The 59362-nt window shown below is 34.2% G+C and overlaps 1 long non-coding RNA gene across 7 annotated transcripts; it reads left to right on the top strand.

Moving 5' to 3' along the window:
• Positions 1–387: 387 nt before the first annotated feature.
• Positions 388–58807, top strand: LOC122226004. 7 transcript variants are annotated; one of them, XR_006205445.1, is made up of 7 exons: positions 562–639; positions 717–786; positions 18984–19025; positions 37519–37699; positions 40594–40759; positions 43664–43782; positions 58642–58807. It is a non-coding gene; the product is annotated as an uncharacterized LOC122226004 (long non-coding RNA). The 7 variants fall into 7 exon arrangements; XR_006205447.1 differs by lacking the exon at positions 40594–40759 and adding an exon at positions 36841–36950; XR_006205446.1 differs by lacking the exon at positions 40594–40759 and adding an exon at positions 12473–12525.
• Positions 58808–59362: the final 555 nt, after the last annotated feature.

Below are 59362 nucleotides of genomic sequence, written 5' to 3'. Positions count from 1 at the left end.
CATCCTTTATAATAATGTACAACAATGATTGGTGATAGAAAAGTGCAATGGGGAACATTTCAATTTTTGAACTTCCTGGTTTTTGGTTTTAGTTAATTATTCTACGATTGATGTGCAAGCAGGGATGTCATTGATCTCCATCTCCCAGATGCCTCATCTGCTGTCTGATATTAGGCTAGGCATCAGGGTGCTATGTTAACTCTCTCAGGCCAAAGGAACACTACTGAGTGAATTATAATGGGGCCATTATTATATTTGGGTTTTCTTTATTCAGGTCATTTATGGCAAGCTTCAGAGATGATGCCATGACCCTGTAGTATTGGCCAATTATTCTGTCAAGGTATGCCCTAGCCGGACTACTGATATCACAGAGTTACAAAGCAGAATGAAAGATTCTACTTAAACAGCTTCATTTTAGGGAGGCATAAATTGTAGTCCAGAAGGATTAAAGACTTTGTGACATCATAAAGGTAATGACATATCTGGAGACAAAGAGAAATGTGACCTGACCTTTAACACATTGCTTTTGGAGAATCCAAGGTTCTTCCACTTATTGGCTGTGTGATATTTGGCAAATTATATAGCCTATCAGGCTTCAAGTTCATTGCTTACTCTTTATTGATAATGTCTACTTCATAGGTTTGTGTGGGGGGAAAAAGGCAGATATACAGTAATCATTAAATTTCCTTCTTTTATTTTTATTTTTATTGTTTCAGAGAAATCCACCATTAGCTCTTGAAAATTTTTCCTTAACCATGGTCTCTTGGAAATATTACCTTTATGACTGTAGGTAAGCAGATTTTGTTAAAATTATTCTTTTTAATCAAAGAGTTAAAATACTTTAAAACATTTCATTGTTGTCAGTGGTTGAGTGGTGAGAGGGGCAGAAAGGATTTGAGGAAGCTTGTGTTTCAACTCACTGCATTAGAAATAAACTGCAGCTAGAAATATCTCAGCTTGTGTATTTCTTTGAGTGAAAGATTTTTTGTAAAATTTTCCTTTTCTCCATTGTATTTCCATGAACAGGAATGAAAGCGAGTGCTGATTCACTTGTCCTCTATATAGCTCCCTTTGCCTCTTCTCTATTTAATCTTGCAAGCATAGGATCCTGGGATCCTCTTATGATTTTTTTCTCCTACCGAGTAAAAACTTAGTCCTATATATGATACTGGTGAGATAGTTCAAAAATGTCAAAATTCAATCATTTGATTGTTGACTTGAATTGCTGTTCAAGAAATACAATATAATTGTTGAAACCATGTATTTGAAATGGAACTTTAAATCTTCTGATTATTTTTAAATTAAAATACTTTATGTATCAAACCATCCTCATTACTGTTGTTGCCTAATTATAGAGAAGAAATTTTAGAGGTGATATTTGTTTATAAAACCTCAGAAAAAAATGGTTAATGTCACTCTAGACCTATGGGTTTTTGAGACAAGTATTTCGGTTGAAGCAGGATAGCATTAGGAAGAGCACTACCTTAGATGAATGTGCCAGCAGAACTCTTCCAAAAAGAAACAAAAGAGTGATAACATGTTTTAAAAATGTAAGTTAAACCTTTTCCAAAAAATTAATATTTGACATAAAAGAGGTTGTTATAATGGCTAGAATGGAATACATACTGTTATGCTTTACAAAATAATTATAGACAAACTTTATTTGGATTAGAAATTCATTAATGATAGGTGTGCTTTGAAATATTAGTAATAAAACCATGTTAGGATAGCATTAAAAACATTAATTTGTGATCCCCAATGGATTATTTACATAACAGCATCATAACTGCTTAATAACAACTCTTATATTTATAACTTTTATGGGTTATATAGTAATTGATGGATAGCCAAATATTATCATACCATCTTCAAACCATCCCTCTGAAATAAGATATTATAGTTATTCTTATTTTATAGATGAGGTAACTGAGGTTCAGAAAGATTACAGTTCCCAAAGTTACCCAGGCCAGAATTTGAACCCAGCTCTTCTAGTTCCAAGTCTTTTGATTTTATATCACACTCTAATACCATAAATAATAAACACTGTGATAATGTGAAGAGAAAAGTGAAATGAGAGTTTAAAATCTGGAGTTTGCTCCTAACTGTATCATTAAGTCACTGTTGAACTAGCATGAGAACTTTTGAGTCTACGCAGAGAAAACTGAAGCCTAAAGATTTTAATTTGCCCAGTCCAGTGTTTGGGGTTGAATAGACAGTTCTCACCTGGTGATAGTAGGAAGGAATAGCAACTACAAATTAAAGAAAATAAAATGATTATTTGAACCAAATGAGTTATATTAGGAAAAATTTTAAAGAAATATAGCTGAGCAATAAAAAAAAAAGTGAAACATTGGAGATAAAAAAAAATGACATTCTTTATAATATGCAGATGACCAAAGCAATTATCTTCCTGGTCTTTTCTTTCATCATATTTTTCTCCAGAAAATGGATTAATCACCCTTTTTGACTCACATTTCTTTAATTCTTTTTAATGTTTATTTATTTATTTTGAGAGAGAGAGAGAGAGAGAGAGAGACAGAGAGTGAGCAGGGGAGGGGCAGAGACAGAGAGGGAGACAGAGAATGGGAAGCTGGTTCCAGGCTCTGAGCTGTCAGCACAGACGTGGGGCTCGAACTCATGAACCGTGAGATCATGACCTAAGCTGAAGTCAGATGCTTAACTGACTGAGCCACCCAGGCACCCTTCTACCCATTCATCCATCGATGGACACTTGGCAGGCTCCACACTGTCAGCATGGAGCCAGATGTGGGGCTCTAACTCATGAATTGTGAGATCACGACCTGAACTGAAATCAAGAGTAGGACATGCAACTGACTGAGCCACCCAGACGCCCCACAAATACTTTGTGCTTTTTAGGCAATTTCATCAGAATTCCACTGTTACCCATTTTGAGATTTGGTACATATTAAGTTCTAGAAAGTAAAGCCTCTCCAATTTTTGAGGAAGAGTTTCATCAGCTTTTCCTGGCTAAATACAGTGTTTAATTGAGATAGCCTATGTAAGTCTGAAAGCTATTAGCTAAAAGACAAAAAGACTACACTGGAAAGGAAGAACAATCGACTGTATTGTGAAGCCCGGCTAAAATGAAGTTGACACCGGGTTTGCAATTTTCTCTCTAGTCAAATCCAATCAAAGAAAATTCTGAACCTTACCTAAAATAAAATTACTTACAATCAAAGGAAATGTAAGTGAATTTGCCCAACTTGATAATCAGTTTTCTGAATGAGAATCGAATATATGAAAGATTCATCAAATTAGAAAGCGGCACAGTAGAGATGTTAGCAGTATTTCAAAGTGAGGAGTGAATAACAGTCCTATAATCCCAACAGGAGAACAATACACAATGGCCAATGGAAGAGCTTCTTGTTCTAAACTATATTCAGACTCCTCCTTTCCACCCCAAAAGATAAATCCCATACTCTGTCTCCACATCTTTAAAAAATATGTTCTAAAGTTCTTCCTCTCCTATTCATCTCTCCAACTGAATTTTGTGTCACCAACTAAAATCCTACACATTCATTAAGAATCCTCTCAAAAGCTACATATGCCATGATTGAAGCATTTCCCCCCACCCAGTGGATTCAAAACAATTCCCTCTGTGGTTCCACAGCTGTTTCTTTATTATACAAAATTAAATCACTTTGATAGTCAACAACAAATTACAATTTGTGGTATATATGTATCGGTATAGGTATCGGTATCTATCCCCTTTTAATGTGCTTGAAAGCAAAGAACTTACTTGGTTAATCTTTCAAGTTCCCACATTATCCCACCTATTCTAAGCAATGCTATGTTTTCAATAAATGTTTGTTCTGTTGAATTCACACTAAAATGTATATTCACACTATTTATATATCTTAATATAAGATTATTATATTTAGGAAATAATAGATTTAGAAAGAGGTAGAATAAGATCAGCTGGGAAATGATTCATTAAAATGTACAGAAATAGATGTCATGAGGAGTGAAAATAATTTCCTAGTTGCTAATTTATAGAAGGTAGGCAATTAGCTGGCCTGCTGCTAAAGTCATATGTAGTGCATGTATGTAAATGCATGTATGTATTGTCCACTATAGAATAACTTAAAATATTATTGTGATTCTCAGTCCTGGAAATGACTATAGGTAATTGAACTGTGACAACTCTGTTTTCATAAATCCTGAAACCTATTGAAGTTACATCTGCTCTGGAAGATTATAAATCTTTCTTAACAAGAATTTTGAGGCAGTTTTTAACTTGTATTACACAGACATGACATTTATTACTACACACACACACACACACACACACACACACACACACACACACAAATTCCTATTGACTAAATAAACACAAGCTAAAATCTTTCTATTTAATTCCCTCATTAAACCAGATAATTTTATTTTCTTTCAAGGTTATTTTGAGAGACATAGAGAGAGAGCATGGGAAAAGGGGCAGAGAGAGAGGGAGAGAGAGATAATCACAAGCAGGCTCGGCACTGTCATTGCGGAGCCTGATGCAAGGCTTGAACTCACGAACTCTGGGAGCATGACCTGAGCTGAAACCAAGTGTCTGATGCTTAACCAACTGAGCCACCCAGGTGCCCCCAAACCAGATAATTTTAAACATCATTGTTCACTTTTTATTCTAGGTGCTATAAATATTGGTTATGTTATATATATTAAGTAGATTTCTTCTCTGATCTTATTATCTTGATATCTTCTCATCAGAATAATTTTAACCTTAAATTTTAAAGATTTTTTAAACATGAATTAAATTTTCCAGTGAAGAATCCATTATTGTTATCTGTCTTTCTTTTTTTTAAACTGAACAGGGGTGAATTTATAACAGCCTAAAAACAAAGTGAAGGCTCAGTAGAACATATACAGTATTCTGCCAAATTTAGTGATGTTAACATGTTGTTTTTTTAATGTTTATTTATTTATTTATTTTGAGAGAGAGAGAGAGAGAGAGAGAGAGAGATGGAGAGAGAGAGAGAGAGAGAGAGAGAGAGTGTGTGTGTGTGCGCACGAGTAGGGTAGGGGCAGAAAGAGAGGGAGAGAGAGAAAGGATCCCAAGTGGGCTGTATGCTGTCAGCGCAGAGCAAGACACAGGCTCGAACCCACAAACTGTGAAATCATGACCTGAGCCGAAATCAAGTCGGGCACTTAACCAACTGAGTCACCCAGGTGCCCCAACATTTTTTTTTGCATCTGAATTATTTCATCATGAATGTATTCTGACAAGCATAAATGGCTTTTCTTCATATACACACAGGGTTGTTATTTTAAAATAGAATAAAAATCAAGTCATCAAAGTTTCTGTGGAAACAAATAGCTTTATTTATCTTCTTTAGATAATCAATCTGTGAATATTTTATGTAATTTCACTAACAACAGTGAAGACTTCCCTTCATATTTTATTGCCAGAGATACTCTTTTACTACATATTTCTTCTCTTTGTAATGAAAATTATGTCTAAAAAATAGATTTGCTTTTTAAAATATTTTTATTAATATTTTAAATGCATTTTTTACATTTTATTCATTCTTCTTTCTTCACATATTTAGTATTTGATTTCTTCTGTAATTGGAATTTGTTCTTAAATATTATTTGATGTGCATTAGAATTACAAATTTCACTTCTATTATGCTGCCATATGCTCTTACACTTAAATTCGTTGACTTACTCTTTTCTCCTGTTTTTGGTCTGACCTTGAATAATTATTTCTTCTCTATTAAATTTGTTGACTCACAATTTACACTTTGTAATACTTAAGAACCTCAAAGTCAAACTACTCCAAGTACATTTGTGAAAGCCTTATAAAGGTGAATATAAGTTCAAAGTTGGGAAATAAAATTAAGACTTAGAATTTTTTTACACGGCACTCACTTTCACAAAAAAAAACTTACAAGTATTTAAAGTCTCATCTCCTCATAAAACTTTCCCAAGTTACACCCTACAAATCTTGAATCTTTGCCCTTGAATTCCTATAGTATTTCTCTCCACATATATTTTTTCTATATTATCTTCTAACTGTTTTATAACCTTGGATAAAATTATACAATCCTTGAAGATATTGTTAATATTGTTAATATTGTTAATATAACCTTGGATAAAATTACACAATCCTTGAAGATATGGTTAAGGTTGTTTTTGGTATTTTCATTATTTGAAATGCGTACCACCTTGTGATTGTATATTGAAGTATTTAGCATATTGATGAAATGAGATAATTTATGTAAAATATGTCATTAATTTGACCTCTATCGGCCATGGTTGAGGCACCAAAGCAGAAGTAATTTACAACCTCATAATATCAGTTATTTTGATTCAACCTACATGTTAACAATAATGTTTAAGATGGACAACAAAGTTTTAGTATCTATCCTCTTAGCGATGTCTTATTGGCCAAACAGCCAACTTTCTGTCATCTAGTAATTAAAATATTAGATAGGCTATCTTCATCAGTGCAAAAGCGACCTTTTCCCCCATTACTCTCTAACCAAAGCCACTTTCCTTCTGTTTGAGTAGTCACTTCAGAAGCTACAAGTCACAGAATGTATGAAGATCTCTGCTTCTTCCTCAGGATAGCATTTCTGCTGTAACAAAATCATGAGGTACAAATTTTATTGAAGCAAATAAAGGAGCTGTGTACTCACTGAATCCTACCCACAGAAGAAGAGTTGTATGCTTAATTACAACAGAGAAGAGCCTCTGTTGTTCTCTGAACCAGGATCTCAATTGTAGTATCTTTAGGTTTGTATCATTGTGATTGCTTTAAGTCACACAGTTTTAAAATAATAACAGACATTCACAAAGCTTCTAGTAGGTTTCAGACATTGTGGTATGAATACATTTAATCATCCTATAGGATAGTAACCCTCCAACCCCACTCTTGGTACTGGTATGTTTTATTACTCTGTTTTAGAGAAGATGAATTTAAATAACTTGGTTTAGGTAACCCCAATAACAAGTTTATAATGAGAATTTAAATAGAAATACATAGTTCTTCAAACTCACATTCTTCACTAACCCATGTTGCCTCCACAAATCCTCTCAAATATAAAGTGTGAACTAATGGTATTTTCTTTTTTAACTTACAGCACTTATTCTTTTCACTTATAATATTGTGACAATTGGAGAAATTAGGTAACTTCTATTTTGGAGTATTAATTTTGTAATCTAGAGACAGTTAGCCAAGGGATTCAGAAATATCTTATGAATATGTTTTGACTTATTTTTCAGGTCAACTGTTGATATTAATTTTACCAATATAGATATCTTTAAATCTTTGGAAATGAACATAAATACGTTTTAGATCATTGTTTAGTTTTCATTGTCATTTTATTTTGAGATATATCATTTATAATCTGACATTTTGATTATGTCTTTAAACAGCTACAATATATATCATATTCAGTCAACATAGACAGTATAATCAGATAAATCGAATAATTCTCTATCATCACATTTTATTAGTGCTGATAATAACTCAAAAACATTCTATGAGGTTATTCTGTCTTAGCTCAATAGAAATACCATTGCTGTTTATTCACTATGTGCTTTTAGACAGCACCTAAATATTTTTCACTCATTCATTCACTCATTATGTATGTTGCTTGTAGGACAATAATTCTCAAACATTATTGACTCACAACTCACCGGGGAAGTTTATAACTGGCCCCATCTCAGAGATTCTAATTCAATAATTGACAAATATAGTCATTATGAAGCAGATTAACACAAGGACCACACTGTTATAGGAAATGCAGCTAATTAATATCAGTCACTTAGCAAATAATATTTATTTAGTGAAAAAATGTATTTGTTTCAATAGCATATATTTCTGCCTTTTAGTATTCTTCAATTTATTTAGGGAGATAAAATTACATATAAATTTTAGGATATCTGTGAAACAATCATCAAATAGCATTTGTTCAGTAGTTTCTAACAACTGTATTTTTCAAAACATATCATTACCTTTCTTTTTTTAATAATTTATTTTTAAATTAGCTAACATACAGTGTAGTATTGGCTTTAGGAGTAGATTCCCATGATTCATTACTTACATAGACTACCCAGTGTTTGTCCCAACATGTACCCTCCTCAATACCCATCACCCATTTTTACAATCCCTCCCAACCCCCCACCCACCCACCCATCAACCCTCAGTTTGTTCTCTGTATTTAAGAGTCTCTTCTCTTATGGTTTGCCTCCCTCTCTGCTTGTAACTTATTTTTCCTTCTCTTCCCCAATGGTCTTCTGTTAAGCTTCTCAAATTCCACATATGAGTAAAAACATATGATATATCTTTTTCTGACTGACTTATTTCACTTAGCATAATACCCTACAATCAGTTCTCTCCATGTTGTTGCAAATAGCAGGATTTCATGCTTTTTCATCGCTGAGTATTATCCTTATTTCAACATTACTTTCCCTGACCATTTTCACTTAGGATATATACAAAAAGGTAATTTTTCATCTTTTCCTACACATAGCATAAAATATTGACAGCTGGTTGAAAAGTGAATAGTCCATAAATATAAACATATTATTATTATTAGGCTTAATCAAGTATCTTATAACTTGATTTAATCTATAGATTGTTTTGTCTTTTAAAAATGATTCTATCCTTAGAATTTTGAATTCTAAAGAATTAAATTGCTGTATCTAATTAGCATAAAGCCCAGAAAATATGTGGTTTATCATTTTCAGTTTATTCCTTGTTCTGATTCTGAGAATAAGTCATCAAAAATGTGGTAAAATATTAAGTTGGATTTTGTAATTATATGTATTTAGTTCTGATATATGCATAACCATCTGGGTTTATTTGGCATGCTATATGAAAAGTTAAGTAATCTTTACCAAACTAAAAGTTATTGAAATATTTATGAAGGTTGACATGTATCTTTCATCACTAACAAAATGAATGCAAATATCAAAGAAAATATCTGAAGATCTCACCAAGGGAAAAGTAAACAAATAAATAGTTAATCATGGGAGAAATAAGCAGGATTAACAACTACAGACATGTACAAGATCGTTTGTATTAATTATAGCCAAGTTTTGATGTGTCTCATTAAATTTCAGTCACAAATTTTATTCAGAAGAGTTCATTTAAGTTGGCTTTGCATTTAGCATTGTTGTAATGTTTAAAATCTGGACAATGGGCTTGAATCAGAGTGACAGTAAACAATGTCATGTTTTCCAGGTACCATAGGGATGAATGTCAGTCTGGTCTTATTTGAAACCTCATTAATGATGTGGGAGTCAGAGTAAATAGTGTACTAATGAAATTCTGAGATGAGCTCAGATTGGCAGGTAGTGAAACATGACTTAAAAAATGGTCATTGTTTGAGACAACCTTAAACAAGTAGAAATTTGGCAAGATAGTTAAAACACATTTAATTTATTAAATGGGATAACTGAGGAAATTAATGGAAACTACAATGTGAGCTCAATCTTTAAAAGGTATTTTGGAATTAAATAACAGGAAATATTAAATTAGAACATTTTATTCCAATTTCACCACAAAATAGTTCCATAGATAATACAGCATGGCATTCAAAAGTTTAAAAAGTTAATAGTTTATATTACACATACAGATATCCACATATCTATTTGAAAACCTACAGGCATTTTTCTGTACTTAATACTCTGGATGTATCTACATTATAGCCCCTCAGAGACTGAACTTTAAATCTTGTTGTCGATGTTGGCTAACTCATTCCAAGAAAGTTGTAGATGAAGTGGCAGGAGAGAAAGAAAAAGACCCATAAAAAGCAATTAAGAGGGGGAAAAAGGAATAAGAATTAGGAAAGAATAGCATTGGAATGACACCTTTGGGAAAAGAGAGAAGAATGCCTTCCTGGAATCATTTATATGAAACAGAAGAAGGGAAATAAACAGTAAAACATGAAATTTAAAAGAAATATCAGGAGAAGAGTGGTAAAATAATGGAAAGAGTAGCATTTACAAATGAAATGAGTTTGAAAATAACTTTCACTACAAAGATTATCTTTTTAGAGCAAAGAGATCTGTCTCTAAGTTATGTTACAAGCTCAACTGCCCCATTTATTACTATCCAGACTCCTTTCTACTCTGGTAATTTAAATATTTTTGTGACATAAACCTATAATAATTCCAAAACACTACACATTAATTTTTTAAGGCCTATTTAGAACCTATTGGTATATTTGTCAGTTCCTGAGCACTTTTTGCCTTAGGCAACTTCTACATTTGGTGTTCTAGAGTTTCGTTGAGTTTTAAGAAAATCATGTACGAAAAATAAACATGTATTTGTTTAGGGCATGTGGAAGAGCTCTATTTTTGGTGTCAGAGCAAATGTATTTGAAAGAGTACTGAATTACAAGTCTGGTCAGACAGATTATATTAGTTAAGTCACCAACCATATTGATCTTGGATAAATTCCTTAAACTCTTATATTTAATTGTGAAATTGTAGAGGTAGAATCAGATGATCCAACAAGTCTAGTATTCTATAGGTAGGAAATAAGTCCTTTGTCCCTCTTATCATCCAAGATATAGGAAATATAGACAACATTTTTAGGAACACTGAAAATAGGGGCAATGTATTAATCAAAAGATTCTACTGTACAAATTTAATGGAAATGAAATAATTACTTATCAGCTAACTAAACACTATATCAAGACAGTACAAATAACATACTGAAAACAATCTAGAATTCTGAAGATTAATGGGACTTAAGTGTGGATATTTAAAGACAGTTAGGAATTTCCTAAAAACTGAACTGTAAATATGAAGAGTAGATCCTAAGTAAGCAGAAAGAAAAAAGTGATCCTTTAGGGTCTACTGTTATTAAAGGTTAACTTTTGGTTCTTGTATTTAAATTTTTTATATGGAGTTTTGACAAATGCCACTTGGAGGCACTCTTATACTGTAGCACTGTACAATTTATACTATCAGGATGTCATATAATGAAACTTTCAGTTTTTATTTCCTTTTTTAATTCTAATAATCACTTGGGGATGGGTAATTAACACTGGTTGTGGTATTTAAACTTTCACATTATTCATATTTATCACCTTGTAATTTTTACTGTTGTAAATAATCTCCTCTTTATCTAATAAAACGGATTTCATTCATTTCTGTAAGGAATGGAAGATTTTAGGACAACACCAAAGAATTACTTGAGGATAAATTTTGGTTTACAAATTAATGTCTATTTTTCAAATTAGAAATTCTTACTATTTTTTAAAATTAATGTTTATTTAAATTTGCTATTATCCAAAGTAGAACAACAATGAGAATTCAGAGACACTCTTGATGAGAACCAATCTCTTTAATCATTTGAAAAAATTATGGCAAATATAGACAACAGGATTAAAATTACATTACATATACTAAAATATGTAATGGAATACAGAAGCATGTACAGGAATATACCTTAAAATTGATTTGCACAGGAAAACTAAAGTTCATAAGGAATGGAGTCATGTTATTTGAGATTTTCTTACTTTTATTCATTTTTATAAAGTTAATTTATTTTAAAATTATATAAAATTATTTCTATACATGTGAAGAATATGGATTGTTCATACTTCTCTTGGTTTCAAATATATTTGGAAGATATTGAATGTTACATTAGTAAGGATATGAATTTTACCTCATTTCTACCTTAATCTGAAGATAGAATCTACAAAATAATGCATTAGAAGTAAACATTTTTTACTGTTACTTTTGCACAGGATATTTTAATGTTTTTATTATAAGCGATGTTATTATAACATTCAAGCTACACAATTAAAATTTTTATTTTTATCAACATTTTAATTAATTGGTAATAGATAATACTGATTAAAATAGTATATTTGACTATGCATGAAATGAATAAACACTAATAGAACTCATGCATATATGAATATGTTATATTTGAAAATATTAATAATTTAATTCTTTAAACTCTTGTTAGTCCAATGACATATTGAAAAGGATCTGTCGTTTGGATAACTTCAGTGGGAATGAGGTTGTTCACTAACCTGACTTGTTGATTAAATCCCCACCCACTGTTTTGGGCACTGGCTCCCTATTTACTCTTTTGACATTCATTCCTTCTTAAGATAATTATTCATTTCCAGGGTCTTAACAGCTAAGGCATTTATGTTTGTCAGCACTACAAATCTTGCTTTGCCCTATTGTTCTACACAATGAAACATTTCTTTAATCTAGGAATTTGATTAATATTTGGACAAAAATCTCTATCCAATCTTTATCTCTGTCCAAATATCTCTATCTCTATCATCTATCTACATCTTCTTTTTATTAGTTGGGGTTTTATTGGTTGGAATTAATATATATTAATATTAATTAATACATATTAATATATCATTGATTAAAAGCTAACAATTGAGGGCAAAGCTTATTTATTTAAATTCATACATCAAAAATGTACTCTCTCTAGGAACTTAATGGAAAATTATATTTACAGCTAAGAAAACCAAAAATACCAATGACTGAATTTTCCTCTTTGCAAGTCAATGGGTAAGCATTATATAAAGAAAACATAATAGTGAGATATCTGTGTGTTCTGGTTGTTTATTTTTGTGTACCAAGCCACTGCACAATGGCTTAAGTCAATAGCAGCCGTTTATCTGTTTACAAATTTGGGGAATGGGACTCAGGCCAGTTCTTTCTCGTCGCATGGGGTAGCGGCAGACACTGGTTCAGGCTGGGGCATAGAGAAGAATGTTTTACTCAAGCACCTGGTATTGAACTCCCTCTTTCCCACTACATGGTATCTGTCTCCATATGGCAGCTCAGGGTAGCTGGAATTTAGTACATGATGGCTTAATTCTTCCAGACCAGTGTTCCAAGAGACAGCAGAACATGCATGGCCTTTTCTAAACTACCCTTGGAAGTCATGAAGCATCACTTTCCATCATGTTCTATTTGTCACAAAGGTCTATTCAGTTTCAAGGGGATACATGGATTTTACCTCCTGATTTAGGACTGTTAAAAAAAAATCACGTTTTTAACACAGCTCTTTTATCAAATTTTCCAAGCAAAGATAAACCTCAACTTTACCCAAATCACAAACATCAACCCAGAATATTTTAATTATAAATACATTCAATTTACCATTTTGTACACTTTGAGATTCCTAATCCAAACAAGTATATATCTTCCTTCAAATGAATAGTGATTTTCTTTTTTTTCCAAATTTAAAATTAAATCTTTTTATTCTATACGAATGAGAAAATATTTCCTAAATCTGTAATGTACTGTGACTCTCTGATTTTCTGTTCCTTTACATATTAGGATGAATTCCTTAGTTGTCTAGTCTAATCCTCTGCATAAAGCCTAAATACCCTGACAACATTCCAGATAGGTGAAAATCAGCTAATGTCCAAATACACACAGGAATTATTGACTGACTCAGGGAAGTCCATTCACATTTTACCCAGAAACAATAGAACATTTCTTTAATTTTTTCCAATTTTACTGAGAAATTATTGAGATACATCATTATATAAATTTAATGAGTACAGCATGATGATTAGATTTACATATAGTAAGAAATGATTACCATAGTAAGTTCAGCTCACATTCACCTTTTCTTACAGGTACAATAAAAAGAAAAGAAAGAAAGAAAAAAGGAAAAAAAAATTGTCTCCTTGTTATGTTAAATCATGATTTACTCTCTTAACTTTTCTATGTATCATATAGCAGAGTTAGCTACTCATCATGTCTTATGTTATAACCCCAGTACAGTAAAACCTTGGATTGCAAGTAACTTGTTCTGTGAGTGTTCTGCAAGACGAACAAACATTCTTTTCCTTTTTTTTTCTTCTTTAATGTATATTTATTATTTTGAGAGACAGATCATGAGCAGGGGAAGGACAGAGAGAGAGGAAGACAGAATCCAAAGCAGGCTCCAGGCTCTGACCTGTTAGCAGGGAGCATGATGCATAACTTGAACTCACAAACTGTGAGATCATAACCTGAGTCAAAGTCAGATGCTTAACTGAGCCACCCAAGTGCCCCTAGACAAGAAAACATTTGTAATAAATTTTAACTTGATAAATGAGCAATGTCTTGCAATACAAGTAGTATGTGAGGCCACGTGTCACATGATCACAACTAAGCCAGTGATTACTGAAATTCATTTTGATATAGGAGTGCTTTGGATTACAAGCATGTTTCTGGAATGAATTATGCTTCCAAACCAAGGTTTTATTATACTTATTTATCTTATAACTGAAAGTTCATACTATCTACCTTCAATTCCCTCCCCCACCAATGTCCATCTCATAACCACAAGTCTATCTCTTTTTCTGAGTTTAAGATTTCATTTATAAGTGAGATCATGTAGTGTTTGTCTTTCTCTGAATTATTTCACTTAGCATAATGACTTTCATGTCCATCCATCTTATTGCAAATAGTAGAATTTCCTTGTTTTTTTATGGCTCAATAATATTCCATTATATATATTATTTCTATATATTCTAATATATTATATATTTTAATATATATTATATTTCTGTATTTCTATATTATAAATTATATATATAAACAAGTAAGTTATTACATATAACATCTTTGTCCATTTATCTATTGATAAACATTTGTTTCCTTATCTTGACTATTTTAAACAATGCTGCTATAAATATGGGAGTGAATGAATATATTTTTTCAACTGTTTTCATTTCCTTTGGATATATTTCCAGAAGTAGAATTGCTGGATGACATGGTAGTTTTGTTTTTAATTATATGAGAATCTTCCATACTGTTTTCCATAGTGGCTCTATCAATTTACAGTCCCACCAACAATGCACAAGGGTTCCCTTTTCTCCATTTTCATGCCAACACTTGTTCTGTTGTCCTTATGATGAAGGCCATTCTAACAAGTGTGAGGTAATTATCTCCCTGTGGTTTTAATTTGCATTTCCCAAATGACTACTAATGTTCAGCCTCTTTTGATTTACCTGTTGGCCTTTCATGTATTTTCTTTGAAAAAACGTCTCAGGTCCTTTGCCCATTTTTTTATTGGATGTTGTTCATTTCTGTTGAGTAGCATAAGTTTATTATATTTTTTGGACATTAATCCCTTATTGGATATATGGCATGAAAATATTTTTCCTGTTCTGTAGGGATTTTTTTCACTTTGTTGATGCTTTCTTTTGCTGTGCAGAAGCTTTTCAGTTTGATATGGTCCCACTTGTTGATTTCTGGTTTTGTGGCTTGTGCTTTAGGTGTCATATCCAAAAATCATTACCAACGCCAATGTCAAGGAGCTTTATTTCTATGTTTACTTCTAGGAGTTTCATGGTTTCAGATCTTACATTTAAGTCTTTACTCTATTTTATTTTTTTTAGTGGTGTAAGATAGAAGGTCCAGTTTCATTCTTTTACATGTGAATATCCAATAGTCCCAGCCCCATATATTGAAGACTATCTTTTCTTTATTGAATATTTTTGGTTCCCTTGTCAATATTACTTAACTGTATATGCATGGATTTATTTCTGGGTTTGTGATTCTGTTCCATTGTTCTATTTGTCTATTTTTATGCCAGTAACATACTATTTTGATGACTATAGCTTTATAGTATACCTTGAAATCAGGAAGGGTGTTGCTTCCTGCTTTGTTCTTTTTTCTCAGGATTTCCTTCACTACTTGGGGACTTTTGTGGTCCCATATGAATTTTAGGAGTTTTATTATTATTCTTTTAACTTGGTACAAAAAGTCATCAGAGTCTTTTGACAGAGACTGCTTGAATCTTTTTTAACTACTGACATTTTAATAAATTAGTCCTTCCAATTCATTAACATTGGATAACTTTACATTTATTTGCATCTTCTTTGATTTCATTCACCAATGTCTTTTAGTTTTTAGAGATTTTTACCTCCTTAGTTAAATTTATTCCTAAGTATTTTATTGTTTTGGGTGCTATTGGAAATGTGATTGATTTCTTTATTTCCTTTTCAAAAAATTCATTGTTAATGTATTGAAACGTTACTGATTTTTGTATGTTACTATTGCATCCTTCAACTTTACTGAATTTATTAATTAGATCTAAGAGTTTTTGGTTGAGTCTTTAGGATTTTCTATATATAAAAATATCATATCATCTGCAAATAGACATAATTTTTTTCCTTTCCAGTTTTGATACCTTTTATTTTGTTTTCTTGCTCAATTGCTCTGCCTAGGACTTCTACTACTATGTTGAGTAAGAGTGATAAAAATGGGCACTCTTGCTCTGTTCCTGATCTTAAAGGAAAACCTTTTAATCTTTCATTGAGTATTTTCAATGAGTCTGGAAGTGCTCCCTCCTCTTTGATCTTTTGGAAGAGTTTGAGAAGGATCAGTGTTAATTCTTTAGAGTTTGGTAAAATTCACCAGTGAAGCCATTAAGTCCTGAGCTTCTCTTCGTTGGAGATTTTAGGTTACTGATTAAATATCATTACTAGTAGTTGGTCTAATCAGATTTTCTATTTCTTCCTGATTTAGTGTTGGTAAGTTTATGTTTGTAAGAGTTTTTCCATTCTTCTAGGTTTTCCAATTTGTTGGTGTATAGTTGATCATAGTAGCCTCTTATGGCCGTTTTAATTTCTGTTGTATCAGTTATGTCTTTTTCATTTATAATTTTGTTGATTTGGGCCCTTCTTTTTTTTTCCTTAGTTAGTCTAGCTAAGGGTTTTCAGTTTTTTTTTTTTTAATTTTTTCAAAGAGCCAACTTTTAGTTTGGCTATCCTTTTCTATTATTTTTCTCCTTTCTTATTTATTTATACTGTAATCTTTATTATTTATTTTCTGTGCTAAATTTTATTTCCTTTTTTCTTTTTCTTTAAGGTATAGTGTTGAGTTGTTAACTTGAGATCTTTCTTGCTTCTTACTGTAGGTATTTATTGTTATAAAACTCTCTTTTAGAACTGTTTTTGTTGCATCCCACAAGTTCTGGTACATTATTGTTGTCTCAATGAACTTTTATTTCCACTTTAATTTCTTCTTTGATCTATTGGTTGTTCAGAAGAGTCTTGTTTAATATTTTATGTGTTCAAAAATTTTCCAGATTTCCTCATTATTGATTTCCATTTTCATGCCATTGTGGCTAGAGAATCTACTTGGCATGATTTCAATTTCAATTTGCTAAGACTCATTTTATGGTCTAAGATATTGTTTATCCTATAAAATGTTACATGTGTACTTGAGAGGAATGTGTATTCTGCTATTGTTGAATACAGCGTTCTGTATATGCATGTAAATCCCATCTGGTCTATAGTGTTGTTCAAATCCACTGAAACTTTCTCTGTATGTAATCTATTAATTATTGAGAGTAAGGTATTAAAGTCCCCAATTATTATGGTATTAATACTATTTCTCCCTTTAGCTCTTTTATATTTTGCATTATATATTTAGGTGCTACAATATTAGGTGCATAAATATTTACAGTTGTTATATCTTCTTTATGTATTGACACTTTTATTGTTATATAATGACCTTCTTTGTCTCTTTTTATAATTTCAGTTTGAAATCTATTTTGTTTCATATAAGTATAGTTACACACACACCCTTTTATTTCATCACAATTTGCTTTAAATGTCTTTTTACATTGCTTCACTGTCAATCTGTGTGTCGTTCAGGCTAAAGTGATTCTTTTATGAGCAACATGTTTTTGGATCTTGTGTGTGTGTGTGTGTGTGTGTGTGTGTGTGTGTGTGTTTAATCCATTCAGCCGTTCTTTGTCTTTTAATTGGGGAATTTAATTTATTTACATTTAAAGTAATTATTGATAGGTTAAGGACTTAACTATTGTCATTTTGTTGTTTTCTAGTTATTTTGTAGATCCATTCTTCCTTGTTTCTTATCCTTTTGTCTTTTACGTGTGTTTTGATGTATTATAGCATCAATATGCTTTGACTTATTTATCATGTCTTTTTTTCTTTTTTCTTTTTCTTTTTCTTTCTTTTTTTTTTTTTTTTTTGTTGTTTAATTACTATAGGAATTTCACTTTTGGTTACCATGAACCTCACATAAAATATCTTAATTTTCCCAATTGGATGGGGCAGGAACTACCTTGAGCCTTGGCTATAAATTAGTCCCCTGCCTGTGTAGAGCATGGTAATGCTTCATATCTGGTATTGGCCTTGTTCTGGGGACAATCAATTCTGCCCGTCCTCCTCTCAGCTCAATTGTTTCTGGGCTGCACTGTTTCCAGGAGTTGTCACCAGCCCTTCTGATCAGTTGGGTTAGAAAATGCTTTCAACAGTGGGTTGGGTTGTGATTCAGCTCCTTGGCTGAAGGTGGGCAAGCAGGGCTCTAGAGCCACTAAAGCTCTTCACTTGATCATCCAAATGAGGCAGATCTATGCTCTGACAAGCTCTCTAGTCATAGTGTGCCCCATCTTAGCTCTGTAGATGAACAAATCTCCTGGTTGGGTAATTACTTGGGCACTGCAGGTATGAACTCAGTATGCCAATACCCATGTGCTGGTTGTTGCCAGCTCCTTCCCTCTTCTCTTTTACAGTCAGACTCTGGGTGGTTGAGCCCCAAATTCCTCTGTAATCTCCATAGTGCAAGATCAGGTTAGGGGTGCCCACAAGGCAACTCCAATTCTGAGGTACTGGTTGTACTCCCTGGGTCTTCTTTTCCCACTAGATACTGGAGGCAGAGGGGAGACCTCTCCACATGACGTCATGCTAGCCTGGGGGAGGGAAAATGTGGTCAATGTGTAGCCTCTTCTCTTACCCTTTTAATGTTTTTTTGTTTGTTTTTTGTTTTTTGGGTTTTTTGTGGGTTTTTTTGTGGCCTTTTTGGTGCAGGGGAGAGGGTTACTTCAGTCTCACTTTTGTGTTCTAGGATCTCTCAGTGGTATCTTATTTGTGAATAGTTGTTGTTTATTCTGAATGAGATAGAAGTCAGAAACAACTATGTCACCATCTTGGTGATGTCGTTCCTTCTTCCTTAATTTAAACCACCTTCTGCCTGCTTCTCTATCCTAGGTTCAAAATATTGAACCTGTACCTGATGACATCAGTGGACATGTAAGTGTGAACACATCTCAGTGGTTGGTTAGAACTTTGCATTATTTAAGACTGTGACTTCCTGATCAGATCACCTGCATCAAATTTTAAGTAATCTCTACAATGTAGGTCAAGCACATGCCAAAAGCCACTTCCCATTTCAGCACAAAGATCCACTTAAAAATTCGTCTCTGCTTCACCCCTAAATTCCAAAATCGGTAACAAAATTTATTGGCTGGAAGAACATGCTGCTTAAATGAAACAACAAATGTAAAAGACTGACATACAAACTTGTCACCAACAATGTGGATAATAAATAGAAAAGTACTTGGCTTATTGCTCTGGCCCAGAGGATGATCCAAGACTTGAGGAGCTGAATGAAAGCCAAGACTCTGTTACATTAAAATTTTTGAGAGTGCTTTTGTCCCCATGTCCTTAAATTGAAAATTCTATTACAACATTGGAATCTGTTCATCTTGTTATGTTTGCAGTGATGGAGAGGGGATGACTACTCTTTTTTCTGCCCTCATACAATTTCCATGTTGCCCCCTCTTTTTGACTGAAAATTGAAAGGAAGCAGTAAATACAGTTTAATTATACACAATGCCTATGGTACCTAGTATTTAAAAATTCAATAAAAATTTATTCAATAAATATATATTTACTGAACAAATTAGTAAAAATTTGAAAACTCTTTTTCGTCAAAAATGTCTTGACCTCCAGTTTAAAAACAAAGAAAGAGGGGCGCCTGGGTAGCTTGGTCGGTTAAGCGTCCGACTTTGGCTCAGGTCATGATCTCACGGTCCGTGAGTTCGAGCCCCGCATCGGGCTCTGTGCTGACAGCTCAGAGCCTGGAGCCTGTTTCGGATTCTGTGTCTCCCTCTCTCTCTGCTCCTCCCCTGTTCATGCTCTGTCTCTCTCTGTCTCAAAAAAATAAATAAACATTAAAAAAAATTAAAAAAAAATAAAAACAAAGAAATTTCCATAGATAGTCTTCTGGAATGGAAAGGGGACTATGATGTAACTAGATTCAGCAGGATGACCCTTCCCTTTTTAATCCTAGAACAGTCATTGTTTTCAAATATTTTGATATACATATAAAAGTGATATCCATTCTCACAAACCCTATTATTTCCCCAAAACATGTCTACCTAGCCTGTCCAACTTTTTCCAACTTAAAGAAGAAAAATGCAGAGACCAAGTCTAGGGGAAATATTTAAACAGTAATTCTTGTGCATCGAAACCATATTTAACGAAGCCTGTCAACTGGTGGGCTTCTTGCTGGCAAGGGTGAATGAAATCCCTATCATATATGAAAGTAAACAGTATGTCAAGGAAAGAGGAAAGGAAGGTCATGCAGTTTTTCATGAAGATGTTTTTCTTTGCTAGAGTACTAAATATTCTTTTGGGAAATCATTATGGGATTGAGGTAATACACAACATTTAGAATCAGGTAGACATGAGATCAAATCCCTGTTTTAACATTGACTTTGGAAAGTTACTGAACTTCTCTGAGCCCATTAACTAATTTGTCAGTACAGTTGTTGTGAATATTACATCATATAATGTAAGATTATATGAACTAGAACAGTGTCTCTCCCATTCTGTTTCCCGTCTTTTTGTCATCAGTAGTTTATCCTGGATAATTACCATATCTAGGGATTTATAATTGTGGCATCAGTAATGAATGCCAGATATCTGTCAAAAACTGTTGAATCTGAGAAGATATACGGATGGCCAAAAGACACATGAAGAAATGCTCAACATCACTAGTCATCAGGGAAATACAAATCAAAACCCTAATGAGATATCACCCTACATCTTTCAGAATGGCTAAAATAAAAAATACAGGAAACCAAGTGTTGGCAAGGGTGTGGAGAAGAAGGAATACTTGTTGGTGGGAATGCAAACTGGTGCAGCCACTGGAAAAGAGTATGGAGGTTCTCAAAAAATTAAAAATAGAATTACCATATCATCCAGCAATTCCATTAATGGATGTTTACCCCCCAAAAATGGAAATACTAATTCAAAAAGATATATGCACCCTTATGTTTACTGCAGCATTATTTACAATTGCCAAGAATGGAAGCAGCCTGAGTGTCCGTCAATGGGTAAACGGATAAAGAATGGAATTTTCCTCACCCATAAAAAAGAATGAAATCTTGCCATTTGCAACAACATGGATGGAGTTAGAAGGTATAATGCTAAGTGAAATAAGTCAATTAGGGAAAGACAAGTACCATATGATTTCACTCATGTGTGGAATTTAATCTACTGTTGTTCATTCACCCCCATTTCTGAATTGTCAGCAGAATTTTCATTGTTGTTGCTGTTGTTATCAAGAAGGATGAATATTTTCAAATTACCACTATGGCAGCAACAGTTGCACTTGCCAAATACTACACATGCACCACCACATCCCTGTTCCCCTTGACCATCTAACACATCCTGGCCTGCAGACTTTGGGCAGCAGGGATGTGTGCCATTTCAAGACAAAGCTTGGAAAAGCCAACAAACAACTCTCAAGCTCTCTCCTCTCCTAAAGCAACAGCAGACAAGGACTCATGCTGATATGATAAAGTCATAGATCAGTTCAGTCTCAGTTGCTGGGGCCCTACTTGTCCTAAACAGTTGCCCTAATCCCTAACAGGTTACATACAAGAGAGATATAAACTTTTGTTTTGTTAAACCATAGAACCCTTGTGATTGTTACCACAATATAACATGCTCTGTACTAATTCTCATGTGAGATATAAACATTATGGCCTCCATCCTATATCACTTGACACTTACTTTGCCCATGTAAACAACTCGTAAATATATCAAAGTACAACTGGGAGGCTAAGATAAGTTAAAAGTTAGGAAAATATATGTGTATATGAATAAGTTCCTTAAAGGGACTAGGGCTTCTGGAAGACCACAATAATGGAGGACCATTACTAATCCTCATTAATTGTATTATCATTAAGTAATTATGCTGGAGGAAACTAATGAGGAGATGAACATAAAAACTGGGAAATGGTATAGAGCACATACCCTTTTACTTTGAATCCTGCAGATCCACCAGCAGACTGAGGAACCTGCAACATGCTCAGGGAAGTCTAAACCTATTCACTGACTTTACTTCTTTCCAGTTTATATAAAAGAGTACTAATAACTAATAACTCATGACTTAGCCCATAGTACAAAGTTAAAAGTTCAAAAACCTTTTTTTTAAGCAAAATTATGTAATATGCTAAAACTGGAAGCAGCAGTTGGGAAAAGCTTAATCTAAAAGTCTTCATTTTTACAAAAAGACCTCTGAAATGAACTATATTGGAATTGAGTGATAAATTCCTGGAGCTTTTAAATTTTCTAAGAAAAAATAAGTAGATTCATAACTACATTTCAAATTTGAAGTTTTTTTTTTATCAGAATTATTTAAATGCAAAAGTTTTTGGTTATTAATGGAAGGCTGTGTGTGGATAATGCCAATGCACATTTTTAAGTCTAATGAGCTATCAATATGTGAGTTGAAAATACCATTTCTCCAGTTATTTGAGTTGATTTAAATCCAGTATTGACGCATTTCATTTCTTCCCTCAGAACATTTTAAAGACACAATCCAAAGGACTTTGATTACTTTGGTTATTTCTGATTTATTTGAAATATTTAAATGACTAGTTTTAACATAGACCTGTATCATATAATAATTGCCATTGGCTAGTAATTTAGACTGATGAGAAGCTTTTTCCATGCTGTTTTCTGAAAATCTTAATTCACTATCTTCTCTATTAGAAACACTCTTGCAGAGATACTTTCACTTGCTCATGCATCACTAGGTGGATTTATGCTTCTGGTTTACACCTTAACTAGTGCCTGTTGCTAATTTGACCAGCCAACTGGCGGAACACTTAAAACACTTTCTTGTTAAAATGACTCAACAGAGGTAGAATTATGCACTAGAGCATTAATCAAAAGACCATCTGTTCTAACAAGAAATTTTGCAGTTTCCTAGTTGTTCTCTGAAAATTTAGTGAGACATCTAGGTTACAAATCTCAGCATTTGCATAATATTGACACAGATTATAGATTAGTTTGAAGTGTTTATAAGATAGAGAATGTATAATAATATGTATATATAAAGATAATTTTAGCTCTTCTAAAATTATATCCAAATTTAAAATGTAATTATTTCAACATTATTCACTCTTCTATGTTTTAAAATATATTGCTTAACTATATAGTTACCAAAGTTGGATGGGAATTCCTGATTTCAGATTAAAACCTAAGAAACATTACATATTCTTTCCGAATGTGTCCTGTAACACCTCACCAGTGGTTATCTGGGAAAATATTTGGTCTTTCTGAGAGCAGGGATTTAACATTTTCTTTCAAAAATTCAAGATCTTAGAAGAAAGTGAAAGCAGATAATAAATACATGTGGGTCCTAAATGCTAAAATGAATCAAGTAGAATTGTTTCAGCTGCAAGTAGTACTACTCCCATCTCAAAACTGCTTAGACAACAGGGACACATGACCTCATGTAACAAGATCCCAAGGGAGGAAGTTCCAGAATTCATTAAATTGATGGCTAAATGAAATCATCAAACATCCAATTCCTCTAATCTTTCTGCGCAAGCATCCTCTTCCTGTCAGCTAATGTCCTTAGATTTGACCCCTTTTGGTGTTACTGATGAGCTTTTAGCATCCTACCCTCACATAACCATCTAAATGTCAAGAAGAAAGAGGATGTGAACCTCTCTAAGAGGGATGAAATCTTTTTCAGAGGCTCCTAGATTTCCTCAATGGAGTCCTTATCTGAAATTATATAACAAAAATCCTTCTTAAATTCTTCTTAAATCAGGCTTGAAAGGAGTGAACTGCCCTGATATTCAGTAATCAAGATTAACCCTCTAGGTAGGTCTTAAGGAGGAGCCCCTTTTTCTAAAGCAGGTAGCCACCTGGTGTCTTAGGTGGATATTAGGTAGGTAACCAATAGTGTTGCTCTACAGCACAAAAGCATTATTTCAAAGGAGCTAAAAATAAACACTAAGAGGAATGTGATGTTGGGCAAAATGGGATGTTTTGGTACTATTTCCCATTTGCAGAATCATCATCACTATTTAAAACTTGCTAATCCTTCCAATGATTAGTATTGTTGTATGATTAATACATAGTTAAGACTGAGCATTTCAATGGAAACATCATTATAGTCATGAAAGACTAGAAAATACATTGGGCGCCTGGGTGTCTCAGTCAGTTAAGTGTCCAACTTCAGCTCAGGTCATTAGTTGTTTCAGATCCTCTGTCCTCCTTCCTCTGCCCCCCGCCTCAAAAATAAATAAACATAAAGAAAATATATATGGAGAAGAAAAATAATGCTTTCTAGTATTAGCAAGGGACATACTTGAGTACCCTTGATGTAGCTAAAGAGAATAAGAAAGTTTTAACATATTGGGGCAGTAAATAGTTTCTATTACAGTATAAAAGAAAGTTATTTGTTAGTCTACACTCAAATGCTGTTCTTAAAAATCTATCAATGTGTATTAAATATCCTGGTTCAAAATTAGCTCTAACACTAAGAAGATATTCAAATGTAGAATATTATCCCTAAGTTGTTATTAAGAAAACATAATGGCATTAACTACATTGTAACTTTTAGGTGTGGAAGTTTTAGCATACAGAATCATTAATAGCCTTTTTTTTTTTTTTAAGGAGGGATTCCCTAGCTAAAAATTTGTGCTTATAATTATAACAATAATACTTTGAGATTTTAAAATAAGTAGAGAATTCAGTAACAGGAAAACTTGCCCTTTATAGTATCAGTTAAATACTGACACATCCAATATTAATGTGGTAGAAATGTATCTTAGCTCAAATCAGACCTGCATCATTGCTACCTCCTGATATCACCTAGAGGGCATCCTTCTGGCCAGTGGACATAGTTCTGGGGGCATAATAGAGGTACATTTGTTTGAACAACAGATGACTGAGGTTGGCTGACTTGGAAACCCCTTAGAGCTAACAACTGCAGTGAATTCTCCATCAACTTTTATTTTCTATTTTCTCAACTTTAACACCTTGATCTTAATACCAGCAAATGGAGTATAAGTCTTTTGACTTATTCAGAGTTTGTTGCACACTTTGCACATTTGGTTTGGATGAATCATTGACTAGGTGGCTATTGTTATAAGACAGATAATGAGTGGGTAGTAGTGAAGTTATCTTAATGTCTGGAGAATCTTCTTTTTATCCCCTGGAGTTCTAAGTTCATTTTCTTCTCTGATCTTCAAATAGGTTCTAAAATTCCACCTTTTTATAGAAGACTTAATAATAGGAGGAAAACCAAAAATTCAGTTGTGACCTTACCTAAACATTAAACCCTAATTAGCTGTCATTGTTCACTGTCTCAAAAAATTAAACAGAACTTCTTTTTAGAATGTATATTCTTCTATTCTTGCTTTTTTCTCCCTAATCTCATCTTTTTATGCAGTGATGATTAATATATGACAGATATTATTTAATATTAATTATAATTATTTGTATATAATTAATTACATATTATAAAATTAATTATATAATTAATAGAATTATAATTCTATTAATTAATATTAATATTAATATATGACAGATTTTGGGGGGGACAGTTCAAATATCACATTCTACCCCACTGCCCTCATAAATATGTGCTTACTGGTCAGATGACACATTGTACATGTATATCAAATCACTCCCTTATAGAAGAACAGAATTTTTCCTTATCTTTCATTCATAAAACTCTTCTTACACAAATATGATTTGGGTAAAATTAGAGCTTTCCATGTCCATATGTGAAGTTAGTGGAACTTCTAGCGTTTGGTGCTTTTTGAACCTTTGGTCAAGTGAAAAAATGAAGTAGGATGCATGAGGGTTAATTTTCCCAAAGAATATGAATTCCTTGGAATTAGAACAAGAGTAAGGAATATTTCTGCAGCATATTATAGCAGACTGCAGAAATGTTAACTTTGTTGGGTAATGTTATCTTTGTTGAGATTCAGACATATTTGGGCATTCCTAGAATCCTGGTGAGGCATTCCATAAGAAAATTTCTTTTGCATGACATCTGAAGTGATCCTTAGGAAAGAACTCAACTGGGGAACAGAAATGTCTGAAGCATGTCATAGAAAAATAGTGTAACAGACCAACCTGACAGTAACAGGAGGAGATGATTCATCCCAAGAGAAGGAATAGCTGTGCATGAGAGTTAAGTGTTTAAACTAGAGTCATTGTAGAAGGGGAATCGTGATTCTGATTACACCATGATGAGTACTTTCAGCCCAATCTCATAGATACCAAGGAGAAAAAAGACTATAAAAGAAAAAGTGTACAGAAAAACTGTGTAAAACACTGGGTTATAAGCAGCTCTGATTTGGGAGCTTTCTAGCAGAATACTGCAAAAGAGCAAGAGGCCTTTTTTTTCTGTTTGTCACAAATTGCCACATATAAGTAGGGCACCATGACAGGCTAGGTCATTGATTGTGGGGCCTGGTATATTAGTCCGGGTTCTCTAGAGAAGAAAAGAAAAGAAAAAAAAGAAAAGAAAGAAATGAAAGAAAAGAAGAAAAGAAGAAAAAAGAGAAGAAAAGAAAAGACATAAGAAAAGGAAAGAATTTATTGTAAGGAATTGGCCCACACGATTATGGAGACTGAAATCCAAAATCTGCAGCATGGGAAAGCAGACTGAAGACCTAGGAGAGCTGATGGTGCAGATGAAATCCAAAGCAGCCTATTGGAGAACTTTCTCTTCTTGGGGAAATCAGTCTTTTTGTTCTATTCAGCCCCTCAACCGAAAAGGCCTACCTACACTATGGAAGACATTCTACTTTACCCAAAGTTCACCAATGTAAATGTTAATTTCATCCAAAACCACTCTCGAAGTTGACACATAAAGTGAACCATCACAATTGCCAACAACTGATGGGAGAAGATAGGTTTAATGAGCATTCCTTGGGGACTCCTGAAAATACTGGTGAGTAAAAAGAGGACCCTGAAGGTTGTTATTCTATTACAATAGCAGGGTTAGTGGAATTCAAATCATTACAATTATTTAATTTCATACCATCATGTAAAACAAATGATTAGGGCCAATGCAAATTCCACTTACAAGTTTTACATTTGCACAATGGGCATCTTGGGCTATAAACCATTAAAAGGTTAGACAGTGTCTGATTTAGAATGTTTAGCAAAATAACATGTTTTTAACATAATATTTAATGACTATTTTTGCTAAAAGGGTGACATTAGAGTATTTAAGAGCATAATAGAATGAGTACATGGGCTCAAACACTGGTTCTAACGGCTGTGAGGCTTTCTGTAAATTTACTTGATGTTTCTATGCTTCAGTTTCCTTATGTGAAAATAGATATACTTATATAACCTTTTTACATGGTTGTTAAGAAAAATAAGTGAGACAATATTGAGCATTTGGCACAATTTTTGTACATAGTCAATACATGTTGACTATTGTTCCTATAATAATTTTAACAGTGCAATTAAGCTATCTAAATGTTTAACTAATTATCAATCCATCCATTTGTCTGCATATATTATACAGCCAAAGCTTTACCAAAAGATAACATTTAACAGTATTGGGAGGACTGGTTAACAACAGCATGAATGTGGAGCTATGACAAGTGAAGGAAATGGTTAATAATATCTGTATTTTGTACTTAATTGGTTTATAATAAGGCAAAATAAAATTTTCTGTGTGAATATGTTTTATTATCTATATAGTATGGATTATATTCAGTGGACACCAGCATACAAGCAAAGTTCCTTTCTTCTTTGTTTTTATTTTAATAGAGTTTATTTTTTAGAGTAGTTTTAGGTTCAAAGAACAATTGTGCAGAAAGTACTGAGATTTTCTATATTCCACTTGCCCCAATATATGCACAGCCTCCTTGATTATCAACATTCTTCCCAGAATGGTATAATCAAGCCAATTGACAAACTTACATTGATACTGACACACTGTTATAATGTAAGATTCACTCTTGGTATTGTACATTCTATGGAATTGGACAAATTTATAATGACATGTATCCACCATTATAGTTTCATAAAGAGTAATTTACTGTCCTAAAATCCTCTCTGCTCTATTCATCCTTCATTCTCCCTTAACCTCTGGCAGCCACTGATCTTTTTAACCATCTCCACAGCTTTGCCTTTTCCAGAATGTCATATATAAATATCATATACTTGAAATTATTTGGTACACAAACTTCTCAAATTGGCTTCTGTCACTTAGTTATGTACACTTACATATCCTCCATGTATTTTCATGGCTTGATAGCCGTTGTGTGTATGTGTGTGCTAAATAACAGCCCATTGTCTGGATGCACCTCAATTTATTTATCCATTCACCTACCGAACTACATCTTGGTTGCATCCAAATTTGGGCAGTTATGAATAAGGCTGATATAAACATTTGTGAACAGGTTTTTGTGTGAACATAAATTTTTAACACTTTGGGGTATATGCCAAGGCACACATAATTGTGCAATGTATGGAAAGAGTATGTGTAGTTTTACAAGAAACTGCAAAAATGTTTTCCAAAGTGACTATACCAGTTTGCATTTCCCTCAACAATGAATAGAGTTCCTTTTGCTCCACACCCTCACCAGAATTTGGTGTTGTTAGTGTTCTAGAGTTTGGACATTTTAATAGGTGTATAGTGGTATCTCGTTGTTGTTTTACTTTGCATTTCCCAATGATAATGATCTTTTCATACTATTATTTGCCAGTTGTACATTTTCTTTGGTGAGGTGTCTGTTAAAGCCTTTGGCCCATGTTCTAATAACATGTTGTTTGTTTGGCCCATGTTGTTTGTTTTCTCACTGTTGAGCTTTAAGAATTCTTTGTGTGTTCTGAATAACAATATTCTAGCAAACAAGTCTTGTAAATATTTTCTCCCAATCTGCGGCTTGTCTTTTCATTCTCTATGTTTTTTGTCTTTTCATTCTTTTGAAAATGTCCTTTACAGAGAAGTTTTTAATTTTAATGGAGTCCAACTTATCAATCATTTCTTTCATGAATCTTGCCTTTAATGTTATATGTCAAAAGTCATCACCAAATGCAAGGTCATCCGTATTTTCTGCTATGTGATCTTCTAGGAGTTCTATAGTTGTGCTTTTGCATGTAGGCTTGTGAAATATTTGTAGTTAATTTTTAGTGAAGTGTATAAGGTTTGTGTCTAGATTTATTTTTTTTCATGTGATATCCTAGTTATTCCAGCATCATTTATTGCCTTTCTTTTTTATGTGTGAATAAGCTTTTTATCCAAAAAATGTCTATTTATTCATCAGCAATCAATTTTTGAATCACTCATACATACAAGATACTACACACTATACTTTCAAAATGAAAGAAAAAAGACATATTCCTTGTCCATAAGGAACTCATTATCATAAAATATACAGAGAAGTAAATTAATAATTAAAATAAAATCACACACGTGTATATATTTCTGTGAGGCAAACGATTACTCCTATGTATTGGTAAATATAAATTACAATGCACACATATATTACAACATGACATTGTAGACAGCTTAAGTACAGAAGGACTTGATGGGAATGATCATCAACAGGATTATAAAATATACTATCTCCAGTTTAGGAGAAAAAAAATCTGTTAATTTACCCATGTAAACAATACTTACTAGATTACTATTAAATGGAAATCACTGAGGTGGTTGGGGTAAAATATTGAGTAAAATCAAATACAAATCCTGACGTCATGGAGCTTAGAAATATGGCAGAGATAGAAACATAACTGGTCATAACTCAAGGACAAGTAAGGTACATGCACTAAAAACATCTACAAGAGTACAGAAAAGAAATGATGAAGAAAAGAAGAAATGATGGTTAAAAGCAACAGTGGACAAAATTGCTGTTACCTTAGCAGGAATCAAGGTGTATACTAGCAGTCAAGTAGTATTGTAGTGGTAACTGCTACAGCTTGGCAGGTATTAAATGATAATTTCAGTTATACATGTCCTCAGTGAAGTTGTAAAAAGTACATATTTTATTAAATCTCAGCTTTTGAGTACATATTTCTAATATGCTGTGGGACAAAATGGAAAGTATGCATAAAGTACTTCTGCAGCATACTGAATATGATGGCCACCTAAAGGAAAGCCCTTGTGTGATTAGGCTGTGAGCTGAACTAAAAACTTCACGAAACATCATTTTTCCTTAAAAGAATGACAAACTGATAAACTCTGGATATTTTGACTTGGGTATTTGTCAGATTTTCTCAAAAATAAACAAGTGACTAAAGTAACTGATAGTATATGCTGACAAGGGAGACAAAATTGAGTTTTCAAGAGAATATTAAAATTTTGGAAAACTTTTATCTGTCACTATGAGCTTGTCAGCTTCACAATATTTAAATATGCTTTGATGAGATCAAAGTTGCTATTAATGAATGTGATTTTTTTTATATTATGTAATGAAATGTGTCAATATTTAATAGATTTTTAGAAATCAATGAACTATATTTTCCAAATGACCAACAAATTGTTATAAAATCATGCATTGGTAACATTCATTCAGACTGCAATATTGATCAATGAATATTAGTGCAATACAGTATAAATTTTAATCGATATGGTTTCAGACTTTGCAGTGTAATCAACATTCAAGAAGCTATCTCATCAGTTTTTGGTGTTATATCAAAGAAGACTATCGATGATCATACGAAAAGACTACTAAAATATTCTTCCATTTTTGGGGGCACCTGGGTGGCTCAGTTGGTTGAGTGTCTGACACTTGATTTCAGTTTAGGTCATGATCCCAAGGTTGTAGAATTAAGCCCTGCATTGGGCTCTGCACTGAGTGTGAAGCCTCTGTGGGATTCTCTCCCTGTCTCTCTCTCTCTTTCTCTCTCTCACTTTTCCCTTCTTTCCTGCTCATGGTCTCTCTCTCTCTAAACAAAACAAAAACAAACAAAAAATATTCTTCCATTTTCTAACTATATATTTTTATGAGTGAATTTGATTTTTTTAATACTGCTACCAAAACAATATACTGCAATAGATTGAATGAAGCAGATATAAGAATCCAATTGTCTTCTTTTCAAGCAGACATCAAAGAACTTTGCAAAATGTAAAACTGTCACTTTTCTAATATTTTTAAAATATTTTTTCCATAAAAAGTGTTTACATGTAGACATGCAGTGGATTTATCATCACCAGCTTAAATAAGTTCTTAAAATATTTTAAAAATTTTATAGCTTTAATTTATACTAGATTTAACCCACATAAATAAAAGTTCCTTTGGGACTTTGTGCCGGTTATCACTTATGGCCTCTCAGCTCTGAATCCACTCTGCTCTATGATAATAGAGTTATTCCTTGTAAATATTTCTCCTTTGCCAGTCAATGGGAAGTTAAGGTTGGTTTATAAGAACACTGGAGTGACACTAGAGGTGGAGGAGTTTCATTGCCAGATTTCTGGAGAACATGCTTTCCGTAGCTTTCAATGTCAGGCAGCAGTGGTGTAGTCAGGACCCCCAGACACCGCAACATCTGCAGCCCAGCCCAGATCACTACTCTTTTCATCCTCGCTTTAGCTCTGCATGTGCACATGCCAGAGGTCCCATCAATCTGCTATTTAGTGAGCAGATCACCCTACCTGTATTGCACACAGCCCAGGAATGCACAGAGTCTACTAGGTTTGTAAAGAGGAGGCCTGTCTAGCCCCTGGTTTCGGCAGTTCTGGCAGTGATACTCTGACTTCCTCTACAAGCCTGGCTACTAGCTTCAGCTCACCTGCTCCTCAGAGGAATCTTTCACTTTGTCCAGTGACTCTGGAACAGCTCTTCCAGACAACTGAGCAAAATTCTACTATCTAGTTGGTTTTTTAGAACTTCAACAAGGTCTGAGTCCCAACCTTGGGGACAGGATTCCCTTTTCAAGTTTGTTCTTTTTGGGGAACTCTCTCTCAGTCCCAAGGTACCCTTAGACTTTATATAGTACATATAAAGATAGACAGGTAACTAACTCTATCTTTATATTTAATCTAGTATAAAAGCTTGATAATAATTATTTACACTGAACTTCCACTATTTAAATTACTGTAAGAGGTTTCTGACTCATTGCTGGACCCAGAGTCCTCAATAATTTCTGAGATGGTAAAAGTGTCCTGAGATCAGAAAGTTTGAGAATGACTGCTACAGGACAGTAAAAAAGTAAATGAAGGTGATGAACACTGCATAGAAGGACTAGGGAACAATATTATTCAAAGCACTTGTCCCTGTAACAATCATTCCATTCTAGGAAAAGCTTGGAAATTGAAATGTCTCCTGAAATTGAAGAGAGATATCTTCTTGTGGTTGGAAGAATTTTTTATCCTATGGTTTTAGTTAATAAAACATATTACTTCTGGGACATTTAAAAAAATACGTACTTATCTTTCTCCACAACTCATTTCTCCTTTGGTCCTTCATGTTTCAGTTAATAGCCCAGAATCTGCCCACTTCTGTCCTCTTTTATTACTATTATTCCTAAACCAAGCACCCATCATTGCTTACCTGTTTAACAACAATGGCACCCTAACTGTATCTCAGGCTTCCACTCTTACATCTTTCAGAATAATATCTACTCAGCAGGCTGACATCTACGTAGCAGCTAGCGTGATTCTGCTAAAATTTAAATAAAATGATGCCACTCCCCTATCAAAACCTTCCTGTGGTCCCCCCATATAGCTCAGATTAAAATCCAAAATCTTCACAATGGCCTAAAAGTTTCTGCAAAATCTTTCCTTCATGATCTCTCTGTCCTCACCATCTGGTATTGTGCTGGCACTCCTGTTCCAGCCACACTTGCCTCCTTGAAAACATCTCTGTGCTCTAACGCAAATGTACTCCTTGATGACGGGATTTTTTTTTTGAATTTTGTTTATTTCTATAAATTTAGCATCCAGGACAATATTTAAAAAAAATTAGTTGGTTTATAAGTCTTTTTTTTTTTTTTTTTTGCATAAAGTAGTAAAACCAGTCTAAGCTGAAATGCTATAGAAATTTAGATTGAATCTAACACTGTAATTTTCTCTGAAGTGAAATCTAATTCCCAAATTTGTCTCTGGTTATGAATATTTTCTTATATTTTACATCCAAAGGGATACTGTGGTTTCATTTCAGGTTAAAACTATATTCCCAAGATAGTGTCAGAATTAAAACATGAATTAGAACTAAGATGTTTAATTAAATCATTCAAAAAACATTCATTGAATGCTCGCTTCGGCAGCACATATACTAAAAAACATTCATTGAACATTTGCCACATTTAAGATACTCTTTTAGCTACTGTGTAAGCCAAGATGATGCAAATATGATCCCTGTCAGTGATATGGAAGATAAAATAAAGTATATACAGTGGACAATTTCTCTATCAAAATGGCAGATGGTTCAAACATTGTAAATCACTGCTTGTCATCTCCAATCTAAAAAAAATTAAAAGAAACATAAAAACAGGTCAATGAGCATACAGCCTTGACCAAAATAAAGAGGACTGCTCAGAGGCACTGAATTTGTGCAACATTTTTTAAGGGCATCCAAGTGAAATTTACCACAACCAATAAGCTAAGGACCCAAATAGAATGTCATAGCTCACAAGGGAGATCAGGCAGCCCAGAAGACAAATGGGAGAGTTCTGTCCCCAGACTAAAGCACACAACTAATGACCAGCAAACTTCTGAGGAAGATCAACACCATGAATTAGAGGAAAAAAAATCAAATGTACAAAAATGCCCAAGAAAACAAAATTAATTTATTAATCCAGAAATAGATTTTAAATAAATTAAAATTAATAGGTATGTATGTTTTATTCTCATTTACTAACAGGATATATGATTAGAAAACATACTCTTTCATATGTATCATGGAGACTTAGAAATTCAAAGAGAAAGATCTGTGTGAGAAAGTGAGTTAGGAAAATCTTTTGGGAAAAGTTAGGTTTTTAACCATTTGTCATAGCAAACATGAGATTTAGAGTTATAGAGAAGAAAGACAACATCCATTTCACTTAGGCATTATGAAGGCATATAGGGAAGGCTGAACTTTCTAAAACAGAGGACTGGTGTTAAGAGGAAGCTAAGAATCAAATTTCAAGGCAGAGACAAGGGAAGTTTGAAAAATTTGGATTTGAGTTAACATAACAGAAAATACTGTATGATTGTTAGTAGAGAAAAAACATGTCCCTGGATAGTAGAGAACCAGTTTTAAAGACATTTGCTTTTCAGTACTGAAAGGGAAGTAGTAGCAAGTGATAGAAAGAAGAATCTTAAGTGTAGGAAGGGTTAATGAATACTTTTGTAGGTCTGAAAATTTTCCCTAGGTTGTTAACATCATGCATTTTCTTTCATTAATGTTACACATTTTCAAAATGGTCATCAGTTGATAAATATCATCTATGGACATTTTAATAAATGGGGCTCTTTTGTTGTCACTTTTGCTATTGAGCAGTAAGGTCTATGCACTCTCTCTGATATTGAGTGGGTTTGGATTTACTGTGAACATGAGGGAAAAGCAAGAGTGAATGCATGAACATAGTACAATACTTGCTGTATATCCTTAGTTTGAAATGGGTTCTTATACAGCAATACTAATTGAAATGGAATGTGGTACCTTGAAGTAGGGGTGAAGTCATAAAACAAAAAATAAATGAAAAACCAAACTCAAAAATCGAGGATATAAAGCAAGGGGCACCTGGGTGGCTCAGTCGGTTAAGCATGAGACTTCAGCTCAGGTCATGGTGTCATAGGTTCATGAGTTTGAGCCCCGTACTGGGTGAGCTCCAGCCCCATTCCGGTTGAGCTTGAGCCCCTCATCATATCCAGTGAGCTCAGCTCTGCTTTGGGATTATCTCTGTCTCCCTCTCTCTGTGTCCCTTGTGGGATTCTCTCTCTCTTTCTCTCCCTCTCTGTCCTTTGTTCACTCGCGCATGCACTCTCTCTCTCTCAAAAAATAAATAAAAACAGGGGCGCCTGGGTGGCGCAGTCGGTTAAGCGTCCGACTTCAGCCAGGTCACGATCTCGCGGTCCGTGAGTTCCAGCCCCGCGTCAGGCTCTGGGCTGATGGCTCGGAGCCTGGAGCCTGTTTCCGATTCTGTGTCTCCCTCTCTCTCTGCCCCTCCCCCGTTCATGCTCTGTCTCTCTCTATCCCAAAAATAAATAAAAAACGTTGAAAAAAAATTTAAAAAAAAAAAATAAATAAATAAATAAAAATAATAATAAAATAAAAAAAAACACAAAAGCCAACATTGAAAACATACGTTGTTAGCCTTGGAACTGGGTCATGGAAGACGCTTGAATAGGCCTTGAGGAGGCTGTTGGGAAGGCTTAACATTAAGTGAGGAGGCTGTTGGGAAGGCTTAACGTTAAGTAAGGAAGCTGTTATTAGAACCTGGAGGAAAACAGATTCCTTGTTATATAGTGATGAGGAATTAAGCAAAACTGGCACCTGCAGTAATATGGAAAATAGACAAAGTAACTAATGACATGAGAGATCCAGCTAAGGAGATTTTTAGGCAACATGTTCAAAGTCTGAACTGTTCTGAAACTGTGCATCATAAAATGAGAATACAGAATGATGAAATAGAGAGAACTTAACTTAGTTTTTCAGGTAGGACATAGAGAAAATATGAGAATCAGGATTTTTCTGGTTTCAAAATATAAGAACTCACCCCCAGTGCAGATCCTCCAAGAAGCAGATGTCAAAATAGGATTAGACTGCAATAGATTTATGGTGGGGGAGGGGTGGTGGTGGTGGAAATAGCTGTGAGGGAAAAAGAGAAGGGAGCCTAGGGAGGGAGGGAGAGGTGGTAGACTGTCATGCAGGCATGACACCTATAAAGGAGAGAGGAAAGGAAAGAAGACTGCATATGCAGAAGCAGAATCTTAAGACTATAGTGAAGCTCTAAGAAATTTTAGCCAGGCCAAAGTTGCTGCGAATTAAGATTGTGGTACAAAAATGCTGGTACCAACAGATGGCGGTCATCTATCAATTAGAATCCCCGCAGCAGGAAATATGGGTTTTGCACTTTCTGAGCAACCACAGTTCACTGCTTACACTGCACAGTATACTTCTCTACATGTTCCAGGAGCACTTCTCTGTGGTTCCCTGGGACCTCTTTTTCCTGAGAGTAAACTTAGAAGGGAAGATGAACTATAGCTCCCACCATAGTAGCCTATCTTGGAGCCATCAAGAGGAGTCCTCTCCCTTCTCCACTACCCATCCTAAACAACTCTCACTCTCAGAATTTTCTTGGCTGCTTTGGTGGCCCACTAGTGACTAAACCTTAATTTCTGAGAAGCTGAACCCTTGGTAGTCCTATCCTTATCAAATCCAGGTGGTTACATATGCCCATTCACAGTTGCGATGGAACAAGGGAAGGCCAGGAAGTACCCAAGTCCATCACCTGCATTCCGCATATATCCATGTCCTCATTGAGTAAAAAGTAATTATTGCAGTGACTGGGTGGCTCAGTTGGTTAAATATCTGACTCTTGGTTTGGGCTAAGGTCATGATCTCATGGTTTGTGGGTTGTAGCCCCAAGTCGGGCTCTATGGGGGTTCTCTCTGTCCCTCTCTCTTTGCCCCTCCCCTGCTTGTGTGTGCTCTCTCTCGCTCTCTCTCAAAATAAATAAATAAACTTATAAAAAGTAATTATTGAATAAAACCCAATTATTCTTAGAAATACTCTTTTACCTACTGGTCTCTAGATATAAAATACCCCAAGTGTTGTCAAATGCCCCATGGTACACTCCCATCTTTTTAAGTGTTTGCTCTAACTCTATGCTTTCACTGTGTTTTTAGAAGACTGCTTCTGCATTCTACCTATCCATCTATTCTGGAGAGTGTGACATGTGACAAAGCCAGTGGATCCTATGGTCATAAGCCTACTCTAGCATCTCTATTGCTATGAAGTATGTCCCCAGGCCAGATGTTCCCCTGTATGGCATCCCATAAGCATTTGAATAATGTTGTTAACTCACACTTTTCTAGAAGGAAATGCAAACCCATATTCATAATAAGTCTATATACCTATGATGATGAACCATTGGCCTTTTCAGGATCAAAATGGCCTAATGCAGCTCATTTGCTTTCAAGTGCATGGTTTGTCTCCATGAGGGAATAGTGCCATATTGGCAACTAGGCATTGATTTCTATCACTGATAAATTAGACGTTCGAAGGCAGCAGTCGCTAGATTACCTTGGTAAGTGGGAATCAGTGTTTTTGATCCCATATGTAGTTTTTATCTTTGCTACCATCACAATTCCCATCATGAGCACATCATGAGCACTACATCATTGTAGTTCTAGAGTGCATGGTGATGAAGGTTGGCTGTTGTCAACTGGCCAACTCATTTGGTGTCTTGTTTCTTCATTGTCATTTCCATGGTGGTAAGCATTAACATGTGGTATAAAAATCTCCAAATTCTGTGACTGAGCTAACTTGTTCATGAACTAAAGTGGGATTTTTTTCTTTTTCAGTTAGTCTTACAAGATCCCCCATACAGAAGCCATAGTGAAAGCTGGAGCAAGGTGCTATTGCAAATATGAAGGGTGACATGAGGATGTGGACTTCCCACTCATGCAGCTTATTCATGTCCTCTGTTTGTGTTTTGTTCCAAGCCTGGATATTCTGCTTCTGAATCTGTCCACCTCTGACTTGGTGAGTCTGATAGAATCCAACTCATAATAGGAAGTTCCAAATTCACAGTCAATTTATGCTCCAAGGTCAAGCATTTTATCTCTATCATAATAAGTAACACATACAACAGGAACTGCTTCTCACATGGGGTATAATTCTCTACCAGAAATGGCATCACTTTTTCCCATACTTCCAGGGGTCTGAAATTTTATACTGTCACTCAGGCTTACCATGAGCTTTATTCCACATTTTTCCCACTGCTGATGCCTCCAACACTACAGTGTCTGTCAGATTTTATACTCCAACTATGGTGACCAGCCACATTGGTTTCTCTAAGGCTTTCTTGGTTTTAGCATTGAAAGTCTCATGTCCCAGTCCAGGAACACTGAGATAGCTGGTCACACTACAAGTAACAAAAATGCTTGCTTGCAGGCCCCACAAAAAGCTAGTCTTCCATGTTATTCTGTAGATGGGGTGAAGAAGTATTCTTAAGTGTAACAGATGTTGTCTCCAGAACTCTAAGGGGCTTATTACCATACGCTGTGTGGTAGAGCACACAAGATGCAAGAAAGCATCTTTTATTTTGAAGGAAATACCTGGCATGTCTCTGAGGACAAAATTTCACTGAAGAGGTAGGTATCTGAATTCTGTAGCTGTTATGTCTCAGCTTCTGAGGCTCATGTGACTTTACCTGGCCTGTAGGCTGCCAGCCACCTCTTACTCATTTTGTCCACCAGTATGGCATAATCAATGTAATGATCTGTGTAATATTCTTTGGGATGTCTAGGCATAAGTATTATCTTCAGACTATAGTATGGCAGAAAGTAAGAATATTAACATAGTCCTGAGGCGAACTGTAAATGAATGTTGTTATCTAACTGACATGAATGCAAACTGTTTGATAGCCTTTTCTAATCTGAAACTAATACAGTTGTCAAATTAGTGGTCACATGCAGAGTACCTGAAGTCTTGCTAATTTGTTCATGCAATGATATCACATCTGGAGCAGCAGCTGTCCTTTGTTAAGCCTTCAGTAGTCTACAGTCATTATTCAGAATCCATCAAGTTTTTGGAGTGGTCATACTGGTGAATTAAATGGAGGTTATATATAATAAGACCATCACCCTTGCATTCTTTTGGTCTTTAGTTTTAAACTCTATTCATTCCAGGATATGATACTGTTTCTGATTTACTCTCGTAAAGGTCAGGAGTTGGGGGTAGTTTCAGAGTTTTCTACCTGGCCTCCACTGTGAAATTCTTACTTTCAGTATTATGTGTGTAAGTTATTCTAAGAAACAGACAGAAAGAAGGGATTAAATATGCAAGAGATTTACTCAAGTAAATACTGTGAGGGGAAAGAGTGGGGAAGCCATAGGAGATGGGAAAAAAAAAAACATCTGATTGTGATGCAGGTCTGTCCACTGTGAAGGAGAGAGAGAAAAAGTATTGGAGAGGCAGATTACCCAACTATAGTGCAGTTCTAAGAAATTTCTGCTGGGCAGATAAGGAGTCGTCAAGCCAAAGTTCCCCATTAGGAGAGTATTTCCTCTTACAGGAATATGCTTAATTTAGTACCCTTGCCACATTTAGTCACTGAGAACAGCCCATGGGAAACATGGCCATATTACTTACATAGTAGATTCTGTGTGTCACAGCTGGGATTATCTGTCAATGAGCTTCACCTGGCAAGACATCTGAGTGGCATGTTTTTATGGCTACCACACCCACTACCGCCAGCTGAGTATTTCCAAGTACTGAAAGGCCTCAAGGCAAATCCAGGATACCATCAGCAAAATATGGTTTCAGGCTAAAAATTAAGCAATTGATGACTATAACATACTTTGTAACACTTCTGAAAGATTTAAGGTGTGCAGCATAAACACTTTCAGTGTATAAAAAGTCTCTCTTAGGCTTGTTTTGTTGAACACCAAGGGTTCTAAGACTCATAGGGATTTTTGTCATAGCACCTTTACAGGGAGCACAAGAAAGAAAAATTAGTAGGTGTGGCTTTTGTCTAATGCAGTAAATGATAAATCAGCACACAAGAAAAGAAACATATAAAATTAAAAAAAAAATAGAGCAGCTTAGATGGAAAGAGACAGAGACAGGGCAAAAAAAAAAAAAAGGCTCTGAACCCCTCTTCCCCTATTTTTCCAGGCAGGACTTAGGTTGAAACAGCTGCACAGGTGCACGTATGGGTTGCCTTTCACAGGACAGAGGACAGAACAAGAACCTGGAGGGAGCTCATAGTCATGGAGAATTCCATAACCATGGGCCAGGAGATAGGACTGGGCTGTAATCTAGAAATTGTCAACTCCTACTGGCTGAATCTTAGAAAAGCTATGGGACAGTGACTGCTGTGTACTTCCTGTCCTTCTCATGTCCATCTCTGAGTAGGAGTGCCACTTGCAGTTACCCTATGCCTACCTTACTATTGTACTTGGGTGTGTGAAACAAGATAGCACATTTCTTTAGTTCACCAGCTTTAAGACCAGGAAAAACTAAACTCAAGGACTATACTAGAGGGATCACACTGAGGAGCATCATCCATACCTGGACTGTATTTAGATGACAGAATCTTGGCTCAATTTTGAACCTCGTCCCATAAAGAGTTTAGGCATTTTGAAAGTCTTGACAGAGCCTGATTCTATTTTTCATATGTGATAAATATAAATAATTTGTGGTCAGATGAAATTTTGTTGGCTTTTTAAAATCATGGCAAATTACTTCAGCCTCCTTCCATGAGAGGTCATTTTATGTCCCCTTGCCATGATTACGGGTGAGGTGTGCATTTGCTTCAAGTAACAGAGTCCAGCAGAAGTGGTCCTATGTGACTAGGATTAGTTTATGAAAACTCATATGGCTTCTTCCATGTTCTCATGCTCATTCATATCACATTCTTTCTTGGAACCCAGCCATTATATTATGAGAATATCAAGCCACATAGAAAGCTTCTTGTAGGTGTTCCAATTGACAGATCCAGTTATGCCTATCCTTTGAGTCATCCTATCCCTGGTATAAGAAAGGCCTGAGAAGAAAGCTCCAGATGATTCCAGTCCCCTGCTGTTCAAATATTCCCAGGTAAGCCCCGACACTGTGAAGCAGTGTTCTGTCCTATTTCTTGGCTTACAGAATCCTGAAGTGTAATAAAATAGTGTTATTTTCTACTCCCAGTTTTGAGTGGTTTGTTTCACAGCAGTAGTAACTATGTCATCCAATATTCCTTATTGGAAAAGCTGAAAACAAAAAAGGTTAGGGGAGCTTGGGTAGCTCAGTCAACTGAGTGTCTGACTGTTGATTTTAGCTCAGGTCATGATCTCAGGGTTGTGGGATCAAGCCCCACATGAGGCTTCATGCTGAGCATGGAGCCTGCTTGGGATTCTCATTCTCTCTCCCTCTGCCCCTCTCCCCCACTCTCTCTCTCTCTAAAATAATAATAATAACAACAACAACAATAATAAAAATATATCTATAATACAATAAAAAACAAAAAAGTTAAGTTCAAAATAAGTCTCTAACTTAAAGACTCTCTTCCATATTCCAAATCAGTTATTTGTTTTTTCCCCTAAATATTTGCAACTACAGCACTTATAGGAGTCCCTAAATCACATACTTCTCCTAAACCATATTCTTGACTTTGGAATTTGAAAGATACACCTACAACAATGCTACTAGAAAGTTTATAATCCCCAAAGAGTATGTTTTGGGATGAAAAACAATATTTAATAATTCATCTTGAGTCATTATTAAATAATGATTGATGTGACAATATTTCATCTTTAGGAAAAGGAGAAAAAAGAATATTTATGTTGTTAGAATATATTTAGAAATATAAATATCCACTGCATATTTTAAAATTCTAAAAAGCCAAAAAGCAAAGTTCAGTATATGAAACACATGTATCTCCTCACAGAAGTGGAAGTATTTACATGTGGAAAAACAGAGTCAACAGGGAGAGAGAAGTGAGGAGGGATGAGAAGGGAACCATATGAAGTATGGAAACACTTAGGGAAATTTTGCATGTTTCTATGGACCATATTTTCTAAAATTACAGAATGTGAAACTAGAATGCCATGTGATTTCTTATTCATCAATTAAAATTTAGTCAATTTCACTCTAGTAGGCATTTTCTTTTGAGCGGCAATATTTCTAGAGCTTAATGTGCCATTTGGGTGCTCAGAAGGGCCTTTGAACAGCCTGTGGTGATAGAACAGACCTTCACTCAGTGAAATCTTGCTAACAGCCAAGAGCAGAACATTGCATTTTGTACCCTTAAGATAATATAATTGTTGGGATGCAATTACTCTTTCATCTTATAGTGATAATCAATCAGTGATTGACAACTCTAATTAGAAGCCTTGGTACGTACGGCATAATAGCACTTTCTAACAACGTTGTAGCCTGGAAAATCTTTTTAGCAATGCTATAATAAAAACATAATATTTTATAGATAATTCAATTTACATTGCTGCCATTATTGTTTGGAGATATGAAAAGGTTTTATTGGGGTAGAAGAATACTATCTTTCCAAGTACAAATATACCACTCTAATGGTTTTATGGTGTCTCCCAAGACCTCAGTATTTCTGCTCTAAAGGTTTGATGATTTTTCAATTTGGCAAAGATGGATTATTGTATGTGTACATTATCTTCAGAACATAGTGTATTTCAGGTGCATAGATATATTTTTTGATGAAAAACCTTCCCAACTGAGGTAATTCATAATGGGATACAGTAATCAGAAGAGAAATGGCATCTGTTAAAAAATATGGTGCTTGGTTACAATGTCAAGATAAAATACCATATTTTGTTAGGCACTGAAAATATCTAGAAAAATCAGTGCTCATTTCTTTCTATAATATGACATGTGTTAAGAAGTCTCTGAACAGATTTTTTCACATTGAAATATCTTCAAAAATGTTAAACTTCAAACTGGATAATTACACTGTATATTTGTCTTTTAGCATTTCAATTAGGATCTGTTAATCTTGAACTTGTGTTACTTACTTTGTATGCAGAAGGAAAAAGTGGAATTACAGGAAGTATTAAACCATTCTTTTTGTTCTAGATAAAATGATATAATAATGCACAAAGTGCTTTCCTTCACTTTTCTGATATTTCTTTTAGAAAATGAGGCTTTCCATCATACAGAAAGTGATAAATTACTGAGAAGACATACTATTCTTTCTTGCAGTATGTAGACTGCATCAGACATGGATTTTCCTGAGATGCCAAAGGAAAAGACAGCATAAAAAATACAATTATAATTTTGCTCCAAATATCCCAATACAGTAGTTTGAATTTAAATGCCTCCTTAGACATTCTATAATTTAGCAAACACACATTTTCAAAATAAAATTTAAAACTGAAAGGTACATGCAATATCTGGAAAAGCACCAAAAAACAGTCTTTAGCAATATGTGGATATAAAGGAGACTTGGGGATCCCTGCTTCAAAGGGATCAAGTGTAAAATACCACAGAACAAGTACAACTCAGCAATTCATTTTTAAAGACGATTTTTAGATATTATGTAAAGTATGTAAAGTACGTATGTAAAGCTCTGTGCTGACAGCTCAGAGCCTGGAGCCTGCTTCGGATTCTGTGTCTCCCTCTCTCTCTGCCCCTCCCTGGCTCGTGCTCTGTCTGTCTGTCTCTCTCAAAATAAATAAACATTAAAAATTTTTTTAAAAAAGAATGAAAAGAAGTCACCCCTTGTTTTAGAAATATTTTAAAAGATTAGGGAAATTAACTTGAGATACATACTATAATATAGCTATATACTGTTTGGAATTTTCCATTGAACATAATTTTCATAATCTCTTTATTTGCTATTATGACTTTACATTTTTAATAATATTTTTCTAGGCTCTGTAAGAGCCAGAGCTTAAAGAAAAATAAACTTCAAAAGTTTTAGGGTATGTTTTCAGAACTAGAAGGACCTCCTAGATATTCACAATATTTACTTTGTCTCCATCATCCTGTTAGATATTCCAGCCCTTACATGAGTGTCAACTATATGCTCCATTCGTCATCAGTATCATCATCAGTAATTACATGCTGCAATCAGTATTCATTCACTGACCTCCAAAAGAGACTAGGTATAGGTAAGATTTGTTTAGAAATATCATACTGCAAATTTAATTAAGTGAGAAGATAATTATTTATTGGAGATGCTCTTGAATGTTCTATTTACTCCTTCTCAACTACTTTACTTTTTTTTTTCTCTTTTACTTTATAGTACAACTTGCTACCTCCACCTGAATTTGCACAGTACACAGGCTTATTTAAAACAAAATAGTTTTGGATCCAATATCTTAGTTTAACCTCATAAAAATTTAAAGCAAGTAAATTAGAGTACATATTTGACCATGGAGGAAATGATGTGTGTTAGCTCATACACCTAGTTATGCCAGAGATAAAAGTGGAGACAGTTTCTTGATTTCTGGCCCATGTCTTTTCACTGGACTATAGTACTATCTATATCTATAACTATATCTATATCTATCTATCTATCTATCTAAATTAATGTACACTGCTTACCTTACAGTCAAGTAAAGCAAGAAAAAGAGGCAAGTGTCCAGATACTATGAGACTTAATGTCATTTTCTAACTTATCTTGACTTTCAGCAGTACTTACAATTTTAATTTGAGGTCCTAAACCTAAACCTAAAGAGAGAGAGAGAGAGAGAGAGAGGAGAAAGAGAGAGAGAGAGAGAGAGAGAGAGAGAGAGAGAGAGAGAGAGAGACAGGGAGAGAGAAACATATGAATTCTATGTCTGATTAAGTTAAAAGAAAGCTGAAAAACAATATCAACAAAACTGGACATGGCTTTACTGTTTAAACTACCTTTTCAAAAAGTGGAGAAAACAAAGTATAATATAAGCCCCCAATTTTATTTTAGTAGATATAAAGAGAAAACACTTAGCCTAATAAAGTATATCATATAGAAGCAGTCCTAAAGGGTTTCAACACATATAATCAAGATTCTTTTAGGAGGAAATGTCTCACTGGTTTAAGAGAACGGGAAGAAATTACATTTTCAAGAAGATTTTTTCCATATGTGCTTGTAATAAAGGGTGCTCTTATTAGTTTGACATCTTTTTAAATTAGCCAACATGTTATAATTCCCTCTGTTTGTGTACAGTGAGATTTCATCTCTTTAACAAAAAAAAAAAAAAAAAAATCAAAGATTGTCCATATCATAAATAAAATACTCTGAAACAGATTGGAAAGGAATATGCCAAATATCCAGTCTGCTTTTCTGAGTTCATTGACGAAACTACACTATATCTGAGCATAAACCATAAGCATTAAATGCCCAATGCCATACCTGGCACATCTCAATTCCTCACATATGCTGTCTTCTCAGCAATGTTCCCTTACCAAATACTAACTTGGAGAACTATAAAGGACATCCATTACACTAAACACCTTAAAAAAACTCCAAAAACCCAACAAAACAATCAATAAACAAAAATCACTCCAAAGAGCCCATGGTGTCTGAATGAAAGGGTAACTAAATTTAATTCTGAAATTATTTGAACATTGAGATACATTGGGTGTTTCAAGGGAAAACTGAGAAGAACCATTACTGATAATACTCTTCAACCATATATAATTAAATAAATCATTAATTTTCTATTTAAACTGCGTTTCTTACAGCAACCATCTAATAAAGATGACTCTATTAGACTCAAATATTATTGAAGACAATTAAATCCTGTCTGGATACAAACTGCTGCCTACAACTTTTCATATACAAGTTGAAACTGTTCACTTAATGGGAAATTATGCTGAAACAGAAATCTTTGGGGGGTAAATGTCAGAGAAGTTTCAGGATGAAATAAAACTAAAAGCAAGGGTTCCAAAGGCTTCATTTTGATCTATATAATTTAAAATGGGGGCATCTGGGTGGCTCAGTTGGTTGAGCATCTGACTTTGGCTCAGGTCATGATCTTGCAGTTCGTGGGTTCGAGCCCCACATCAGGCTCTGTGCTGATAGCTCAGAGCCTGGAGCCTGCTTTGGATTCTGTGTCTCCCTCTCTCTCTGCCCCTCCCCCACTCATGCTCTGTCTCTGTCTCTCTCTCTCTCTCTCTCTGTCAAAAATAAATTAAAAACATTAAAAAAAATTTCAATGGGACAAGCTGATATTATAGGTAAACAGAAGTGAGTAAGACATAGTCTTTGATCTTTAGAAGTTATGATCTAATGGGCTGTTGGAAACATATGATTATAAAGTATTTCTAACATAAGAAAGAATAATTGTGTTATGAGGAAAGTAAAAATGTAGTCCTCTGAGAAGTCAGAGGGATAAATGATATCTATGTACTGAAGCTCTGGAAGACTGTATTGAGGAGGTGATGTTTAAATGGCCTTCTATGGATGCGTGGATGGCTCAGTCATTTGAGCAACTGACTCTTGATTTTGGCTTAGATCATGATTCCCGGGTTGTGGGATTGAGCCCTGCATTGGGCTCCTTGCTGAGCATGGAGCCTGTCTCCTTGTGCCCCTCTTCCCTGCTTGCATGCTTTCTCTCTCTCTCTCCAAAATAGAATAAAAATAAATAAGTAAAAATAAATAGCCTTGTAGAGTGATAGAAATTTTAGTAGGCAAGAGATTGGAAGGGAAATTATTCTAGGAAAAAGATAGGAATGAGAAAATTTTAAAAAAGTGTAGAGTTATTTAAGAGAGCCATGAGGGATATATTAAGGAGATTAGTGAAGTATTGAATGTTCTTCAATGTTCAAGTATGGTTTTTAAAAAAATTTATTCATTAATTCAGTAGACAATGGGTGACCCTGTGAAAATGAATAATATTATTTGAGCTATACTTTAAGAAAATGAATCTTCTGGTAAAGGAGACAATTTATTGGATACTCTAATTCAGGGACTATTACAACTTTCTAGGGAGGACACAGTGATGTTTCTTACCAGAGTGATAACATTAGGAGTGGAAATCAAAGGATGTTACAGCAGTTACAGAAAAATAGAAAGTAAGTCTTACCTTGAAGGGAAAAGAGACGTAAGGAAGAAACGAGACAAAGGAAAAAGAAATATAACTTTGAGGGTGTTAGTTAATTGGGATGATGGCATAGATGTATTTTAAGTAATATGTGAATAGACATGGAAAGTAGGCTGGGGCCAGAGGAGATTATAAATAGTAAATTCTTTAATAAAAGGGCAGCTGGGTGCCTAGAATGTGTCTTGGGGGAGACTGAAAAGGGGTGTTAGTGTTAATAAGACATGAATATAACTTATACATCCCTCCTTCCTTGCTATTCAAGGATGAGACTAGCCTAGCCCTCATCTTTAGTCTGTGCAAATATCACCGTACCTCAGGAAATTAAATTTCTCATTGAAAATTAATACATTGACACTTCGATGTATCAGAGATATTTTTTATATATTTGATTAGCATGAATGAATTTTTATGCCAGAGAGGGTCTGGTCTGATCATTTTCTGAAATACTGAGTTCTTGAACTTCCTCAGATGAGGACCAGATTCATACTTGAATAGTAAGGAGGGAGGGTTGCATAAATTGTGTTCATATCCTATTAACAACTTTGCATTTCAAATTCTAAGTTAATTTTTGTGTTCAAGAAAAGCTTGAGCAAAATTCATCTATTCTAAGATGACAAGGGCTTTCGGGAAATAGAGATATGGGAAGAAAAACTGTAAATCTCTACATATTTCATTTTTCCAATCTGTGCAAAGGAAAGTAATAATAGTATCCACCTTGTGGAGATACGAATGGTAAATCAGATTATACATGAAATTATTGAGAACACTGTCCAGCACATGATAAGTAGCACAATTCGTGTTGACTATGATGATGATTTAGATGAAGGCGAAAAAAGTGACAATAGAAAGAAAAGTAGAAGAACAAGGAAAAGAAGATGTAGTTTTCAAAGAGGCTAGGTCCAGAAGATAGAACATTTTTAAATGAGCTATTTGATGGAAAGTTCAATATTCCCCCTTATTTTCTCTTCTGGAAAATGATTTATCCTACAGAATTTTAGTTCACTGTAAAGTGTGTTTTAAGATTTGCCTACTTGTTTGTTTCCCACAGAATATTAATATCCATGTGAAAGTGAAAGAATTCACACCTCAGAAATAAAGCCTATTCAAAACAAAATTGCAATAACATAAATAAGAACAAAACAGACATTATTGTGATGTGCACATTTCACATGATGGAAACAATAGAAATTTTAGCTGACCACATGTTACTTATGTTATTTAAATCCTACATATTAGATTAGGATAGTGCATTTGAAAACTGACTCTGAGTTGCATTTAAGAATTTTTATTATCTTGGCCAGCTACATATGTTAACACATTTTATAATGAAGTTATTTTATAACAGCTTTCAAAAAAACAGACCAAAAAAACATAATAATAAGCTGCCAAGCTTCAAAAGGAGATAGCAATCCATGAGTGAAATGTTTTGCTTTTCCCCTTAATCTAAATGGGCTGCTCAATAACTTGGTATTAAAAGTCAGTTCTAACTTTGGTCTAAGTACCAACTTTTTCAATTTTATGGTTATCTATAAACCTGGATTTAGTATGTGACTCTTTCCCAAAAGCTATAATTTTGGACTTACTGTAATTAAATTTAAGTTCTTATCTACTAGAAAGGATGGTAAAATATCTTTCAAATATGTGAAGGGTCAGGTCTTCAGAAGGTTGTGGGCAAGGGTGGTGAGGGTATCTATGATAAGAGCTCACATTTTCTTTCACCTCAGGAGTAATACTTACAGGATAATAACTATTCACATTTAGTTCACTGAAGGGAACCATTAACTGTTGGTGTATTCAAGTAACTAGCAAAAGCCAATTTTAAATCAAATTAAATTGATGGATGCTTGTGGCATATTGACATTTGGGGCCATGACTGTAAAGTTCCTGAGGGTTAATTGTTCTTTGCTTTCAACCCATAGTGCAATGTCATCAATTAGCAGAGAATTAATAAGTGCTAATTGAATTGAACAGTTAAAAAAAGTGAAGACATTAGAATCAAAGTATAAAATATAGAATTTTAGAAAAGATAGATAATGTAGATTTAGATAATTTAACCTTAAGCCCCTTTATATTCTGAGACAATATGTAGTCTCTAAATTCTCAAATAGCAATAGACAAAGAGTTTTGTATATTGTTGTTAGTGGGCAACATAAGGAGGGGAAATCTAAGGATACACTGATTAAAATGAAGTAGGAAGCAAATATATATACAAAAAGATGAAACAAAAAATAATAAAATAATGGATTCAAAATGAAGTCAAGGAATAAATCAGTGAGTTCATGTGGCATAAAATAAATTTGTATCAAAAATAGGTAGATTCTCAAGAAGATATAAAAGTATGACATTTTTCCTTAAAGACTATAGATAAAGGAGTGACATAGTACCTGGCACGGACATATGTGGGGCATTTCACTGAAATACTCTAAACATAAAAGCAGCCTATGATTTTGAAGAGAGAATCATTTTGGGGACTGAAGAAGAAATAAGACTGAAACTCTGGAGTCTCAAAAATTTACAATTGTGGAAATAGAAGTTTAAGAAATAGCTTGATAGTAATCAATACAATGAAACTACTAGACAAGCAAGGGACAAAAAGATATAGACAAACAGCAAAGAGGCTTTTCCGCAAAAACATTTTCATCTCCAGAGGGTCTTAATTTCTCTGTCAGATGAACATGGAATGTGTCTATGTTCAGCTCTTTCTTCTACATTGGAGATGGGAGTCCAATAGCGTATGATGCGAATTCAATCCTATATGCTTTATCTTCAACTTTAACTTAATTTTCTTGGTATAAACTGTGAAAATATGATTCTTGACCAAACTTTTTTGATCAATTTTAATGATTTTTGCAAATTCAGTAGGAATTAAAGAGAATTTGGAGCCACAAAATGACAGATTGAGATGCATGTCCTGTGCAAATTCTCATAGCTAGATACAGGGAGGCAAAATGGTACAGCCAGAAATATCAAGGGAAGAATGACATATATGGCTTCACATGCCGACATTCGAAGGCATGAGAAATTAAGTTAGATATGGAAAATTCATATGCCAGTTTCCCTCTGTTCGTTTCCATTTTCTGGATCTAATATAATCTCTAGATTTGGCCCCTTATTCACATAATTTAAAATAATTTAAAATAATAAGTAATGATTTGAAAAAAAAAAACATGTTTATATCTTCACTTCCAAGTATATTTTTCACTGAAAAGGTAAAGGAATCAGAAGTCTATATCCTCTAAAAACATCACATTTAGGATTAGATTTGATTCTATTCATTTTTAGATTAGATTATACAGACTGCATTAAAGAAGAAAATGAGGACACAAAATGCCTTTAAGGAAAATGTCTATCTACAGTTTCAAAATCACTTAAAAATGGAAGTGCATTTCATTATTAAAACTTATATGGTAAGTTAAATATTTATTCTTGGCTTTTCAATTTTAGATTAAGTGTGCTACTACCTATTTGCAAAAAACAAACAACAACATCAACAAAAACCAGAAAACAAATGTACCAACATTATAGGTGGATATTTTATTTTCTAAAAATAAATTATAGAAGAATCAAATTCTAGCAACGGGAATCAGTCGTTAGCATTCTGATTTGTTTTAAGATGCTCCCATGACTACAGCATGCAGAGAAATTTGAGAATCGCTGCATAAAATGATTTGGCCAAAGTCTCGCTGTTTCAAAACCTGAGGGAGACTACAGCTTCCCTACATCCAGAACATTACTTGTTCTGATGACTCTACCACAATTACCTATCATTTTTTTTAGATCACAATACAATGGACATAATAGGTGTGATTCATCGTGTAATCAAGAATGGAAAATTAACAGTAAATTGAGGTCCAGATGCAAAGAAACTGGCTTGTTTTCTGTGTTTACACTGTGATTGTCAGTGACCATTATCTGCTGGGTCCAAGTAATACTGGAAATAGCTTCTTCAGGTCAGTAATATCAGCCAAAATAATGAAATAGTAGCCGTGTCAGGAAGCAACCTCACCTGACTCCTCTATTAGTTGGGAGAGAATATAAAGTGACCTGCCCTCTCTAACATGATCTTAGACCAATTATTATAGTGCATTGTTCTCAAAAGGCCAAGATATCTTAAACCAATGCCCATCGATAAAAGCTTTTCCCATAAACTCCTCCTATTAATTAAATCAAATGTAGCTTTTAAATTGATGAGATTGCAAAGATAAGTTATTCCTTAAGTTTAGTATATTTATCAATAAAATAATGTAAAACAAAACTATGAGTAAGAATACTAAAACATTTAGGAAAAGAATTGTGCTCTCCAATTTCAGTTGTCCCTGTGTGTTCCTATAATTTAAAGAATAGAGTTACTGAGGAAAAATTTAAAAACAAGCAAAAGAAAACAAAACAAAACCCTGAACAGTTAGTGAACATCCAAAGTATAAAATGTGGTTTCATGTCATGTCTATTTTGGCTTTTACTGTATAAAATGATCCTGAAAGTGAACTTATGGAAAATAAAGGGGCATTAAACTAATATTGAAGACTCTAAATAAAAAGGTCTACTATTGCTTTAGAAAAGTGAGATTTATATATTGATGCATTTAAAATATGTGGTCTATTTTCAGCATCAACTTAGAAGAAATTGTAGAACCTACTGAGAAGCCAAAACATACATTTCTGTTGCTTCCAAAAATTAACATCAATCCACTTTTATATGCTGGTTTCAGAAAACAAAGATATAAAAGATAAAATAAGTTATTTTACCTATATTAACTTTGAGACACCCTTAAATCCAATGTGTAGTTAGGATTGAATTCCTAATACTTATATATAGTAATTCTAAATGTTCCTTGGAAAATTCTGATGCCTACCAATATTTATTTAACAATGACAAAGAAGCACTTAACAATATTTTTGAAGCTTTGTGCCATTCAGAAGTTGCTTTCAATTTCCAGAAGGACATGTTATAAATGGAGTTACTTTCACAAAGCCCTTGAGTAGAGTGTTTCATTAGAACTGAATTTCAGACAGACAGTTTTATTTATCTGGAAAACTAACAGAAAGTACCTCTGAATTTAATGTAGGTCAAAAAGCACCAGCTATCTCCTAAAGATATTTTAAATTAATTACATAAAAATAAGAGCTTAGGAAAAAGTATAGTTAAATCAGGGTAAAATTCCTTCAGTTAGAGGGTTCATATTTCAAATTATATCTTGATACCCATGATATTAGCACATCTATATAATATAAGGTCTGTAGAAAAATTAAATTTTTATTTTAAAATTTTAATGTTACTTCTGAAAAGCAAAGAACACACTTTAGTAGTGAAAAACCTGAAAACTAATCTTATTAATCAATCACATTGTCTCTGGTGTGCATCACTAAAAGCACTAGCATGTCACCAAACACTGAACTCAGTTACGGACACATATGTGGAAAGACAAAATACATGTTGAAATCAAACAGATGTAGAGTCACCTCTTGATGCCACCTCTCACAAAATGGGCAGTCGTGAGACAGCTCATAATAAATGGTAGTCATATACGTATTAACTCCGGGCACCTGGGTGGCTCAGTCAGTTAAGCCTTGGACTCTCGATTTCAGCTCAAGTCATAATGTCATATGGTTTGGTTTCTGAGATTGAGTCCTGAGTCAGTCTCTGCACTGACAGCGTGGGTCCTGCTTGGGATTCTCCATCTCTTTCTCTCTCTTTGCCCCTCCCCTGCTTTCTCTCTCTGTCCCTCAAAATAAATAAATAAACATTTTTTAAAAATTTGCATTAGCTCTTAATATTTCATTCACTCAAAATATCCTTGTTCAGAACAAGACTCACTGGGTGTGCAGCTATAAATAGAACAAGATATAATCTCTGCCCTCATGGGGCTTTCAATCTAGTGGATGTTTCTTATAATTTTTATCTCATGTTTTATTGATACATTCTGAAATTCCCTTGGTTTTTAGGATCATACACCCTATTTCCAAATTATATAACATTGCTGGTTACTAGTCTCAGCAGAAACCACCTGGATTTGGGGTAGCAAACTAAAGGCAGAGGCCAGTTTGGCTTACAACATTTTATTTAGTTTTAGTCTGTGCTTCCCAGGACATCATAGGAGTAGATGAGGTACCACTTTCAGCTCAACTCAAAAAGATTTACAGAAAGGTCTCTCTTCTCATTCCTTGTTCTAACTCCTTGGCCTAGTTTCCACAATCCTCAATAATTATTTAAATAAAAATATTTAGAAGATTTTCTTTCCTACAACCAGTTTTCATTTAGATGCCACTTTACTTGTCATCTTTGGCTGGGGTTACCTAGGTTCAAATCAGAATAATAATTTTATCAATTTGATTAAATTATAAGTTAATATGTTATTATTATTAATGTAATAACAGATTAATATTAAAATATATAGTAATAGCTATTCAATTCTCCCTATCTGCCAGACACCAGATTAAGGAATTTATATTGTATCACTTTGTTTAGTCTTGGTAACTACTGGATGAAGTATTATTTTTATCTTTTGCAATTAAAACACTGAGGCTAAGAAATGTTAAAAAAAATTACTAAAAATCCACCAATTAGTAGGATGATTAAAACTTGAACCCAGAACATCTCTCACTGGTTTTTACTGCATTCTTATTTCCTGATTCTATCCTGGCTCTAGATTTGTCTTTCTCCCTTAACATCCACTCTTTCATCAAGGCCTGACAGCTCTCTAAGCTTTCATTTATTTTTTAATTCCATCACTTCTCTTGTGCCATCACAGTCACCATCTTCACACAGGTTTCATCAGCATATGACTTTACTTCCCTGTCTCACTTACCCATCCTTCAAATCATGGCTAATGTTAGTCATCCTATAATCCCCACTTGGTATAGGCCCCTCCCATCCACTCTGCGAGAGTCTTCATTCTTAAATGCTTTTTGATGACCTTTCCGGCTTCACTCCTGCCTATATATACTTTAGTGTATCTCCATGATGGGAATCCTTTCCTGATCTTATGATAACTGTGAAAACAATACACAGTGGTATTCAATTCACGAATAATCCTATGGGGGAAGAAACTACAGTGCAAGAGTCTGTATCTAGCAGGGTGAAATCAGTGCAGGTATAAAGTTAGTGGCATTTCAGATAGAACTTGATGACTAGATACACTATTAACTTGTATCTAGGCCCAGAGATGTGGCCAAATAGAGTATGTGAAAGTAATTTGACAGTCATATCTTTCCCCCTAGGGAGTGTGTAATTTATTTTAGAGCAAAGTCCTTGCTCTAGTCTTCATTTTCAGATTCTTAGTATCCATTCAAATATTAAGGCTACAGTAGGCTCTCTATAAAGTTTTTTTAAATAAATCTCCTATAAAATGAATTTGATATCTTGCTGAAAATTACTAGAAATGTGCACATTAGAAATTATCTCCATAAAAATCATCAAATTGTCAATGGTAAGTCAATTAGCATGGGTAATAATGATTTGTGCACTGTACCAATCTCATAAAATGGAAAAGAAAAGTTTGTATTCTACCCAAGTACAGGACTTTTCAGTCTCAAAATAATAGTCCTTTAACATGAGTATTTAAATAAACTAAAAAATTAATCTTAAAAGTTTAGAACTAAAGGCAAGGACATTTTCTCTGCCAATATATATTACAAAAGAGGTAGAATTAGAAACTCCCTTTAACAATGATATTTTAAATACAATTTACCAGAAATAGAAGTGAATGAAAAAAAATGTGGGTATCCATATACTGTTGTATAGAACATTTCAATTTTATTTCCCGCTTTCTACTTATTAGAAATTGCCCATCATTGTTAGAGATAAATGAATCATTTACATTAGTCAAAAACAGACCCTTTGCTAAAATTTTGACCAGGAATATTTTTTTAGAGAACTAAAATTAAAAATTAAGCATAGGCATATATTTCTTTTATTTAAATTTCTTAATATTAGCTGTAATTAAGGACAAAATTAATAAATAGAATTGCTCTGCCTTTCTACATTTTTTCAGCAAGTCTCCAAGTGTACCTGGAACATTAAAAAGCTAAAATAGTTCCTTTATTTTCAATTTCCTTGTAGAAATACCACTTTTCTTACTACCTTAGGAGTTAACATCTTAGGCATGCTGAGTTCTCAAAAAACTTAAGTGGTAATCACAGATACAAATGAACTAAAGCTCACTCACTACTTTCTATGATTATCTCTAGTATATAAGTTAGTCAGGAGAATTGAATAGTGCAGCTTCCTTACATATTGATGCCAATCAAATACATCTTAGAATACAGAATCATCTTTTTTTTTTTTAATTTTTTTTTTTAACGTTTATTTATTTTTGATAAAAGAGAGAGACACAGCATGAACGGGGGAGGGGCAGAGAGAGAGGGAGACACAGAATCGGAAGCAAGCTCCAGACTCTGAGCCATCAGCCCAGAGCCCGACGCGGGGCTCGAACTCGCGGACCACGAGATCGTGACCTGAGCTGAAGTCGGACGCTTAACCGACTGAGCCACCCAGGCGCCCCCAGAATCATCTTTATAAAATTATGTTATAATAAAAAACATTATTTTGTGCACGAGTAGGCATATTAAATAGGATTTTTACAATGTTGACACATTTTAGCTTAAGACATTTGAATTTTTCCCCCCAGAATTGGCAATATTTTATTTTATTAATTAATTTATTATTGTTTCAATGTTTGTTTTTACTTTTAAGAGGGAGAGAGAGAGACAGAGTGTGAGCAGGTGAGGGCAGAGAGAGAGGCTGACACAAACCGAAGGAGGCTTCAGGCTCTGAGCTATCAGCACAGAGCCTGACACAGGGCTTAAACTCATGAACTGTGAGATCATGTACCTGAGCAGAAGTCAGACGCTTAACCAACTGAGCTACCCAGGCATCCCTGAGAATTGGCAATTTTAGAGATCCAATAGCCTTTATTCTTTATATCCCTGAAGGATGCAAGATGCAGGACAGTGCCTAAGAAGATGAAATACTAAGTTGTCATTATTATATGTAATAGAATATACCCATCAGAATGACCAGTTGACTCTGTTTATCCAAAGTTTATACAATAGATTAATATCATGATGACCTGTACTCCCAATTTAGCTTTGAAAACTAAATGCTAAGCATAAATTATTTTTAAGTGTACAGAACTGGAAAATGACCCAAAATAATTCTTATTCTTGATGGTTGAAAATTAAGACTATTACCCTTCTCTGAAGAAATGGAGTTTAAAGGAGATATTAGGAGTCCCACAACAGGTGTCTGATTTTTTTTTTTTTCTTTTTTGGAGATATACTTTGATGTTTTTGTCAATGGATTTTGATTCTTCCAAGCATAAATATCCTTTGATTACTTTAAAATTTCTTTGTTATTTTAATGGGGCCTCCCAAATGCTACTTCATCCCAAATGATACTTCACACCAAAAAAAGAGAAAATAAAATCAATTAGAAAAATTATATCTCTATCTCTATCTATCTATCTATCATCTATCTATCTATCTATCTATCTATCTAAATTTTCAGCAATCACATTCAGATTTACAGTGCATATTCTGGTACTGTTAAATTTGCACAATTTCCTTCTCTTGCAATAAATTTTTATCAGATACTTTGTACCCAGTTGTACTCTTGTCTGAAACCTTCCGAAGTGCTGTTGTTGCCAAGGAAACCATTTCTTTATTATCTGTGCATTCAGCACTGTCTCACTGTCTGGCTCATTTTTCTCTTTTTTTTTTTTTTTTTTTTTTTTCACTCTTTCCATGACTCAACTGGAAATTTTATGTCATGTGTTAGTCAAAATAAAACATTGCTTTCCTCCTCAGAGTACAATGCTCATTTAAAAGATGCAGAATGCATAATAAAATATTATTATTTTTTTGTGTGAAAAAAAGAAGGAAACCAAAAAAAAAGACACTTTTTCATGCTTTTTTTTTTCATGCTGAACGGTGTATGATGTCTTTGTTTTGATCTCCCAGCTATATATGAGTGCTATGAAAGTCTGAAACAAGTGCTCTTTGAGTAATTTTTAGCCCTGACTCTCTGCATATAGTGTAAGAAGGAAGACACAATAGTGTAGGAAAGGTGACAGAAACATGAAAGAGAACTTGGAAATGGTAAACTGGTTTAAGGTCAAATGTTTTATGAATACTTGTTGCCTGTTTAGTCTCTGACACCTTTCTCCACTCCCTGATTCTTAATTTGTATGCATATAATAAAATGTCTTTAATTGTTAATTAGAAAAAATGTATAGAGCTAAAAGAAAATTCCACAGTAACAGTGGGGAATTTTAACAAATTGCTTTCAGAACAATGAAAAAGAAAAAGAAGACAAAATAGTCACTGAAGCTATGGATCTTACATGCATTCAATTTGTTTGTTTTGGGTTTTTTTGTTTTACTTAAATTTCTATCATAAATATTTATCAAATACCTGCTGTGTTCTAGGTAATATTTTCAGCTCTGTATTTAGTAATAAAATGATCAAGAACATAGACAACTACCTTGATTACATTAGGTTTCCATTCTATTGAAGAAAGATGAGAGATAAACAAACAATTTACCAAATAAGATAATTTCAGATGATAAATGCTATGAAGAAATTAAGATCAAGTGACATGACAGTAAACAAGTATGTGGTGGTGGACTACTGAATATATAAAATTCAGGAAATAATTCTCTGAGGAGATAACATTTAAGCAGAGATGTTATGAATGTGGAAAATGTGCTACACATCTGTAAGACAGAATACACTAAATATAAATGAGTAGGTATTTGAAAGCTTACATGAACACATTTTATGAATATGATCATGATATATTGGAGATATTACTCTAATGCAGCTGTCACACCATCTTACCTATGACCTCTTCCCTGCCAATCTCCCACAAACCTAGGACGAACCACTATTTCCTTATTGTTGTTTTGTTTGCTAGGACAGAAGTGGATGCACACATACTCAGTAGACACTGACGTGCAGTTGTTATTCTCATCTTCTTCACATATGCTATAGAGATATTTTATGTCTCCAGAGCTATAAAGACTTATGCTTTTGAGGGGAAATTTACGACTAGCTTCTGCTTCGTTGTGATTAGGCTAAGCATAGCTGTATGCAACATGGAAAGCTGGATGGCTAACCACGTCCCTTCTGAATCAATATGTCTTCCCTGTTTTTAGTTCTCTTATTCTTCACTGCTAAATAAGCCTGTAAACCTTCGTTGCTTCTAGTTGTAGCTTCTCTTTTCTCTTTAGTTATTCCTGTATTATTTGGTGTTGATAAAGTTTATAGGTAAGTTATAGAAAGTTATAGATAAGTTATAGATAAGTTATAGGAATTCCTGACCTGTGCCTCTCCCTCCATTTTTTGAAATGTATATAAGATGAAGTTTCTACCTGAGATGAAGTCAACTAATACTTAAGGAACTCAATGTTTTGGGAAAGAAATATTCAGGTCATACCAAGGGTCAAGTCAAAACATCAATATTTTTTAAAAGTGGCTGTCTTTTTAAAGTGGCCACTTCTTAAAAGTGGCTTTTGATAGTGATGAGGTTTTGGAGTGGTGGGCATCCAGAGCCAATGGCCAAGAAAGAACTCTTGAGACATGTTTGGTGCAAAAAGGTGATTTTATTAAAGCCTGGGGACAGGACCTGTGGCAGAAAGAGCTGCCCTGGGACCATGAGGAGAGACTGGTTATATACTTGGGAGTTGGGGGAGGTAAAGTTAAGGGCAAGTTTCCATAGGGATTTTCATATGCTAAAGAAGATTCACAGGATACTAAAGGTCTAGCTATTGTCAAGTTAAGGTTGTTTTTCCCTCTAGCAAAGCATTAACATTAAGACAGTAGGGAGTTCCTGGAGAAATGTTTTAGTCTGCCAGCCTCAAGTTATTTCTCAACGTGTTATTTGCCATTTCCTTCTGCCTTTATTTCCCACCTTGAATCTGTTTTCTTTTTTTGTTTTTTATAGGTGTTCTCTACATTTTTATGAGAAATGAACAGCACTTTCATTATAGAAAAAAAAGAGAAAATGTTAAAATTCGAAATGAAGAAGTTATCCATGGAATTCTTACATTGCTAAAAGAGAGAAGGCAAGAGCAATGAGATAAAAACATAAATAAAAACAAACACCAAGAGGTTGATGTAGGTGGTGGTCGTCCACAATGTCTATTTCAGATGGCTGGTTTAACTGCTTTCCTAGGTTCTTGAGGTGAACACTTTCTGATGTAAAGGGAATGAATCCACGGTATGACTCAGACCCTGTTGTCTTCTTGCTCTCTGCTCTGTTTTCCCTCAATAGCACTTGGTTGAGAAGACTGATCTTTCAAAAGTTTTATCAGCGAAACTACACACTGATTCTTTGGCATAGTGAACTGAACAACATCTGTCCCTCAAGTTTAGCATAGGTTCTTTTGTAGCAGGATTCTCACACAGACATATGGGACACTGAGGCTCTTCTTTCCAGGAAGCAGCTTTATTGTGCCAGCATAGGCTCAGCAGGCTAAGACCCCAAAAAGGTTGAGCCTGAGTGCAGTGGGGTGTAGTCTTTCATGCAATTTCTATTTCTTTGTCTCCATATATGGTGACACATATAGTCTGACTGGACATAGCCCAAGTTACAGAGTAGTTTCAGAGCTATGCATACATGTATAGGAGTTGATTGGGCCACGTTGCATGTTGCCTTCCTTTGT

This window comes from Panthera leo, chromosome C1 (genome assembly GCF_018350215.1).
Source record: "Panthera leo isolate Ple1 chromosome C1, P.leo_Ple1_pat1.1, whole genome shotgun sequence".
NCBI classification, from domain to species: Eukaryota; Metazoa; Chordata; class Mammalia; order Carnivora; family Felidae; genus Panthera; species Panthera leo.
The sequence above is the reverse complement of the archived record's forward strand: the minus strand, read 5'-3'. Positions and strand labels throughout refer to the sequence as shown.